The sequence below is a fragment of the Palaemon carinicauda genome, chromosome 26 (assembly GCF_036898095.1).
Source record: "Palaemon carinicauda isolate YSFRI2023 chromosome 26, ASM3689809v2, whole genome shotgun sequence".
NCBI classification, from domain to species: Eukaryota; Metazoa; Arthropoda; class Malacostraca; order Decapoda; family Palaemonidae; genus Palaemon; species Palaemon carinicauda.
In genome coordinates this window covers 74,576,634-74,648,722 of record NC_090750.1, presented here as the reverse complement: position 1 = coordinate 74,648,722, position 72,089 = coordinate 74,576,634, and the positions used below count along the sequence as shown (strand labels likewise).

The 72,089-nt window shown below is 40.7% G+C and overlaps 2 protein-coding genes across 2 annotated transcripts; both read right to left on the bottom strand.

The window, feature by feature from the left end:
* Window positions 1-12,060: 12,060 nt before the first annotated feature.
* On the bottom strand, window positions 12,061-41,943 carry LOC137620229 (thymidylate synthase-like). The gene is made up of 6 exons (XM_068350465.1): window positions 41,843-41,943; window positions 37,588-37,723; window positions 33,814-33,985; window positions 24,767-24,878; window positions 22,093-22,335; window positions 12,061-12,652 (listed from the first exon to the last, which is right to left on the bottom strand). Exons 1-6 carry the CDS (start codon window positions 41,924-41,926, stop codon window positions 12,443-12,445), a joined length of 957 nt encoding a protein of 318 aa, XP_068206566.1. The 5' UTR covers window positions 41,927-41,943; the 3' UTR covers window positions 12,061-12,442.
* Window positions 41,944-51,680: 9,737 nt separating this feature from the next.
* Window positions 51,681-70,163, bottom strand: LOC137619593 (mitochondrial fission process protein 1-like). Its single transcript, XM_068349766.1, has 4 exons — window positions 70,038-70,163; window positions 58,925-58,982; window positions 55,816-55,943; window positions 51,681-53,903 (listed from the first exon to the last, which is right to left on the bottom strand). Exons 2-4 carry the CDS (start codon window positions 58,977-58,979, stop codon window positions 53,607-53,609), a joined length of 480 nt encoding a protein of 159 aa, XP_068205867.1. The 5' UTR covers window positions 58,980-58,982; window positions 70,038-70,163; the 3' UTR covers window positions 51,681-53,606.
* Window positions 70,164-72,089: the final 1,926 nt, after the last annotated feature.

Below are 72,089 nucleotides of genomic sequence, written 5' to 3'. Positions count from 1 at the left end.
GCGATCGCCATGAAGGTTGCGGGTGTGCCCACCAGCGCCGACTATCGGCCAGATACCGCATATACTTCTCAACCACTCCAGTTCTTCTCAGTCTGCAGGGTCTCTATCGGGGAGGAAGGGAGGGCCTTTAATATTATATATTCACCGGTTAAGTATATTCAAAAATTTATTTTATAATGAAAATATTATTTTTAAATATTAAACTTAGCCGGTGAATATATAAATAGCTGATTCACACCCATGGTGGTGGGTAGAGACCAGTATTATTACAATAAAGGCGTATATGCTCAAGAGTTTTTGACAAATATTTCATAAAAACAAACTTAAGTATAGGTACCTGGTAAGGAAGCTGACTCTGATGATTACTCTGCCTCATTAGTCCGCTTTCCTCACGAAGCCCAGCCATCCTCTCAGGATGCTGAAAGACTCCCAGGAGCTGTTATATCCAGGGCGAACACCCCTATAACAGGACCTCATCAAAACTCTTAGTCTGGGCGCTCTCAAGAAACATTTGACCACCCGCCAAACCAAAAAGATTGCGAAAGACTTCCTAGTCTTCCGTACAACCCAAGACAAGATTAAAAACATTTCAAGAGAAGATTAAAAGGATATTGTGATTAAGGGAATGTAGTGGTAGAACCCTCACCCACTACTGCACTCGATGCAACGAATGGACCCAGTGTGTAGCAGTCCTCATAAAGAGTCTGGACGTCTTTCAAGTAAAATGAAGCGAACACCGACTTGCTCCTCCAAAAGGTCGCGTCCATAATACTTCGAAGGGATCTATTTTGCTTAAATGCCACCGAAGTCGCTATTGCTCTCACTTCGTGAGCCTTGACCTTAAGCAAACTACGATCCTTCTCACTTAAATGAGAATGTGCCTCCCGGATTAAAAGTCTAACAAAGTAAGATAACGCATTCTTAGACATGGGCAATGAGGGCTTCTTAACGGAGCACCATAAAGCCTCAGAACAACCTCGTATTGGTTTAGTTCTAGATAAGTAAAACTTAAGAGCTCTAACGGGGCACAGCACTCTTTCAACTTCATTACCTACGATCTCTGAAAGACTAGGTATTTCAAAAGATTTAGGCCAAGGACGAGACGAAAGTTCGTTCTTGGCCAAAAAACCAAGTTGAAGAGAACATATAGCTTTATTTGTCGAGAAGCCGATGTTCTTACTAAAAGCATGGATCTCACTGACCCTTTTAGCCGAAGCCAAGCTCACCGAAAAAAGTGTCTTGAGGGTAAGATCCTTCAGGGAGGCTGAATTTAAAGGCTCAAACCTGTCTGACATTAAGAACTGTAGGACCACGTCTAAGTTCCAAGCAGGTTCCTTAGAGGTCTCGAAAGACTTAAGGAGGTCTTGGAGATCTTTGTTATTCGAAAGATCCAAGCCTCTATGCCTGAAAACAGAAGCCAACATGCTTCTGTAGCCTTTAATGGTGGATGCAGAGAGGGAGCGACCGTTTCTCAGATACAGGAGAAAATCCACAATCTGCGCTACAGAGGTACTGGAGGAGGAAATAGAGGAGGACTTGCACCAATCTCTAAATACCTCCCACTTCGACTGGTAGATCTTGATGGTAGAGGATCTTCTAGCCCTCGCGATCGCTCTAGCTGCCTCCTTCGAAAATCCTCGAGCTCTTGAGAGTCTTTCGATAGTCTGAAGGCAGTCAGACGAAGCGCGGGGAGGCTTTGATGAAGTCTCTTTACGTGAGGCTGCCGTAAGAGATCCATCCGTAAAGGCAGACTCCTTGGAACGTCTACCAGCCATAGAAGTACCTCTGTGAACCACTCTCTCGCGGGCCAGAGGTGAGCAACCAACGTCAACCTGGTCCCTTCGTGAGAGGCGAACTTCTGCAACACCTTGTTGAGGATCTTGAACGGTGGAAATGCGTAAGCGTCCAGGTGAGACCAGTCCAACAGAAAGGCATCTATGTGGGCTGCCTCTGGATCTGGGACTGGAGAGCAATAAGTCGGGAGCCTTTTGGTCAGCGAGGTCGCAAAGAGATCGATGGTGGGTTGACCCCAAGTCATCCAAAGAATCTTGCACACATCCTTGTGGAGGATCCACTCTGTAGGGATCACCTGACCTCTCCGACTGAGACAGTCCGCCAAGACGTTCAACTTCCCTTGGACGAACCTCGTCAAAAGCGAGATGTTTCGATCTTTTGACCAGATGAGGAGGTCCCTTGCGATGACGAAAAGAGCGTGGGAGTGAGTGCCTCCTTGCTTGGAGATGTAAGCCAAGGCCGTGGTATTGTCCGCATTCACTTCTACCACCTTGTTTCGAAGCAGACTCTTGAAACTCGTCAGCGCTAAATGGACTGCCAACAGCTCCTTGCAGTTGATGTGAAGGCTCCTCTGGTCTACCGCCCAAAGACCCGAGCATTCCAGACTGTCCAGAGTCGCCCCCCAACCCAAATCCAACGCGTCTGAAAATAACACATGGTTTGGGTTCTTGACTGCCAGAGACAGACCTTCTCGAAGTCTTATATTGCTGTCCCACCAGGCCAGGCAAGTCTTGACTGGTTCGGAGATTGGAATTGAGACCGCCTCCAAAGTTTTCTCCTTGTTCCAATGGGAGTCTAAATGGAACTGGAGAGGGCGTAGGTGAAGTCTCCCCAGAGAGATAAACTGTTCCAGGGATGAAAGCATCCCTAGGAGGCTCATCCAGCTTCTCACAGAGCAATGGTCCTTCTCTAGCATGAGACGGACTTTGAGCAAAGCTTGCTCGATCCTGTTGGCAGACGGAAAAGCCCGAAAAGCTAGACTCTGTATCTCCATCCCCAAATAGAGAATCGTTTGTGAGGGAGTCAGCTGAGACTTCTCTATGTTCACCAATAGGCCCAACTCCTTCGCAAGATCCAAAGTCCACTGTAGGTCCTGCCGACAGCGATGACGGGACGACGCTCTGAGTAACCAGTCGTCCAGGTACAGGGAGGCTCTGATCCCCGACAAATGTAGGAACTTTGCTACATTTCTCATGAGCCTCGTAAAAACAAGAGGAGCAGGGATGAGGCCGAAGCACAGTGCTCGGAATTGGTACACCACATTCCTGTATACAAACCTTAGATACGGCTGAGAATCTGGGCGTATCGGAATGTGGAAGTACGCATCCTGCAAGTCGAGAGAGTCCATCCAGTCTCCCTCTCTGACTGCTGCTAGAACGGATTTGGTGGTCTCCATCGTAAACTTTGTTTTGACAACAAAAACGTTGAGAGCACTGACATCCAGCACTGGCCTCCAACCTCCTGTGTGCTTTGGGACTAGGAAGAGACGGTTGTAAAAACCTGGGGATTGAAGGTCCGAGACTTTCACCACCGCCCCCTTCTCTAACAACTGAGACACCTGCAGATGTAATGCCTGTCTCTTCGACTCCTCTCGATACCTGGGAGAGAGGTCTATCGGATCGTTTACTAGAGGAGGTCTCCGTACAAAAGGGATTTTGTAACCCTCCTTTAGCAACAAAACAGACTCCCGGTCTGCACCCCTCTTCTCCCAGGCCTGCCAGAAGTTGGTCAATCTGGCCCCTACTGCTGTCTGAGGACGTGGGCAGTCAGACTCTGCCACGGGAGGACTTAGATCCTCTCTTCTTACCCCTCTTACTCTCGGCACGAGAGCCTCCCTTACTGGGAGCTCTGCCACGAAAGGGCAGGATAAACCTTGTGGGGAAGGATTAGGTTCAGGGGCATGGGAGGAGGAAAATTCTAAAGATCTAGATGAGCTTCTCCTCACCCTATCTCTTTCGAGCTTACGAGTATACTTTTCATACTCTAACCACTCGAATTCCGACAAAACCACGCACTCCTCACACCGATCTCCTAATTGGCAGGATTTACCCCGGCAATTAGCACAAACAGTATGAGGGTCGATAGAGGCTTTCGGAAGACGTTTGTTACAATCTTTCGCACATTTGCGATATACAGGAGAAGGGTCAGCCATTATGAAAAACCAGAGAAAATCCAAAGTAAAGCCAAGTTCATCAACAAAAAACAAAAAGCAAAAAAGGTTTCAAGAGTTTTATTGAAGGAACACACCAACACAGGGAAAGCCAATAAAACCCAAAACAAAGTACTTCACCAATTCGGTAGAAAACTCGAGGTCTAGAGCGAGCGGAACCAATGTTGTCGGTGACACCGACAGAGAAGAACTGGAGTGGTTGAGAAGTATATGCGGTATCTGGCCGATAGTCGGCGCTGGTGGGCACACCCGCAACCTTCATGGCGATCGCTCGCGAGTTTTTTGGAATCTGTCGGGCCGTCGGAGACGTCAGCTATTTATATATTCACCGGCTAAGTTTAATATTTAAAAACTATTCTTAAATTATTCTAAATTGTTTATGATGACATTTCTTGATGTTATTTTAAATATAAAAATTGGCAGTTATAAGCATTTTTAAATGGCTTTTTAAGTGTCCTATTCGCGAGGGGGTCTGGTCCCTAAACCTCACAAATATGGTGGGAAACTACTTACTCCTGTTGTAGGCTCCCACTGGGAGGATGGTCACTCCCGACACTTGTCACACCCTGGCTACAGGAGTGTCCTCAGCATGTGGGGAACAGAAGGAGAGGATCTATTTCCCTTTTGCTTATGAAGGTGACACAAATACAACCCTACACCCCGGGATAAGTCCACATCTCCGAAAGCATCCCTAACAAAGACACACTCGCAAACACTCCAAAAAGAGAAAACAAAGTTGTTTCCCAATACAGTACTGTACTCCGGTCGGTGGGAACGTCCATTCTTATTGACTGCTAAGATCAAAGTGAAATCCGTGAGCAAGCGGGAGGTGGTGCTTCCACACTTCTAGAAGATTAACCCTTTTACCCCCAGGGTATTTGGAAATTTCCAACCCTTAACACCCAGGGGGTATTTTTTTTCAAGCACATGTTGCAGTATATTTTTTTTTAAATTGCTCTAACAGCCTTAATTTTTGTCATAGAGAGTCAGGTTGGGCTCATTCTCTTGGAAAAATGTTATTTTCATTAGTAAAATAAATTTTTGAATATACTTACCCGATAATCATGTAGCTGTCAACTCCGTTGCCCGACAGAATTCTACGGAAGGGATACGCCAGCGATCGCTATACAAGAGGGGGGTGTACTCACAAGCGCCACCTGTGGCCAGGTACTGCAGTACTTCTTGTTGACACCACCTCAATTTTTCCTCGGTCCACTGGTTCTATGGGGAGGAAGGGTGGGTCAATTAAATCATGATTATCGGGTAAGTATATTCAAAAATTTATTTTACTAATGAAAATAACATTTTTCAATATTAAACTTACCCGATAATCATGTAGCTGATTCACACCCAGGGAGGTGGGTGAAAACCAGTGTACATGTATATCAAGAAGCTAAGTATCCCGTATTTCATATTATCAGTTATTCAAAATAACAATGAAATTACAAGTACCTGGTAAGGAAGTCGACTTGAGCCATTACTCTGCCTTAAATAAGTTCGTCTTCCTTACTGAGCGCAGCGTTCCTCTTAGGAGGCTGAACAACTCTAAGGTGCTGAAGTATCAAGGGCTGCAACCCATACTAAAGGACCTCATCACAACCTTTAACCTCGGCGCTTCTCAAGAAAGAATTGACCACCCGCCAAATCAACAAGGATGTGGAAGGCTTCTTAGCTGACCGTACAACCCATAAAAAGTATTCAAGAGAAAGGTTAAAAGGTTATGGGATTATGGGAATGTAGTGGCTGAGCCCTCGCCTACTACTGCATTCGTTGCTACGAATGGTCCCAGGGTGTAGCAGTACTCGTAAAGAGACTGGACATCTTTGAGATAGAATGATGCGAACACTGACTTGCTTCTCCAATAGGTTGCATCCATAACACTCTGCAGAGAACGGTTCTGTTTGAAGGCCACTGAAGTAGCCACAGCTCCCACTTCATGTGTCCTTACCTTCAGCAAAGCAAGGTCTTCTTCCTTCAGATGAGAATGTGCTTCCCTAATCAGAAGCCTGAATAGTAAGAAACTGAGTTCTTAGAACTTGGAAAAGAAGGTTTCCTGATAGCACACCATAAGGCTTCTGATTGTCCTCGTAAAGGTTAAGACCTTTTTAGATAGTACCTAAGAGCTCTAACTGGGCAAAGTACTCTCTCCAGTTCATTCCCCACCAAGTTGGACAGGCTTGGGATCTCGAACGACTTAGGCCAAGGACGTGAAGGAAGCTCATTTAGCAAAAACCGAGCTGCAAGGAACATGTAGCCGTTTCAGATGTGAAAACAATGATCCTGCTGAAGGCGTGGATCTCACTTACTCTTTTAGCTGTTGTCAAGCACACGAGGAAAAGAGTTTTAAATGTGAGGTCCTAAAAAGAGGCTGATTGGAGAGGTTCAAATCTTGATGACATAAGGAACCTTAGGACCACGTCTAGATTCCAGCCTGGAGTGGACAACCGACGTTCCTTTGAGGTCTCAAAAGACCTAGGGAGGTCCTGTAGATCTTTGTTGGTGGAAAGATCCAAGCCTCTGTGGCGGAAAACCGCTGCCAACATACTTCTGTAACCCTTGATCGTAGGAGCTGAAAGGGATCTTACTTTCCTTAGATGTAACAGGAAGTCAGCAATCTGGGTTACAGTGGTACTGGTTGAGGAAACTGCATTGGTCTTGTACCAGCTACGGAAGACTTCCCCTTGAGACTGATAGATTCTGAGAGTGGATGTTCTCCTTGCTCTGGCAATCGCTCTGGCTGCCTCCTTCGAAAAGCCCCTAGCTCTTGAGAGTCTTTCGAAAGTCTGAAGGCAGTCAGACGAAGAGCGTGGAGGTTTGGGTGTACCTTCTTTACGTGAGGTTGACGTAGAAGGTTCACTCCTAGAGGAAGAGTCCTGGGAATGTCGACCAGCCATTGCAGTACCTCTATGAACCATTCTCTCGCGGGCCAGAGCGGAGCCAACCCACGTCAGCCGTGTCCCTTTGCGAGAGGAGAACTTCTGAAGTACCCTGTTGACAATCTTGAACGGCGGGAATGCATACAGGTCGAGATGGGACCAATCCAGCAGAAAAGCATCCACGTGAACTGCTGCTGGGTCTGGAATCGGAGAACAATACAACAGGAGTCTCTAGGTTATCGAGGTAGCGAACAGATCTATGGTTGGCTGACCCCACAGGGCCCAAAGTCTGCTGCAAACACTCTTGTGAAGGGTCCACTCTGTGGTGATGACCTGACCCTTCCGGCTGAGGCGATCTGCCATGACATTCATACCGCCCTGAATGAACCTCGTTACCAGCGTGAGCTTTCGATCTTTTGACCAGATGAGGAGGTCCCTTGCGATCTAGGACAACTTCCACGAAAGAGTCCCTCCCTGCTTGAAGATGTAAGCCAGGGCTGTGGTGTTGTCAGAGTCCACCTCCACCACCTTGTTAAGCTGGAGGGACTTGAAGTTTATCAAGGCCAGAAGAACCGCCAACAACTCCTTGCAATTGATGTGAAGTGTCCTTTGCTCCTGATTCCATGTTCCCGAGCATTCCTGTCCGTCCAAAGTCGCACCCCAGCCCGTGTCCGATGCGTCCGAGAGGAGACGGCGGTCGGGTTTCTGAACAGCCAAATGTAGACTTCCTTGAGAAGAAAGCTGTTCTTACACCACGCGAGAGAAGACCTCCTCTCTTCGGAAACAGGAACTGAGACCGTCTCTAGCGTCATGTCCTTTATCCAGTGAGCAGCTAGATGATACTGAAGGGGGGGAGGTGGAGTCTCCCTAACTCGATGAACAGGGCCAGCGATGAAAGTGTCCCTGTTAGACTCATCCACTACCTGACTGAGCATCGGTTCCTTCTCAGCATGCTCTGGATGCATTCTAGGGCTTGGAAGATCCTTGGGGCCGACGGAAAAGCCCGAAAAGCTCGACTCTGAAGATCCATACCCAGGTAGACAATGGTCTGGGATGGGACGAGCTGAGACTCCTCAAAATTGACCAGGAGGCCCAGTTCCTTGGTCAGATCCATAGTCCATCTGAGAATCTCCAGACGGCGACGACTTGTGGGAGCTCTTAAAAGCCAGTCGTCTGACGGAGCCGGACACAAGATCATGGTACTGCTGCACAGTCTGTGAACTGTCAACCATGGGGAAGCGAGGAAGTACAGTGACAACCCGAAGCTGTCTAGACTGTCTGGGTCGTACAGACAACTCCTTATCGGGTTGCTGAGGTTGCCGCACTGCGTCACAACAAGTCACTTCTGCTGGTTGTTGAACGTCTTCCCAGTGACACACTGACTCCGTAAACAAAAAATCCTCTAACAAGGACTAAGCTTGGACTGCATGTCTTGCAACACAGCTCAAGGTCTATGGGAGCAGGTGTGGTAACAGACGGGGTTAGCGACTGAAGTGGAACCATTACCTTCCCTGGAAGCATGTTATGCTTAAATAAAAGTCCATAGGAGGCTACGCAGCTAAAGGCTCCTCTCCAAATGACAGAGTCCTCAAGGGAATATCAGAAGGAGGGAGAAAAGCACTTTCTCATCTACAGGGACCATATCCGAGAAAAGCTAAGTTCTCTCAGTGAGGGTTTCACTGGTGCAAAAGCAGCAGACTAGAAGGCAACTTATGAAACTGCTTGACAGTCTAGTGAGTTGGCAACAACCAAAGATGTGTGACTGAGAAGCATGCGGTAAGGTATGCAGAGCATGCTGTATGCAGAGCATGCTGTATGTAGAGCATGCTGTAAGAGAAGCAGAGCATGTTGCATGGCGTGTAACATTTCTCAGAAATTCCATGACCAGTGCTAGATTGAGTAATATCGCATTACTGTCCATTGAAAGTGCACGTGCCGAGGGAATTGATTTAGACTGTTTTGTTAATGAATTTGATAGCCGGCATGATAATCGTAGAATTAAGCTGCACTAAATATACGATCTATAATCTACTTCACCTCAGGACAGGGAAACTCGCCCTGTTGGCAACACTGCATTACTTCATGCATGCTTGCATGGGGTTTTAATATCAACATAATATTTACATTACATTCATAACTCATGATTCATTTTTGTTTTGAAGATATTTTGCCATATTTGCGATTTGTTAAAAATATATTGCAAGGAATACATATATATTTTTTTATTTAAGTAATACGAATAACCTCCATTATCATAATGTTTGTGTAGGCATACATGTATATGATTACAAATGCAAGTTATGAAAGTAATGAGGTGTTATTATTGTCATTTGTTATTTCAAAGTTGAATGGGAAGAGGCTCAAGTTGAGGAGAAAGTGGCAGATGCATGCGTTGAGGTGGCTGACTCATAGCATGAGGTTCCTGCCTCAAGAGTTGCGCTTGCCTAAAGGGTTGAGGTGGCTGCGCAGAGAGAGGCTCTTGACTCACGAGTTGAGGTTCTTGAGGTGTGAGCTGCGAGAGTTGAGGTAGCGGCTGCGCAGAACGCAGTTCCTGTCTCACGAGTTGAGGTTCCTGAGGAGCTAGCCTCAAGAGTTGAGGCTCTCGCCTTGAGGAAAGTTGAGGTAGCAGCTGCGAGAGCTGAGGTGGCTGCCTCAAGGATGGTAGAGGTTGTCGTACCTCAAAAGGTTGTAGCCTCAAAGATGGTCTAACTGCAAGAAAATCTTGCCTCAAGGCATAAGACTCCTGCTCCCATTGTTGAGGTTGCCTTAAGGAAGGTTGAGGTTGCTGCACAACGCTGGTAACTGGCAACTCCGAACGCGGTAAGGTAGCTTGAGGAACCTCAACTTCGTACGCCTGGCAGACTGGACTGCGGTGAGGCGGAGCGCTCGCAGGAGGAGGTGTAACCTTCTCAGCCTGATACTCACGCATTAAGACCGCAAGCTGCGACTGCATGGACTGCAGCAAAGTCATCTTGGGATCAACAGACGATAAGGTCTGTTGAGGCAAAGCCTTAACAGAAGATGAGGTCTGTTGAGGCATCGCCTTACCTCTCTTAGGAGGTGTGCAGTCACCTGATGACTGCGGAGAGTCAGAGCTAACCCAATGACTGCATCCGGGTTGTTGAACTCTAGAGGTCTGGACTTTACGTTTAAGAGGTCTTGAGACCTGAGTCCAGCGTTTTCTCCCCGAAATTTCTTCTGCAGACGAGCAAAATAAGGGCTCAATCGTCTGCGGGTGGGAGTGACGGTCTCTGTAAGACACGCCCGCAACCACCGAGGATACTTCTGTGCGCCGATCAAGGCCTGCCGAACCCTTTTGCCCTTCGACATTGCTTCTCCCCTGGGCTTGGGAGCTTGCAAGAGGTCCCGGACTGGGAGGACGACTGGCACGCACAGAAGTACCCTCACGCACAACACTGACACACTTTGCGCTAATCACTTATCACTTTTGATTTTCTGTTTGCACTTATTTCACTGAACTCGAAACTTTAAGTGGTTTGTACCTGAAACACGCAATTCTATCCTTCCTTAAAAGTTAGTAATTGCGAAAACAGAATTACAATGTAACAGAAAAATCTAATGAAAGATAAATAATTCAGTGGCTGGAAAGAGACTAAACACTAGATCAAATAAACTACGTTTAAAATCTCTCACCGCATAAAGCTTGAGAACAAGAATAAAACTCTAGAAACGTTTACCTTCTTCCCCTAAAGAGACTAGGGAGAAGAGCAAAAACGATAACAACGTTACTCGCTTGAACGAAACGTTTATCCAGCTCTCTCTCCCTCCGTCTCTATCTCTCTCTCTCTCTCTCTCTTGACTTAGAACCTGAGAGAAGAGCCCAATCATATATATCGTTAAAACATATTATTGTTAAAGGAAAAAAACTGAAATATTTCCCAAATAAAAAGTTCCTTTATTAGAATTAAAACCATTAAGCTAAGAAAGAATGAACAAAACGCTAGAAACGGTTACTCTTACTGCAACGTGACACCGTGAAAATTCTCTCTCTATCGTAACGATAGAGCGCAAGTTGAACGTTCTGAACGTCAACAACTGCAGAGACAAAACAAAACGTTAGTTCAACTTTGAAAACAGTACGAGACTATCAAAGAAATTCTTTCAAAAACATTAAAATAGCATATGTTAACAGGAAAACCGAAATGACGGGCTCAATGTTAATTAACTTCGGTACCAGAAAAAGACCGCCTACTATTAGGAAAGGTCGAATATAAACATATAAAAATTAATTTTAATAAGTTTATAATAAAAGGAAGTTAATCGAAGAGGCCTATAAAAGGCGGAGAGATATAAAATAAATCTATAACTTTTGTTAAGCAAAATTAAGAAAGAGAGTCTATACTCTCTTAGACACCAACACTTCCGTCTAAGGGAAGGGTCGGCCATTTAAAAGTGAAAGAGAGTTCATACTCTCTTCGTCACCATAATTAATCAAATTAATTCCAAAAGCTAGCTAAGCTAATGATAAAACTTCCTGAATAGCGAAAGCTAAACTCTAGAGCAAATACATCACCAAATCGTGAGCAAAAAACTCCAGAATCAACAGCGTATCCATATAGGTCTAGTCGGAGGCACGACAGAGGAAAAATTGAGGTGGTGTCAACAAGAAGTACTGCAGTACCTGGCCACAGGTGGCGCTTGTGAGTACACCCCCCTCTTGTATAGCGATCGCTGGCGTATCCCTTCCGTAGAATTCTGTCGGGCAACGGAGTTGACAGCTACATGATTATCGGGTAAGTTTAATATTGAAAATGCCTGAATTTTCTCGAAAAATTATCAAAAATATGCAAAAAAAAATATAAATAGCAGTTTTTTGCAAGGACGTACCGGTACGTCCATGGGGGTAAAGGGATGAGTTTTGTAAAACGTACCAGTACGTCCTTTGGGGGTAAAAGGGTTAAAATACACCTTGCTATAAAATTTAATTACAGTGTACAGTACTGTACTACAGCTTTGGTGTTATTTTCTCCTATGTAAAGGAAAAAATTTTGAGTTTTGTAAAACGTACCAGTACGTCCTTTGGGGGTAAAAGGGTTAAAATACACCTTGCTATAAAATTTAATTACAGTGTACAGTACTGTACTACAGCTTTGGTGTTATTTTCTCCTATGTAAAGGAAAAAATTTTGTATACATAATGAAAGAAATATTCCATATAAAAGGAAGCTAAATAACAGATTAAACCCTTCAATGGGAAAAATGAGCTTTCACTGATTTATTGAAAAATTACAAAATAGGTGTTCAAGTTGATTCTTGAAACTAAGTCTAGAATTAGTCATTCTGAGATCTATGTGAAATGCAGATCTAAATTTTTACATGTGAAATTATTTAACTAACCAGACCATTTTACACTTACGGACTTGCCAACTGCACAATTTGTTGTTTACTCAACTACAAACAATAAAAATTATACAAAACATAAATAACTATTGACTTCTAATAAAGGCCCCTGTAACATAGATTTTCAAGCATTAAATTTGTCTGGAACCTATAGCCATTGTTTACCATTTGGTTTAAAATCTACAATAAAGTGATTCTTTGGAATTAAAAGCATTAATATCTAAAAAATGAAAAACTTTTTTTTAAACAGCCATATCCATCTGGATTTTACTGTGCGGATGATAATCGATGATTTCAAAGTCTTCAAATTTGAAATCCTCTATGGAATGAACTTCCCGTTTGATTCTGAGCTTGGGGAAAGGTCTTGGCTCTCTTTTCAACTGTTCCTCGAGAGCATCACAGTGGTTGGAGTAGACATGAGCATCCCCAAGTGTATGTATAAAGTCTCCAGGCTAAGATAAAAAAAAAAAGAAAAAAAAAATATTAAGCATTCAATATTTTATTGAATGTAGTGAAACATGCAACTGTCAATGGGAACTTAATTTTTCAAAATATCCTAGAATAATAATCAATATATTGTGAAATAAAAATTCTAAAAGTAATTTCTATTTTTCCTAGCTATACAAAGTCATTTAGTAGGTCCAAGATTCTAGCAAAAGCTAGAAATGGCCACTGAAGAAATCATCAAGGTTCTGGTAGCCACCGGTAGCCACTGGTGGTAGGGGTCTATCAGTGTACAAAGTCTCCATTTTGACTTTGCCTGGGACTTGTGGAGTGGATACAGTGGGAAGTGAAATCTAAAGGGCTCAGTTTGTATAGCTAGGAAAATACAAATTACTTTGAAAATTTTGTGATTTGTTCCCAACCGAATACCGACTCTTGTCCTTCAGTACGAGAGTCATCCTTAGATGACAAGGAAGGAGGAAGTCCCTCTCACCCAACTGGCTCTTTTCAAGGATCTAAGAACCTTTATCACATCCCAGGAAGGGGGCTTGAGTTCTTGCAGAAGACAAGTCTGCTCAAAACTCTTAATGAGAGCAGAAAGTTCCCATGCAGAGGAGAGAACAAACCCTTTCAGTTTGAATACCTGGCTCAAGGCCGCGTGGTAGCCCTTTATCACAGTGACTGAAAAGGATTTCTTGATACTCAGCAACACTAGAACGTCGGCAATTTTGGAAATAGCGGCCTTGTGTGGAGCAATATTCCTCTTATGACACCAATCACAGAAGGTTGTTAGACTCTTGTGGACAACTTTTGGAGGTATCAGTCAGAAGGCTGTTAGACAGATGGTCCCGAAAAGCCTCTCTTTCAGAGGATATGCTAGATAGTCTCCAACCATAAAGAGATAAGCAGTGAACTGCCGCGTGGAACTTTCTTAAGTATGGTTTATGCAGTAGGTTTAGCTATTCTGAAAGTTCTCTTAGAATTTCCACGTGAAGATCCAGCAGGCCTGGATACCACTCCGCTGTTGGCCACCTTGAGGCTACTAACATTACTCTGACCTCTCGTGATGTTCGGACTCTGTTCAGGACCTGATGAATCAAACAGAAAGGTGGAAAGGCACAAAAGTCCAGTTAGTTGAATGGGTGCTAGAAGACATCTTCCATTGCTGCTGCTGGATCAGAGACCAGAGAGCAATACACCGGGCGTTTGTTGTTCAGGGGAGCGGCAAACATGGTTAGTGATGGGGAACCCCACAAAGTCAAAAGTCTGTTTGCCACTAGAGGAAGCAAAGACCATTCAGAACCAACTATCGTCCCTGGTCAGCAATGACATTCCGCTTCCTGGGAATAAAACTTGCTATGAGGGTTATTGCATTGTTTTGTGCCCACTTGTGTATCTCCACTGCTAGTTGGAATAGCAGGAGCGAGACTGCACCTCCTTGTTTATATGGGTAACCATCACGGCCAAGGCGCAATCACATTATGCTAGATTTACTAGTCATAACTAAGCACACTCATCGCACAGATAATGCAAGCCTAACTAGTGACAATGACATTGAAAGACACACAAAGCACTATAATGGCAATCCACTGTGGAAGAGTTAAAAGTTGTGATCATAGAAGAGAGGAGGGGATACCTCCTCTAAACACAACGACCAGAAGACGAGTGAGGTAAGCCATGCAGCAGCACATTACACTGCCATGCAATGAGGTTTTGCCTAGCAACCTACTATGGTGCAACCGAACCCTTTTGCTTTTATGTCTGGTATTATTACTAGCTAAGCTACAATTCTAGTTGGAAAACCAGGATGCTATAAGCAAAAGGTCTACAACGGAAAAATAGCCCAGTGAGGAAAGGAAATAAATAAACTGCAAGAGAAGTAATGAACAATCAAAAAAAGATATTCTATGAACAGTAACATTAAAAGTATATCTTTCATATATAAACAAAAATATCAAAAATAAAAAAAATTATAAAAAAAATAAGTGGAGAAATAACATAGAATAGTGTGCACAAGTGTACCCTCAAGCAAGAGAACTCTACCCAAAGAAAGTGGAAGACCATGGTACAGAAGATATGGCACTACCCAAGACTAGAGGACAATGGTTTGATTTTGGGAGTGTCCTTCTCCTAGAAGAGCTGCTTACCCTAGCTTAAGAGTCTCTTCTACCCTTACCAAGAGAAAAGTAGCCACTGAACAATTACAGTGCAGTAATTAACCCCTTGAGCAAAGAAAAACTGTTTGGTAATCTCAGTGTTGTCATGTGTATGAGGATAGAGGAGAAAGTGGAAAGAATAGGCCAGACTACTCGTTGTATGTGTAGGCAAAAGAAAAATGAGTCGTAACCAAAGAGAGGGTTCCAATATAGTAATGTCTGACCAGTCAAAAGCACCCAATGACTCTCTATCAGTAGTATCTCAGCGGTAGAAAACGGAACTAGGAGTAACCCATTTAAATGACTCGGAAGTTTGCATCCGCATAGGAATAAATATGTTATTTTGATAATAAAATAAATTTTTGAATATACTTACCCGGTGATTATAATAGCTGCAACTCTGTTGCTCGACAGAAAAACTCTACGGAAAAATTCGCCAGCGATCGCTACACAGGTAGGGGGTGTACTCAACAGCGCCATCTGTCGTTCAGATACCCATTACTCATTGTAAACAAAGAACTCAATTTTCTCCTCGGTCCACTGTGTCTCTATTGGGGAGGAAGGGAGGGTCCTTTAATTTATAATCACCGGGTAAGTATATTCAAAAATTTATTTTATTATCAAAATAACATTTTTCAATATTTAACTTGGCCGGTGATTATAATAGCTGATTCACACCCAGGGGGGTGGGTAGAGACCAGCAAAATATGTTTACATCATATGAGCTAAGAATTTTTATTTCATTTTAGAAGTTATCAAAATAACTAAACAAAATAAATAGGTACCTGGTAAGGAAGTCGACTTGAACAATTACTCTGCCTTTTTAAGTACGTCTTCCTTACGGAGCCTCGCGATCCTCTTAGGATGCTGAGCGACCCCTAGGAGCTGAAGTATCAAGGGTTGCAACCCATACAACAGGACCTCATCAAAACCTCTAATCTAGGCGCTTCTCAAGAAATGACTTTGACCACCCGCCAAATCAACTAGGATGCGAAAGGCTTCTTAGCCTTCCGGACAACCCAAAAACAACAATAAAAACATTTCAAGAGAAAGATTAAAAAGGTTATGGAATTAGGGAATTGTAGTGGTTGAGCCCTCACCCACTACTGCACTCGCTGCTACGAATGGTCCCAGAGTGTAGCAGTTCTCGTAAAGAGACTGGACATCCTTAAGATAAAAAGACGCGAACACTGACTTGCTTTTCCAATAGGTTGCGTCGATTATACTTCGCAGAGATCTATTTTGTTTAAAGGCCACGGAAGTTGCGACAGCTCTAACTTCGTGTGTCCTTACCTTCAGCAAAGCTTGGTCTTCCTCATTCAGATGGGAATGAGCTTCTCGTATTAACAGTCTGATAAAATAGGATAAAGCATTCTTTGACATAGGCAAAGATGGTTTCTTAACTGAACACCATAAAGCTTCAGACGGGCCTCGTAAAGGTTTAGTTCGTTTTAAATAGAACTTAAGAGCTCTTACAGGGCATAAGACTCTTTCTAGTTCATTTCCAACCATACGATAAGCTTGGAATATCGAACGATTTTGGCCAAGGTCGAGAAGGAAGCTCGTTTTTGGCTAGAAAACCAAGTTGTAGAGAACATGTAGCCGTTTCAGATGAGAATCCGATGTTCTTGCTGAAGGCATGAATCTCACTGACTCTTTTAGCTGTGGCTAAGCATACCAGGAAAAGAGTCTTTAAGGTGAGATCTTTCAGGGAGGCTGATTGTAGCGGCTCGAACCTGTCTGACATAAGGAATCTTAGTACCACGTCTAAATTCCAACCAGGTGTAACCGAACGACGCTCCTTCGTGGTCTCAAAAGACTTAAGGAGGTCCTGTAGATCTTTATTGTTGGAAAGATCTAAGCCTCTGTGACGGAAGACTGATGCCAACATGCTTCTGTAACCCTTGATAGTGGGAGCTGAAAGAGATCGTTCTTTCCTCAGATATAAGAGGAAGTCAGCTATTTGAGTTACAGAGGTACTGGTCGAGGATACGGATACTGACTTGCACCAGTTTCGGAAGATTTCCCACTTCGATTGGTAGACTCTAAGGGTGGATGTTCTCCTTGCTCTAGCAATCGCTCTGGCTGCCTCCTTCGAAAAGCCTCTAGCTCTCGAGAGTCCTTCGATAGTCTGAAGGCAGTCAGACGAAGAGCGTGGAGGCCTTGGTGTACCTTCTTTACGTGTGGCTGACGTAGAAGGTCCACCCTTAGGTTGAAGTGTTCTGGGAACGTCTACTAGCCATCGAAGTACCTCGGTGAACCATTCTCTCGCGTGCCAGAGGGGAGCAACTAGCGTCAACCTTGTCCCTTCGTGAGAGGCGAACTTCTGCAGTACCTTGTTGACAATCTTGAACGGAGGGAATGCATATAGATCTAGATGTGACCAATCTAGGAGAAAGGCATCTATATGAACTGCTGCTGGGTCCGGGATTGGTGAGCAAAATATTGGGAGCCTCTTGGTCATCGAGGTTGCGAAGAGATCTATGGTTGGCTGGCCCCAGGTGGCCCAAAGGCTCTTGCATACATCCTTGTGGAGGGTCCATTCTGTTGGAATTATTTGTCCCTTCCGACTGAGACAAACTGCCATGACATTCAAGTTGCCTTGGATGAACCTCGTTACTAGTGATATGTTTAGACCTTTTGACCAGGTGAGGAGGTCCCTTGCGATCTCGTACAACGTCAGAGAGTAGGTCCCTCCTTGCTTGGAGATGTACGCCAAAGCCGTGGTGTTGTCCGAGTTCACCTCCACCACTTTGCCTTGAAGGAGAGACCTGAAGCTTTTCCAGGCCAGACGTACTGCCAGTAGCTCCTTGCAGTTGAAATGCATTGTCCTTTGACTCGAGTTCCATATTCCCGAGCATTCCCGACCGTCTAATGTCGCACCCCAGCCTACGTCCGATGCGTCCGAGAAGAGAACGTGGTTGGGAGTCTGAACAGCCAGGGGAAGACCCTCTCTTAGGTTGATATTGTCCTTTTACCAAGTCAGACAAGACTTTATCTTTTCGGAAACCGGGATCGAGACCGCTTCTAGCGTCTTGTCCTTTTTCCAGTGAAAAGCTAGATGGTATTGAAGAGGACGGAGGTGTAGTCTTCCTAGAGACACAAATTGATCCACGGATGACAGTGTCCCTACCAGACTCATCCACAGCCTGACTGAGCAGCGTTCCTTCTTCAGCATCTTCTGGATGGATAGCAGGGCTGGGGGCTGATCGTCTTGTTGTTCAGCAACGTCCTCATCCGAAACTGATGAGGAAACGGCAACGGAGTGGGCAACGTCTGGCTCGCTGAATCCGGTCGCACTGGTGGATGCGTGACGGAGCCGGACGCAATATCATGGAACTGCTGCACAGTCTGTGAACTGTCAACAACCATGGGTGCGCGAGGAAGCACAGCGTCAACCCGAGACTGTCTAGACCGTCTGGGTTGTGCAGTCAACACCCTACCGGGTTGCTGAGGTTGACGCACTGCGTCAAAACAAGTCACCTCTGCTGGTTGTTGAACGTCCTGAACGTCAACAACCACCTCCGAGCGTCGCTTAACGTCAACGTGCGGCTGGCAACCCACACTGGGTCGCATCGGTGGAGGAACCACCTCAACTGGCAGACGCGAGTAGGTTACCTCAGCGTCAACAGGGCGCACAACCGACCGGTTGGAAGGTTGTTGGCCAGAAGGTTCTTCTCCGCATTTAAGTCCTCTATCACGGACGCAAGCTTGGACTGCATGTCTTGCAGAAAAGCCCATTTAGGGTCTACGGGAGCAGGTGTGGCAACAGACGGGGTTAGCGACTGAGGCGGAACCGTTTACCATCCCTGAAAGCCTTGTTATGCGTGACATAATAGTACAGCAAAACTTCAAAGGCTCGACAACAGCTGTGAAGTTGACCTGTAAACAACTTGGAGCGTCTCCTGGCTAGGCGCCAGGGAGAGTCTACCAGAATTGAGAAGTCTATCTGGGCAGAGGCATGAACTCCCAAGCCGAGAACTTCTCTCGTGTCATATCAGACTCTCGCTCTATAAACCAGTTTAAAAGAAGGGAAAGCAAAGGCTGTATCCCCCAAACTCCTCCTGGTGAAAAACCAGTCGCCTAGCCAACGTAACGCTCTCTAGGAGAGCGAGAGAGCACAACGGCTTCGAAGTAGCTAGGCCTAGTGTAAGCTCTGACGTTTAGGCGAACGAGGAGCAGCAGTTACAAAAATATCCGGACGAAGATCCTTAAAAAAAATCATCATGATTTAATTAAAGTCCATAGGAGGCTAAGCAGCTTTAGGCTCCTCTCCATCTGACAGAGTCCTCAAGGGAATATCAGTAGGAGGGAGAACAGCAACTTCCTCATCTACAGGGACCCTATTCCGATAAAAGCTGAGTCTCTCACTGGTGCATTAGTAGCGGACCAGAACGCAACGTCATGTAACTGCTTGACAGTCTGTGAACTGTCAACAACTGAACTGTCAACCACAACAGGTGCGTGAGGACGCACAGCGTCCACTCGAGACTGCTTTGACTGCCTAGACTGAGCAGTCAAAACAACTCTAGAATGCGGAGGTTGACGCACAGCGTCAAAACAAGTCAACTCCGATTGTTAGTGAACGTCTTGAACGTCAACAGGAGCATCAGCCAGTGGCCTAACGTCCAAATGCGGCTGAAAAACCACACGAGACCGCATCGAGTGTGGTTCTAAACAACCTGACTGACGTGACTAAGCTACGCCAACGTCAACAGTAAGCACAAAGGAACGTTAGGTTGGCTGAAAGCCAGGATATCGATGAGATAAACGGCTAGACTCAACGGACTAATCGGCAGAATAGTCTTCCATAAGGGAGGCAAGCATATACTGCATGTTTTGCCATACAACCCCTTAAGGATCAACGGAAATGGTTGTGGTAATAGACGAGGGTAACGTCTGTGACCGCAATACTTTGCCTACAAAAAAAGACTCTCGGAGTCTGTGTTACGCTTTTGTTAGGCTGCGAGCAGTTATCCGATGACTGCATAGGGTCAGAGCTGTCCTAATGGCTGTAACCAGGACCTGTCCTGAAAGGACTGACTTTCGCTTAAGGGCTTCGAAACCTTGTGACAGGTTTCTTATGCGAAAAGCCTACGGATGGCGAGGAGAAACAACGTCTCTCTCGTCTTATGGTAGGGGAGATCTTGGTAAGATACACCCGATACCATAGAGGGAAAAACGTCTGTTCGTTGGTCAAGGCCTCTCGAACCCATAAGTCGTTTGACATTACTTCTCCCCTGGGCTTGGGAGCTTGTAAGAGGTCCCGGACTAGGTGAACGACAGGCACGAACAGACGAACCCTCGGACGCAACACTGTAACACTTTGCGCCTCGGACGCAACACTGTAACACTTTGCGCATATCACTTTATCACTTCGATTTTCTGTTTTGCACTTATTTCTACCTGAAACACGCAATTCTACCCTTCATTAAAAGGTAGTAATTGCGAAATTAGTCGTATAATGCAAGCTCATAATACAAGCAAAAAACAGAAAACATATTTTAAGATAAAAAGAAAAATCAGTGGCTGGGAAAGACTAAACACTAGTTCATATAACTACGTTTTCAATCTCTCACCGCACATAGCCTGGGGACGAGAATAAAAACCTAAAAACGTTTTATCCTTCCTCCCCGTACAGCGACTAGGGACGTGAGTAACACGAGAACAACGTTACCCGCTTGAACGGAACGTTTTCTCTCCTCTCTCTCCCTCCGTCTCTATCTCTCTCTCTCTTTCTCTCTTGATTTCGCACCTAAGAGAAGAGCCCAATTATATATCGTCAAAAAAACATGTTATTTGACTAAAGGAAAAAACTGAAAGGTTTATCAAATAAAAAGTTCCTTTAAATTAGAATTTAAAACATTTAAGCTAAGAAAGAATGAACAAAACGTCAGAATCGATTTACTCTTACTGCAAAGTGAAACCGTGATACTCTCTCTCTCTATCGTAACGATAGAGCGCATGTTGAACGTCCTGAACGTCAACAACTGCGTAGCATAAAAAACTAAACGTTAGTTCATCTTTGAAAACAGTACGAAGACTATCAAAGAAATTCTTTCATAAAATATTACATTTAAAAAGTTTTAAATCCTTAGCTCTTTAAAAGCTAAAGACGATATAAAGGGCTCAACGTTGATTAACTTCGGTTTCCAAGTTAGGACCGCCTACTCTCAGGAAAGGTCTATATAAACAAAGCATTAAAATTTATTTTTATATGTTTATAAAAAATGGAAAGTTAATCGAAGAGGCCTAATAAAGGCGGAGAGATATAAAATATATAGAGGAAAATCTATAACGTGATAAGATAATTACTAAAAGCCTAAACACACTTCCGTCTAAGGGAAGGGTCGGCCATTTAAAAGTGAAAGAAAGTCCATACTCTCTTTGTCACCATAATTAAATCTATCCAAAACGAGTTCAAGTTTTAAGATGAAGATAAAACACCTGCATAGCGAAAGCTCAAAACTAGAATAGTGTACTTCACCAAATAGTTGTGAAAACAAATCCAGTTAGCAACAGCGAATTAGTAGGTCTTGCCGGTAGCCCGACAGAGAGAAAATTGAGTTCTTTGTTTACAATGAGTAATGGGTATCTGAACGACAGATGGCGCTGTTGAGTACACCCCCTACCTGTGTAGCGATCGCTGGCGAATTTTTCCGTAGAGTTTTTCTGTCGAGCAACAGAGTTGCAGCTATTATAATCACCGGCTAAGTTAAATATTGAAAAACTTATTTTCTTCATCAATACTATCTCCACAGCTTAGGTTCAGGAAATACCAGTACTTGCCAATCTAATTAAAATCCAGTATATATAGTACGTATTATGGAAATACTCGAACAAACAAGTTCTACCATTCAGTAAAAGAATAAATCCTAATATTCAGTAAAAGAAAAAATAATAAATTCTGCCATACAGTAAAAGAATAGGAACAAATTCTGCTATTCAGTAAAAGAATACAGAAACACTTATGTCATTCAGCAAAAAAATAAATAAAAAATTCTGCCATTCAGTAAAAAAATAATTATACCAAATTCTGCCATTCAGTAAAAAAAATAATTATGACCAAATTCTGCCATTCAGTAAAAAAAAAATACTAAAAAGAACAAATTCTACCATTCAGTAAAAGAATAAAGACACAATTGTGTTATTCAGTAAAAGAATAAATAAGAAAAATGTTGCCATTCAGTAAAATAAACAAACATATCCTTCCATTCAGTGAAAGAGTAAAGAAAAGAAATAGGGGGTTTCAAGATTTTACATAACCATTGGAAGAAAAACATTTCCCTTACCTTGAGTTTTGTTATGTGAGCAATCATGCAAGTCAAGAGTGCGTAGCTGGCAATGTTGAAGGGGACCCCTAGACCCATATCAGCAGATCTCTGGTAAAGCTGACATGATAATTCACCATTTGCCACATAAAACTGGCAAAGGCAATGGCAGGGTGGCAATGCCATTTTTGGTATATCACTGACATTCCAAGCGCACATGATTATGCGTCGATCATTGGGATTATTTTTTATTGTATCAATAACCTGCAAAAGATTATTTATTAAAGACAGAATTAATTTTTTTTAAATTGGTCAACTAAAATAAAAGTCAAATTTAGTCTTAAAAATATTATGCTCCATATTACTAATGCATTACTGTACATCAACTTCTGATATCATAAGCGCAATTATTGATAGTTTCACCAGAACACCCAGCTAAAATGATCTTCCATAATGATGATTACATAAAAGCATGATGACAAATTAAAATAGTTCAAAAAAAGACAATTCTAATAAAATTTCTTATTTCTATAATAACCCGATGCTCATATTGCTGTTTCTCCAAAACCCCAGTTTCTTTGATACACAGAAAAATTTCTTAAAATCTAAAATTTTCTCATTTTCTTTTGCTCCGATGCCTTAGATGACCGCGGAGGTACCAGCAGTAGGGGACTCAGCATTATGAAGCTTCATCTGTGGTGGATAATGTGGGAGGGTGGGCTGTGGCACCCTAGCAGTACCATCTGAACTCCGTTGAGTCCCTTGTTAGGCTGGAGGAACGTAGAGAGTAGAGGTCCCCTTTTTTGTTTTGTTTCATTGTTGATGTCGGCTACCCCCCAAAATTGGGGGAAGTGCCTTGGTATATGTATGTATGTATGTATTATTCCTCCTCTTAATACTATATGTCAGAGGGGAGGAGGGTGGGCATTTGTCATTTGTGTGTAGTTCCCCCTTATGTACTTTCATAAGACTTATTATGTAATCATTGTTTGAACTTTTATTTTGTTTGTATTTAGTTATCCTTGCTGGAGTGAAGTTTAGTCTTCTATGAAAGTTAGAATTTGTTTTAAGATTAGATTCACTGGCTCTGTGAAACTGTAAAGGATAACTCTCTTCAAGTATCTCCAGTATTTCGTAAGTTGTTCCAGCAAGAATTGTTTATTATATGTCATTACTTAGTTCTATGTTATGTTTTGTTTTGCTTTAGTGTTCTTTTCATGTGGTTGTTTGGTACATGTGTTTAAACGGTAAATTTATTTGTATACATTTAGTTAAAGTATCTCTAAATTTATATATAAATAATTTTGTTCAAATATAAAATAAGTTAAGTTTTTCTATAGTCTTTGTCACCTTTATTATATAGCAAATTTTATTAGCGGACTGGGTCACTTTAGACAGATTCAGCATTGTTATTATTATTATTATTATTACTATCCAAGCTACAACCCTAATTGGAAAAGCAAGATGCTATAAGCCCAGGGGCTCCAACAGAGAAAAATAGCCCAGTGAGGAAAGGAAATAAGGAAATAAATAAATGAAGAGAACAAATTAACAATAAATCATTCTAAAATAAGTAACAACGTCAAAACAGACATGTCATACATAAACCATCAACAACATCAAAAACAAATACGTCACAAATAAACCACAAAAAGACCCATGTTACGCTGGTAGCAATGCTGAATTTGAACACATATGTCAGCATAAAAATACACTAAAATAGACCTTACATAATCATGAATAAGGACTAGAATAGCAAGTATTTCGGTTGGTGGAGGGGTGAGATGTCAGGGGAGGTTTGAGTAATGCTGGAGGTGTCAGGGGAAGTTTGAGTAATGCCGTAGGTAGGCAATGTCACCATTGGCTAGAGAGAGTGGTGTGATCCTACAGTTATATAAAAACTGCCTCAAATAGTTCTTAAACAGTCAAGAATAAAGGCTAGAATCCCAAAGACTTTGTAGGTTGGCTGAATAAATGTGGAGGAGCTAATATCAAGGAGGGGAGGAGATTTTAATGAAATTTCCTGTGGAGGAGCAGCTAATATCAGGGAGGAGAGATGTTTTAGTGAAATTTCCCGAGTGTGAACTCTGTGATATATAACCATGCTTGAGGGTACACTCGGTCTCACTATTCTATCTTATTTATCTTCCACTTGTTTTGTTACTCTTCCACTTGTTTTGTTACACTTCCACTTGTTTTTATAGTTTATATAGGAAATATTTATTGTAATGATGTTACTGTTCTTAAAGTATTTTATTTTTCCTGTTTCTTTTCCTCACTAGGCTATTTTCCCTGTTGGAGCCCCGGGATTATAGCATCCTGCTTTTCCAATTAGGGTTGTAGCTTAGCAAGTAATAATATGCCATACTCATTTGTACAATATACGAGTAATTCTAACTTCCATATGGGTTTTTTTTGTAAATGACTTTTCTGGCATGTCATTGTGTGTATAAAGCAAAAAACTACCAGACACCAAGAATTTAACCATTTTAGTAAGCTATAAGTCAACCTATTCTGTAAAACATTTACACAACAATAAATTTCTCAAAGAAATAAAACCATGCAATCATTGAAATCTGGTGTTTGTGGCACTGTAACTGTCCCTTCCTTCTGCTATTCATGAGAAACCTTTAAAAAAACCTTTAATAAGACTCAGGTGTAGATTAAAGTTAAAGAAACTACTTTCAAAACTAACCTGCTGCAGTTGGTCGACCCCTTTACCAGTGTAATCAGCATGCATGTCAGAGTATTCGGCCCCAAAATGACGCCACTGAAACCCATACACTGGCCCAAGATCCCCTTCCTCCCTGTGAAGAGCAATTGATCCAATGTTATAAAAAAAAACATTCAACTTAGTAAGAAAAAAAAAATTAAAATATAATAATAATAATAATAATAATAATAATAATAATCCTATCTGAATCATCAAGTACAAGTCTTAGAGAAGGAAACCAATAAATAATTATGAGAAGTATTCAATAAAAAAAAATGCATAAAGATTATGAGAAAGTAGAAATCCAAAATAATTGGAGAAGGAAAAAAAACTTTTAAACCTTGTGAACTTAGAAGTTTACACTCAGGGACCTAAGATCACAGAAAGCATTTTTTAGCATCACAATAGCTCAACTGAATCATTAGAGGCTAGTATAGCTCAAGTTTAGAGTATAACTGTAAAATGGAAAAAAAAAATATTGCCAGAAAGTCTGAAAAGGGTCTTTTTTTATGGTTATTCTATTGCTTCCCAAACCATAAACAATGGTTAACTGTGGTTATATTCTGGAACTTATGGAAATTAATTCCTTGTATAAGATCTTTTTGTTTGGCTACGGAAATAAGATACATAATTATTAGTACATTCATTCCTGCTAATGCTACTCAAGCAAATACACTTAGGTAGCAAGACAATTAAACAATAGAAAGAAAAATCTATGTATGGGGAAAAATAGAAATTATGGATCCTAAGAAAACTCACTTCAACCATCAACCATACAAGATTGAGTTTCATGGGTACCAAACATTAGTGCAATAAGGTTTTTTATACTTGTTTTCAAACATGTTTTAATGTCATAAGCTTAAACTAAAGTTTTCTCTTTGGCCCATTAGGGCTAGGAAATCACAGGAAGAGTTAGGTAGGTAGTAGATTGGCTAATGCACCAGCCACCTGTTGAGATACTGCCAATAGAGTTATTAGATCCTTTATCTGGTTAAGGCTTATTTTCCCTTTGCCTAAATATACGAAGAACAGTCTGGTTTATTCTTTTCACATTTTCCACTTTCCTCATAACACTAAGAAAACCAAAAAATTCTTCTTCAATCAAGGGGTTAACTAGAAACCTGTAATAGTTTTGTGGCTACTTTCCACTTGGTAAGATTTTTTTTTTTTTGGAGGACAATCCAAAATTCAACTATGGTTCTCTAGTCTTGAGAAATGCCATAGCCTTTGTACCGTGGTCTTCCACTCCCTTCTTGGGTTACAATTCTCTTGCTTGTGGGTACACCCAAGCAAACTATCTTATTAGCTTCCTTTCATTACTGGGCCATTTTCTCCCTTGGAGCTCTTGGACTTATAGTATCCTGCTTTTCCAACTAGGCTTGTAGCTTAACTAGTAATAACAATAATATGCAAATCATATGTTGGGCAATAGCTCCTTGAGAATATGTATGGCATGTGTGCATTTTGGTTTTAAACTTGTTTAACTGTTACTAGTATTGTGCTTGCATCAATAAGGTAGGTTTCAGAGCTAAAAGTAAATGTGCATCACATATCATCATGTAGTTAAACCGTGAAGTTCTAGTATTAGTTATTTCCTGTAGCTCTGGTGCATTACGACAGAAAGATTTATGATAATCACATGACGGGCAATAATTCACAGTGTCAAACAGAACTGTAGCATACATATGTAAATGATACCCTACAAAATTAAAAAAATTATATATATATATTCTGGCATATGAGAGAAAGAATCATGACCAAGATTTCATACCATACTTGCTCTGGATTTGCATGTTTCATCCATCCATGTACTGTACATGAGCAATGGGCTTCCTTACATCATTTCCTTACGCACTTCTCTCCCTCGGTGTCTTGTTTAAAGCTATTCTTTGTTTTATCCACCTACATAAATTACAGGGTTAGGAAACATCATACACATTGATAGTTAAAGCTTAACCCTTTTACCCCCAGGCTATTTGGAACTTTCCAACCCTTAACCCCCAGGCATTTTTTTTTCAAGCACATTTTGCAATATATATTTTTTGAATTGCTCTAACAGCCATAATTTTCATCATAGAGAGGTCAGGTTGGACTCATTCTTTTGGAAAATGCCTGAAGTTTCTCATAAAAGTTATCAAAAATATGCAAAAAATAATGTAAAATGTTATTTTTATTAATAAAATAAATTTTTGAATATACTTACCCGATAATCATGTAGCTGTCAACTCCGTTGCCCGACAGAATTCTATGGAGGGATACGCCAGCTATCACAATACTAGAAGGGGGTGTATTTACCAGCGCCACCTGTGGCCAGGTACTCAAGTACTTCTTGTTGACACCTCCTCAATTATTCCTCGGTCCACTGGTTCTCTATGGGGAGGAAGGGAGGGTCGATTAAATCATGATTATCGGGTAAGTATATTCAAAAATTTATTTTATTAATAAAAATAACATTTTTCAATATTAAACTTACCCGATAATCATGTAGCTGATTCACACCCAGGGGGGTGGGTGAAAACCAGTGTACAAGATTAAAGGATAGCTAAGTATCCCATATTTCATATAATCAGTTATCCACAATAACAATGAAATAATAAGTACCTGGTAAGGAAGTCGACTTGAACCGTTACTCTGCCTTTAATAAGATCGTCTTCCTTACTGAGCGCAGCGTTCCTCTTGGGAGGCTGAATCAACTCAAAGGTGCTAAAGTATACAGGGCTGCAACCCATACTAAAGGACCTCATCACAACCTTTAACCTTGGCGCTTCTCAAGAAAGAATTGACCACCCGCCAAATCAACAAGGATGTGGAAGGCTTCTTAGCCGACCGTACAACCCATAAAAAGTATTCAAGAGAAAGGTTAAAAAGTTATGGGATTATGGGAATGTAGTGGCTGAGCCCTCGCCTACTACTGCATTCGTTGCTACGAATAGAACCAGGGTGTAGCAGTACTCGTAAAGAGACTGGACATCTTTGAGATAGAATGATGCGAACACTGACTTGTTTCTCCAATAGGTTGCATCCATAACACTCTGCAGAGAACGGTTCTGTTTGAAGGCCACTGAAGTAGCCACAGCTCTCACTTCATGTGTCCTTACCTTCAGCAAAGCAAGGTCTTCTTCCTTCAGATGAGAATTTGCTTCTCTAATCAGAAGCCTGATGTAGTAAGAAACTGAGTTCTTAGACATTGGTAGAGAAGGCTTCTTGATAGCACACCATAAGGCTTCTGATTGTCCTCGTAATGGTTTTGACCTTTAGATAGAACTTAAGAGCTCTAACTGGGCAAAGTACTCTCTCCAGTTCGTTCCCCACCATGTTGGACAGGCTTGGGATCTCGAACGACTTAGGCCAAGGACGGGAAGGAAGCTCGTTTTTAGCCAAAAAACCGAGCTGCAAGGAACATGTAGCCGTTTCAGATGTGAAACCTATGTTCCTGCTGAAGGCGTGGATCTCACTTACTCTTTTACCTGTTGCTAAGCACACGAGGAAAAGAGTTTTTTAATGTGAGGTCCTTAAAAGAGGCTGATTGGAGCGGTTCAAATCCTGATGACATTAGGAACCTTAGGACCACGTCTAGATTCCAGCCTGGAGTGGACAACCGACGTTCCTTTGAGGTCTCAAAAGACCTAAGGAGGTCCTGTAGATCTTTGTTGGAGGAAAGATCCAAGCCTCTGTGGCGGAAAACCGCTGCCAACAAACTTCTGTAACCCTTGATCGTAGGAGCTGATAGGGAGCTTACGTTCCTTAGATGTAACAGGAAGTCAGCAATCTGGGTTACATTGGTACTGGTTGAGGAAAACTGCATTGGCCTTGCACCAGCTTCGGAAGACTTCCCATAAAGACTGATAGACTCTGAGAGTGGATGTCGTCCTTGCTCTGGCAATCGCTCTGGCTGCCTCCTTCGAAAAGCCTCTAGCTCTTGAGAGTCTTTCGATAGTCTGAAGGCAGTCAGACGAAGAGCGTGGAGGTTGGGTGTACCTTCTTTACGTGAGGTTGACGCAGAAGGTCCACTCTAGGAGGAAGAGTCCTGGGAACGTCGACCAGCCATTGCAGTACCTCAGTGAACCATTCTCTCGCGGGCCAGAGGGGAGCAACCAACGTCAGCCGTGTCCCTTTGTGAGAGGCGAACTTCTGAAGTACCCTGTTGACAATCTTGAACGGCGGGAATGCATACAGGTTGAGATGGGACCAATCCAGCAGAAAGGCATCCACGCGAACTGCTGCTGGGTCTGGAATCGGAGAACAATACAAGAGGAGCCTCTTGGTCATCGAGGTAGCGAATAGATCTATGGTTGGCTGACCCCACAGGGCCCAAAGTCTGCTGCAAACATTCTTGTGAAGGGTCCACTCTGTGGGGAAGACCTGACCCTTCCGGCTGAGGCGATCTGCCATGACATTCATATCGCCCTGAATGAGCCTCGTTACCAGCGTGAGCTTTCGATCTTTTGACCAAATGAGGAGGTCCCTTGCGATCTCGAACAACTTCCTCGAATGAGTCCCTCCCTGCTTGGAGATGTAAGCCAAGGCTGTGGTGTAGTCGGAGTTCACCTCCACCACCTTGTTAAGCTGGAGGGACTTGAAGTTTATCAAGGCCAGATGAACTGCCAACAACTCCTTGCAATAGATGTGAAGTGTCCTTTGCTCCTGATTCCATGTTCCCGAGCATTCCTGTCCGTCCAGTGTCGCACCCCAGCCCGTGTCCGATGCGTCCGAGAAGAGACGGTGGTCGGAGGTCTGAACAGCCAATGGTAGACCTTCCTTGAGAAGAATGCTGTTCTTCCACCACGTTAGAGTAGACCTCATCTCTTCGGAAACAGGAACTGAGCCCGTCTCTAGCGTCATGTCCTTTATCCAGTGAGCAGCTAGATGATACTGAAGGGGGCGGAGGTGGAGTCTCCCTAACTCGATGAACAGGGCCAGCGATGAAAGTGTCCCTGTTAGACTCATCCACTGCCTGACTAAGCATCGGTTCCTTCTCAGCATGCTCTGGATGCATTCTAGGGCTTGGAAGATCCTTGGGGCCGACGGACAAGTCCGAAAAGCTCGACTCTGAAGATCCATACCCAAGGAGACAATGGTCTGGGATGGAACGAGCTGAGACTCCTCAAAATTGACCAGGAGGCCCAGTTCCTTGGTCAGATCCATAGTCCATTTGAAAATCTCCAGACAGCGACGACTTGAGGGAGCTCTTAAAAGCCAGTCGTCTGACGGAGCCGGACACAAGATCATGATACTGCTGCACAGTCTGTAAACTGTCAATCATGGGCAAGCGAGGAAGTACAGTGACAACCCGAATCTGTCTAGACTGTCTGGGTCGTACAGACAACTCCTTAACGGGTTGCTGAGGTTGCCCACTGCGTCACAACAAGTCCCTTCTGTTGGTTGTTGAACGTCTTCCCCGTGACACATTGACTCCGTAAACAAAAAATCCTCTAACAAGGACTAAGCTTGGACTGCATGTCATGCAACACAGCTCAAGGTCTATGGGAGCAGGTGTGGTAACAGACGGGATTAGCGGCTGAAGTGTAACCATTACCTTCCCTGTAAGCATGTTATGCTTAAATAAAAGTCCAAAAGAGGTTATGCAGCTAAAGGCTCCCTCCAAATGACAGAGTCCTCAAGGGAATATCAGAAGGAGGGAGAAAAGAACTTTCTCATCTACAGGGACCTTATCCTAGAAAAGCTAAGTTCTCTGAGTGAGGGTTCACTGGTGCAAAGCAGCAGACTAGAAGGCAACGTTATGAAACTGCTTGACAGTCTAGTGAGTTGGCAACAACCCAAGATGTGTTGAGAAGCATGCGGTAAGGTATGCAGAGCATGATGTATGCAGAGTATGCTGTATGCAGAGCATGCTGTATGTAGAGCATGTTGTATGCAGAGCATGCTGAATGCAGAGCATGCTGTATGCAGAGCATGTTGTATGCAGAGCATGCTGAATGCAGAGCATGCTGAATGCTGAGCATGTAGTAAGCAGAGCCTGCTGTAAGCAGAGCCTGCTGAAAGGAAAGCAGAGCGTGTGCATGGCGTTTAACATTTCTCAGAAATTCCATGACCAGTGCTAGAGTGCTTTATGCATGCTTGCATGGGGTTTAAACCATGGTATGCTGAACAGCAGAGTCAGAACGAGCTGGAACAACAACAGAGGTTTCCTCAACTTGAGGGAAAACCTGAGGTTCAGACTGCATAGGCTGAACAACAGACGGAGCAGAAGGCAGGTGCAAGGGTGAAGGAGGTTGACTCCTAGCAAGAGTTGCACCCAAGGATTGCACCAGCTGAGCGGAGGACGGAGGCGGAGTAGTCCGTTCCTGTTCCTGAGAGATGAGTGGAGCATGAGAAGGTTGAGGCTGCGCAGAACAAGGTAAAGTTCTAGCAAGCTGAGGCTCCTGAGGCGCAAGTGCATGGTGTAGATGAGCTTGCCTAGATGAGGGTTGAACTCGGTGCAGCGCTGGTTGAGCAGACAGACTCACGGAGGGGAGAGGTTGTTGTACCCCAACCGAGAGTTGCACCACTGGTGGAGCAGCAAGGGGAGGAGGAGGAAGAGTGTAACTCTCCTGATCCCAAAGCAAGGGTTGCCTTAAAGAAGGCTGAGGCTGAACAACACTGTGAACAGCAAACTCCGAAAGTGGTTCAACATCGTACGCCTGGCAGATGGTGCTGCGACCAGGCGGAGCAGGTGCAGGCTGGGCGAGCACAGGCGGAGCAGGTGCAGGCTGGGCGAGCACAGGTGCAGCGAGAACAGGTGGAGGGAGTGCAGGAGGTGCAACACTCTCAGCCCGACACTCACGCATCAAGTCCGAAAGCTGTGCTTGCATGGACTGTAGTAGAGTCCACAACATCGTACGCCTGGCAGATGGTACTGTGATCAGGCGGAGCGAGTGTAGGAGGAGGGAGTGTAGGCGGAGGCGGAGGAGCAACACTCTCAGCCCGACACTCACTCATCAAGTCCGAAAGCTGTGCTTGCATGGACTGTAGTAGAGTCCACAACATCGTACGCCTGGCAGATGGTACTGTGATCAGGCGGAGCGAGTGTAGGAGGAGGGAGTGTAGGCGGAGGCGGAGGAGCAACACTCTCAGCCCGACACTCACTCATCAAGTCCGAAAGCTGTGCTTGCATGGACTGTAGTAGAGTTAACTTGGGGTCGGCAGACACTAAGTTCTGCTGAGGTAAAGCCTTAACAGCAGAGATCTGTTGTGGCAGAACCTTACTCCTCTTAGGTAGGAGGAGGGAGTGTAGGCGGTGGAGTGTAATCAACTGATGACTGAGGAGAGTCAGAGCTAACCCAATGACTGCATTCGGGTTGTGAACTTTAACTTCGTACGTCTGGCATAGGTCTGGACTTAACGTTTAAGAAGTCTTGAGACCTGAGACCAGCGTTACTCTGCCTTTATTTTCTCCCCTAATCTCTTCTGCAGACGAGCAAAATAAGGGCTCAATCGTCTGCGGGTGGGAGTGACGGTCTCGGTAAGACACGCCCACAACCACCGAGAATACTTCTGTGCGCCGATCAAGGCCTGCTGAACCCTTATGCCCTTCGACATTGCTTCTCCCCTGGGCTTGGGAGCTTGCAAGAGGTCCCGGACTGGGAGGACAACTGGCGCGCACAAAAGTACCCTCACGCACTAATCACTTATCACTTTGATTTCTGTTTGCACTTATTTCACTGAACTTTAAGTGGTTTGTACCTGAAATACGCAATTCTATCCTTTCTCAAAGTTAGTAATTGCAAAAACAGAATTACAATGTAACAGAAAAATCTAATGAAAGATAATTCAGTGGTTGGAAAGAGACTAAACACTAGATCACTCTAGAAACGTTTAGTTTCTTCCCCTAAAGAGACTAGGGAGAAGAGCAAAAAACGATAACGACGTTACTCGTACGCCTGGCAGGCTAGAATGAAACGTTTATCCTCTTTCTCCCTCCGTCTCTATCTCTCTCTCTCTCTCTCTCTCTCTCTTGACTTAGAACCTGAGAGAAGAGCCCAATCATATATATCGTTAAAACATATTATTGTTAAAGGAAAAAAACTGAAAAGTTCCTTTATTAGGATCAAAACCATTAAGTTAAGAAAGAATGAACAAAACGCTAGACACGGTTACTCTTACTGCAACGTGAAACCGTGAACATTCTTTCTCTATCGTAACGATAGAGTGCAAGTTGAACGTTCTGAACGTCAACAACTGCAGAGACAAAACAAAACGTTAGTTCAACTTTGAAAACAGTACGAGACTGTCAAAGAAAATCTTTCAAACTCTGTGGCGGAAATAGCATAATATGTTAACAGGTAAAACCGAAATGACGGGCTCAAAGTTTATTAACTTCGGTAAAAGACCGCCTACTAATAGGAAGGTCGAATAAAAACAAATATAAAAATTAATTTTAATGAGTTTATAATAAAAGGAAGTTAATCGAAGAGGCCTATAAGAGGCGGAGAGATATAAAATAAATCTATAACTTTTGTTAAGCAAAATTAAGAAAGAGAGTCTATACTCTCTTAGACACCAACACTTCCGTCTAAGGGAAGGGTCGGCCATTGAAAGGTGAACGAGAGTTCATACTCTCTCGTCACCAAAATTAATCAAATTAATTCCAAAAGCTAACTAAGCTAATATAGAAGTTTTCCAGTAAAGCGACAGCCGAAATCAAAGAGAAATACTTCACCAAAGTCGTGAAAATACTCCAAGAACATAAGCGTATCCCAGAACGTCTTGCCGGAAGCACGACAGAGGAATAATTGAGGAGGTGTCAACAAGAAGTACTTGAGTACCTGGCCACAGGTGGCGCTGGTAAATACACCCCCTTCTAGTATTGTGATAGCTGGCGTATCCCTCCATAGAATTCTGTCGGGCAACGGAGTTGACAGCTACATGATTATCGGGTAAGTTTAATATTGAAAATTGTAGTTTTTTGCAAGAACGTACCAGTACGTCCATGGGGGTAAAGGGATGAGTTTTGTGAAACGTACCAGTATGTCCATTGGGGGTAAAAGGGTTAATATGACACGATAATAACATAAATCTAAAGGAATTACCTGTCAGGAAATCCAGATTTTTCAAGAAATTCCTTGGATGAATTTCCATCCCAAATATGAACTCCCTTCTCCTGAAGTTCTTTGGCATTTGTTGATCCTCGAACGAACCAAAGAAGTTCTTCTGCAACTCCTCGCCAGAAGACTCTTTTTGTAGTCAGTAAGGGAAAAACACCTGTTTCAAAAGATTACAAATGGTTTAGTTTTATAGTAATAATTCATTTGAAATATATTAATTTTGATTAGTGTGTAAGAAAAATTATTGTTAAACTTTATTTGGTGGGGAATTGCCCCAAGGGTTCTAATATTCATGATTACAAATATAGTATTAGCAACTAGATATGAAGCCAATTACCTTCCAAATATCAATAGAATACTATAGTCATTTTTCAATAGTACATTATTATCATTATTACTAGCTAAGCTACAACCCTAGCTGGAAAAGCAAGATGCTATAAGCCTAAAGGCTCCAATAGGAAAAAAAAAAGCCCAGTGAGAAAAGTAAATCAAGAAACAAACTACAAGAAAATTAATAAACAATATAATATATTTCAAGATCAGTAACAAAGTTAAAGTAGATCTTTCATATATAAATATTAAAAGACTTATGTGAGCCTGTTCAACATAAAACTATTCCCACAAAATTTCTTAACTTTTGAAGTTCCACCGATTCAACTGCATGATTAAGAAGATCATTTCACAATCTGGTCATAGCTGGAAATTTTTTTTTAGAATACTGTAATGAGCCTTATGATAGAGAAGGCATGACTATTAGACTTAACTGCATACCTAATATTATGTGCAGGATGGTACTGCCTGGGAAGATCTGAATGCAAAGGATGGTCAGTATTATGAAAATCATTAACATTCATAAAGAACTAATTGAACAACAGTGCCTGAGATTAATATCTAGATCAGGAATAAGAAATTTAATAAACCACAAGTTCTTGTCCAACAAATTAAGATTAGATCCAGCAGCTGAAGAACTGACAGGAGAACAATACTTGAAACAAGGCAGAAATTAAAGAATTAAAACACTTCTTCAGAATAGATTGATTACCAAAAATCTTAAAAAAGACTTTCTCAATAAGCCAATTTTTTTGAGCAACTGAAGAAACGGACCGAACATGTTTCTCAAAGGTATACAGTATTTGCTATCAAGAACTACACCTAACAGTCATATAAAACTAAAGATACACCATCAATGACGAGATCTGGATTTTGAGGATCCACTCTCCTATAATTTACACCAGCACTAATTTTAGGTAGATCTCTATCAAGGGATTCAGCAACCCTGAATCTACATTGAAGAAAAGGGAATTGAAGCAAGGGGAGTAGCATCATATGAATATAAAAGCTTGTTTTTTAGGCTAAACCACTTATCATGCGTAAATGGTACAAAAAGTAATGTGCAAAGAAAACTACCATGAGGAACACCAGATATCTCATTCCTATAGAGTACTCACTATGGTGCCCATCAACAACAAATCTGCTATCTATTACTCAAAATTACTCAACTGTTTGAGCTTGGAAACAAGGGCCTCATGATTAACACTTCTTCATTTCCTTTAGCCTCTTCACACTCAAATAATTATTTTTTGGTATTTTCACACTTTTAACCTCTCTTTGGACTTAATACTTTATTTTTTGTTCTCGTTGCACATTTATTCTCTTTGATCTTCAATCATACGTGTAGTCGTATAGTACCTTCAAACTCCCATCCCTTTGATATCTTTATAAAACACAATTTTTCATATCTCTTTTTACTCATTCATTCTCTTTAGTCTTCATCCCATACATCTATAATCTTTCATTCCCTTTGGTCTCTTCATATTTTTCTCTCAAAACTTATTCACTCCACATCTTAGATCTTTTCTCAATCATTCATTCCCACAGAACTTTTCATTGTCATTGCTGAATGAAATTTTTCATAATACTGACTGCCCAATGTATTCATATCTTCCAAACTACCTTTCACCAAAAGTACTAGATACGCAATGAAGGCTCAAGACCACACACTATTCTAGATATTTTATTCAAAATGTGACTAAATAGTAGAATAAGCTTCCCAGTTAGTGTTGAATATCATTATTATTATTACTAACAAAGCTATAACTCTAGTAGGAAAAGCATTATGCTATACACTCAAGGTGGAAATTTCTTCTAATGAGCAAAAGGCCATACGCCTCTTTCCATCGTTTATTTTCTTTTACTTATTTGTTTATGTTATATATCTATTTTTTTCTTCTATAGTTTATTTTCTATCTGTTCCTATTTCCAAATGCTTTTTTGTCTTTCATTACTTATAGTATTAGTTCTCTTCATACTCATATTATTATTATTATTACTATCCAAGCTACAACCCTAGTTGGAAAAGCAAGATGCTATAAGCCCAAGGGCTTCAACAGGGAAAAATAACCCAGTGAGGAAAAGAAATAAGGAAATAAATAAATGAAGAGAACAAATTAACAATAAATCATTCTAAAATAAGTAACGTCAAAACAGACATGTCGTATATAAACTATTAACAACATCAAAAACAAATATGTCATAAACAAACTATAAAAAGACTCATGTCCGCCTGGTCAACAAAAAAGCATTTGCTCCAACTTTGAACTTTTGAAGTTCTACTGATTCATAAACATGGGTCTCTTTAGATTACTGTAATTTATTTTACTTGGTCAATTCTCTATTTACAATTGATCCCTTCTTGCTTATACATTACATTGGATCTCTTCCTGCCCTTCTGTTACATCTTGTCTCTTCAAGCTTTTTCATTATATTTAGTCTCTCCACACTCCTTGGTCTGCTTACATTCATTTATATCCTTTGATATCTAAAAGCTCATCCATTTTCTTTGGCGTCTTCACATTTATTCTTGGACTATGGTATCTTCGCATTCATCATTGCCCTGTGATATCATCACATACTTCCCAATAATCTATTCTCATTATTCTGTTCATGCTCTTTTAATCCCCTTTGTCTCATCACATTACTAAAATCTAGTTTATTTTGTCTCATCACATTAATTAAATTTAGATTCTTTACTCTTCACAATCCACTTCTTGCACTCTACACAATCAGTCATTTCCCTTTTGAGCTCTTCAGCATCTCATTACATTGGGTCTTTTTAAACAGAAACTCATTCATGGTTTTTTCTTATACTCATTCATTATCTATGATCTTTTCCACATTTTCCTTCCCTTTAGTCCCACAAAATACCTCTCTCCCCTTTGTTCTTTCAACACTCATTCGATTCCTTTGTACCTATAAATGCCTTTGGTCTTTTCCAACTCTATTTCAAACTCTATAACTCAATTCTGCTCTCATTTACAATTTTTGCTATCTAAGAAATACATAGACAATCTGTACAAGTCTAAAAGCAAAATTCTTCATTATCATTATTATTACTTGGTACACTATACTACATTGTATTGATATAAAGGTTATGCAAAAGTGATACAATACTGTATTATAGCCTCAATTGATTTAATTTATTGATCTTTAAAAGTATCCTGGTGTTTTTTAAGTGTTAGGTTTGTGGGCAATGTTGAAAATATAAAATACAGCACAGGTACAGTACTTTAAGAAATACAACGTTCAACTGGATGCACTAACTTTACCCAATTAATGCAATTAAACTTATACATTATTTGACTGAGATTGACCAATCAAGTGAGAGTGAAACCTTAGAAAAAGTAAAGTGGCTTTCCCCAACACTCACCACACCTCTAACTATAACACAAATCATATCTCGAAGCTCTGTCAAATACTTACCATCTCTGAGAGAAAATCTCATCTGAGCTCCAAACAAGGAAATTGTTCCTGTGCCTGTTCTATCTCCTTTTTTGTTGCCAGTAGCTAGCGTTCTTCTAATTAAATCTAAATATTGGTACTCATCGTGTCTTTCTTCCTGCAAGAACACAGATAACATTATATTATCACCAAAATAAATATAATTTCCAACAATGGGTTAATTTACTTTTTAAAACAATTTCTATCAAGGACTTATTATTGAATTAAATGACTAAACACTGCAAAGGTAGAAAAGTAACATTTTCTTTCTAACACCTTCATAGCCTGAAGAGAAAAAAATACAAAATGCTTGCTTGCAATAAAATGTACACACCTAAATTGGAAACAAACCTTAACACCAGCATCAATTTTAAGGAAAAATTCAAATGAACTTCGGAACATTTCTAAAGATTGGAGGCAGAGGTCAACTAGGTTACTAACTTACAGAAAGTTCATGAAAAACAAAATGGAAGTTTTTAGACAATTTTCTTGGTGACAAAAGTGGCTGTGGCGAAGGTATGCGCTCTACCGAGTGTTTGTTCTTGTTATATCAGGGACGAATATGATTGGAGCTTTTTATTATTGACATTTCGAATAATCTAATAATAACAAAATATACAATTGCTAAATCATACTTGGATTTCATTGCATAATTAAGCAATTATCTTTACAATCCCTTATATTAAAAGCACAAAATAATATAAAATGTTGTAATAACAAACACAATCACTCGAATCTATCATACTCCAAATTTATTGTCCTTGAAAGAGATATAAGGCAATCAATCAACTGCCTCAGTTCTTAAAGGAATAATCAATCCTTCGATGGCATACCATCATTGCAAACTTCCAAGTGATTGCCTCACTTGGTAATCACCGTACATATTAACTTGCCATTTTGGTCTCTTCAAACTTAAATGACCATATTCTTGACTTTGCTCCAATTACTGAAGTTTCTGTAGACTCAAATTCTTCTAAAGAATAATTTGGTTCTTAAAATATGACTTCATAATAATGTAATAAAATTATTATAAATGAAGCTATTTTAGTTCTTATACTGATGTCTAATAGGGTTTGAATTTCTCCTCATATGGCAGCACAGCCAATTTGTAATTTTCCTAGTTATATAAACTAGAGTCATTTAAATGGGTTACTCCTAGTTTCATTTTCTATGACCAGACAATCAAAAAGAATGAGAGAGGTTCGATTGCATCATAAGTTGCTAGGCAACCTTAGTGCATGGCGGCGCTGTGTCATGGAATGACTCACTTCACTCTCTTTTGGTCAAAGACTTGTGGCGAGGTTGAGGCAGGAACTTTAATTAAATGACTCAGGCTTGTATAGCTACAAAAAATACAAATTGTTTTAAAAATTTGTAGTCTATTCCTACACGGATACAAACTTCAAAGTCACTTAAATGAGTCTTATTTAGGTGGGGTGAAGCCTCCTTGAAGAGGTATACCCTCCCTCTGACTGTTACAATTATGTGAATGGGACGTAGTATCTAGCCCTGAGAACGGCGACTGACTAAGGTTCAGCCCCGTGGAGCATCCACCTCTGCCATCTGCTTTGTAGGCATCCTCCCATTGGTGTACTGGTCGGAGGAATGACCCCCCTTAGTAGGTACTGTACGTCTGCACTATCCTCTTCTGCTTTTGTTACCTCTCCTGGGTCCTCTTGATGCTTAAAAGGATGTCTTTGACCATGGTTTCTCACTGCTGCCTGCTGTGGGTGTTGAAGACCTTTTTTCTGCCCCCTTTTGGCGGTCCTTGTCGCTTTGCCGGAGGGGGACACTGCTGCGGGGTGTCAGGGAGTAAGGACGAGACGGGAGGAGGCAGTCGTGACTCACTTTCCTCCAAGATCTCCACAACTGCTTCGATGCACTCCATGATAGAGGGAGGGGGCCATCCATTGGGGTGTTGCAGTCTCACTGCTTCCTTCTTGGCACCTGCTTCATGAATTTTGAAGCAACTAAATCGTGTCACCTCAAAACCCAGTTAACCCTCTGAGGACATTATCAGTCAAGAACTCAACAGTACGGGTTCCAGAAAGCAGGAAGGCGAACCTCGCCTCCCTGTTCTGTTCGATGGAGAAATCCTCCAAGGGTAATGATGTTGTACTGTAAGGACGCAACCCTATAAGAAAACCTGAAACTCCAAAAAGCAAGAACCATGAATCTGACACGGATCTTGTACTCGAGACTTTTGTATGATCAAGTCTTCCTCTGACCTCTCTGCTGGAGATCAGGCAAGTTAGAGGTCTGCTTATGCACTTGTACAGTAGTCTCCTTCCTTTCTGAAAAAGTTAAAACTCAGTTCAGGGGGCACAGACTGAGGGAGTGCTGCCATCATGTGCTTAAGCGTGTTTTTATTGACTATCCCGTCTGTCTGGGAAGATCGGAGAGTGGGCATCCCTGGGTGATTGCACGCCATGGAGCAAGGTTGATGCTTCCAATAAGAGTGCCTCTTGTCATGACCACATTCATCAAACAAGTGCACGATGGGGAAACTAGAGGGGCACTAAGTAGAGCGCAGACCTCTGCTGCAGCAGTCTATTTCTCGACCTTTTGCTCAACCTAGACCTTGACCTTAAAATGTATTAATTGGCGTGGATTTTCATACACTCAAATATGAACCAAGTTTGAAGTCTCTGTGACAACAATGTCCAAACTTATGGATGATAACGTGAAATGGACATTTTGTTTAATCGTGACCTTCCAAAATTTAATCACTTCCTGCTTTTTACATAACAATTAATCCCTGCAAGTTTCATTACCCTATGATCAAAATTGTGGCCAGGAAGCTGTTCACAAACAAACACACAAACATAAACAGAGGCAAAAACATAACCTCCTTCTAACTTCGTTGGAGGAGGTAAATATCTCTCTTTGTAGGAGCGACCTAAAATCTAAAGGATTGCGTGAGCATCTGGTGCTGTGCACACTATGCTGTAAAGTGGTTTCTTATTTTTATGACAGCGTTTAAGCAAACTAGTGTGAGAGCACGCTGTTGTACGCACCATAAGCAAGTACGTAGAACACCAACAAAGTCTGGCGAGACAGGTTCCTCTGACTTAGTTCACAGCAGTGAGTCTATTGGTATTCAATGAATCATAGTCCAAACCACCTGCACATTCAGAGGCATATTGGTCATGAGTGTGCTCATTAGTAGTGGAAGACGTGCGCCATTCTTAAAGATATGCAAGAGCAAGCATGTTCATCATACCTGGAAGGGCTTTAGCATCTTTTCCAGGAACTCCTTCCAATACGGATTTCTTCGTATACCCAGAAGGGTGTTGTACAATTAGTGAAGTCTGGCTTGGCGGCTGAATATTATCCGGTTGCTCGAGCTCACACTTAAAGCCAATGTCATAAGACGTAATCTTAATCCCTCGAAGAGCTAAGGCTAGCTTTTCTCTGGATGGAGTACCCTTCATTTCTAGGGAAGGCCACAAGCATAACATAGCATCATTAACTGGAAATGAATCTGATTTATTAAGAGATTCCTCCTGAAGGAGAGGCTCACTTGTTTTGCTAAGGGAACCAGCAAGTCTCCCTGCCGAGACTTGCCTAAGTATTAAATTACCAACACTCTTCCCCATCTTATCTCCCGACTGACGTGGAATGATCAGAGGAGAATACAGTGGTTCTAGATGATATCTTCCACCTCGAATATGAGCCCAAGGTAGAAGAGTCGCTCTTAGACTTCCTTCTGTCATGCTCATGTCACTGGGAGGGTGACCACTTCCTACATTTGGTTACAGGAGGAATCTAAGCAGCATACATGCCCCTGCATCAGGGGCACAAAGTATGAGTATCCACCTCTTTGCCACTCATGGAAGTGCTTAATTTTCCTAACACTTTCAGATAGGTATGCATGTCCATCATTGGCATTGTCAGGCAACCACAATCCCACACTGAAAAGATAAGAGATGAAAAAATTTTAATACTGTACAGCCAAGTTGAAGAAAGCCGATAGCACGTCCATGTCAGTCGGCAGCCGGAATAAAGGCAATTGCTCAGTTTACTGTAAAGAGGTCGAGGGTTCTCTACCTCCAGGTAGTAGCTACTGGCTACTGCCGACTCCTTGAGGTTCAGCTGCACTAGAATCAATCTCATTAATGGACAAAGGTTTGTATTCGTGAAGGAACAATTCTACAACTGTTGCCCAAGAAAATTAAATCGACATGAATTCTTATACTGTAAGCAAATTACAGAGTAGTATTATACACTTCATTACCTGTTCACCATTTACCACAGTTCCATTAGGTTTTGAATTTGTAACCTGAATATCCTCTTGCATAGTTGTGACCTCTGTAGACATTGTGAAGAAATAACCTAAAAATGGAATACAGTAATGCATTAATAAACATAAACATATTCCACAGAAATCATAAAAGTACAACACAGTACTATTTGTTGCAAATAGGGCATGTCTTCAAAATACTGTACTGAAACCAATTCTATGACTATAAAAATAATATAAATCTTATATAATTTCACATCTTTCAACATAATACACAGCAGTTATTTTTCAATTACTTTGATCAAACTAATTATATGAATAACATCTAAGGAGCCTTTGTATATCAGCGGCCAGTTCCTCACGCGTTGATTAAAATTGGACATCAATTAACCCTAAACTTTCCCCAACCTAACCTACAAGCCGTGTCCTTTCCTACTTACCTATTGGGGGGGCTACCGCCCCCCTGCGACCCCCCTTACACTGTCGATTCTAAGTTGCACATAATAATACATACAGGTGGCCGCTATCATACATACACCCGGCAATACTCATTAGACTTGGCCATAGTATATCGTAAGTGTTTCAGACATTCATGACGAACAGTTAAGGTAGTCGACCCACCGTAACTCAATAAATATAGAATTCCACCAGAAATCACTATCAAAAAGGTTCAATACACCTCAAGATAGACTATATAACGGTATTATTTTTTAAAGGCCGCCTATTGTACTATTCCATAATTTCAGCAGTCTATAGTAAAAACACACCGCCTCCAAAAAGGAATATTGGTTACTTATCCACTTCTACCCTAAAGAACCTGGAACCTGGAGGAACCCTAAAACTTATACATTTAACGGTGCTTGTATTCTGCAAAACCTTTCGACCTTAATGAACTGTTATTGCAGAAAGAGCCCATAAAAGTACAAGTGACATCTATTACAAAGTTCGGGGCCTTGCCAGTACGAATTACCTCTTTCGAGTATTTAGCATTTCAAGTATTAAACGTTTCGATCCATAATGAACCAAATGCTTCATTAAAAATACTTAATCTGTCGCTAACGTTCTATTCAAATGCACTTTTACTTACCGGTAGATGATTGAATCACAATAAAACCGATTGAATTGGGTACAACGAGTGACAACGTTAGTAGACTTGACACTGATTGTTATGAACAGTTTTGCCGCCAAACAGGCTTACCAGATTATTTCCACTGGATTATCATACATGAACCTTAAAATTATCGTTTTTTAAACCAAAATTATCGTACACACTTTCAAAATGATTATTAAGGAGTAACATATATAGTTTATTTCAAGGTATTTTTGTATAATTGTTTAATCAAACACAAACACATACATTGTATATACCCAAGGTATGTATCGTACATCGTACCGGACCCAAAATAATCGTACATGTACGATAATTATCGTACGAATGGCAACCCTGCCGCCAAAACAAAGATAATTAGCCATGTTCTCTTCTTCTTTTTCAATACGCTATAGGAAGGTTACAACTTTATTCTAAGACGTAAAATGTGACTTGTAAATGACAACATGAGAAAGAAATAAGGGATGAAGACACTTATATGTTTAAATCCTATCTAAATAACACAAACTGTCAATGAAAGGGCAAAATAGGTAGTGTCTTCTACGTAACCGGAATCGTAGCAATAGATATTCCAATGATAGGCCTACAGAATGCTTGATAGATTCAGACATGAGTAACATTAAATAAATTGAACATCTAATAGCAAGGATTTTACTTTCCAAAGAAGTATAAAATAAAGTACATTATTGCAATCCTCCCTGACTTGCGGTTGGAATTGTGACAACCCGAGTAATGTTAAACGGGAGGCAGGACAAACCCATTGTTAATTTGGGCATAATGTGTAAAGATAATTTGGATAAGGAGAAATCCACTTTTCCGGTTACGCAATGACCCCTGCTCAGTACATTATTCTTAGTTTATACGTACCTGTATAACTGCTACTGGCGACTCGCATGAACTGTGTAATTGCTGTAGCATAATACAAGTTTTCTTTTGGACAGCAATTGAGATGAATCTGTATCTATTATGGATTGTATCGTGTTTATATAATTTGTTTGCCACTTCTATAATTTTTCTTAATCCAAAATTCCTACTTGTAAGTAACTTTCTACTGTTACCCCATCATGGGCAGGGCTTTTGCCTTCCTTTAACTTTTTCACTAGACCTACTTTTTACTCTTCTAGTAATTCTGAGTCATCCATAGATATATGCAACCTAGGTCTATCCCCTTTATCATCCTAAAAAAAGATCCTTCACTTATTCTTTCCAACGTTTCAGAACATCCTTTATCTCCATCGCCAATATTCTTAATCTCGTTCCCTCTTGTTTCTCTTTTCCAGTCAATTTTCTTTTGTGCATACTCTCACATCTACGTGTGACCATCCGCTTAATGGGCTTAATAAAAATATATGAAAGTTGTATTAAATAGAATAGAAATAAAATAAAACCAGAAGTTCCAGATCAAGAACAGTGTGGATTCACAGAACGGAAAGGTACCAAAAAATGCAATATTCAACATGTGCACGTTAACAGAGAGGGCAATGGTGGTAAGCTACAGATAGATGTTTTTATGTGTTTTATAGCCCATGAAAATGCATTTTAAAAAGCTTAGACACTCTCAACTTAAAAGAAATTTGAAAGAGCTTAAATATTGACGATACAGGCATTTGGCTAATTACTAACCTTTATTGGAGTCAGGAGGCTGCAGTTAAAGTTAACATTAAGCATAATTTAACACCATGGGTAGAAATAAAACGAGAACCAAGAGAAGGGTGTGTAATGTCACCAGGCCTCTTTTCTATATGTGAAAAGAAATCTTACTGAGAAGTATATCGTGAATGGAAGGAATAGGAATGGGGGGGGATATAAAAAAAAAAAGTGATAAAGAGGAGGCAGATGGAACTTCTTGGACGTAATAAGAAGAGAAAAGATCGAAGTTTTGTGCTTTACGGGAAAGATAAAGGGGAGTAGAACAAGAGGCGAGAGAGGAAAAGTTTATGGAGAGCTTACTAGAGGATGTCAATAAGAGGCTAAGAGCAGCAACAGCTGGACAATTTAACAGAGCTAAAGACGGGACTAGGTGAAGGCAATTGACAGCCCACTTCGAAGATATGCAACTAGGTAAGGAAAGCTAATGTTTTATTGTCCCGGAGTAATAAAATCTATGCTCTAACTATGGTAAACAAATTTCTGAAGAAAAAAAATCAATTATAGGGAAAACTTTTACTATTTCAAGTGAAAACCATTCCTGAACAATAATATCCATTATTACTGCGGTTAAAAAATCCGTAGCAATAACCATTACTGTATAATTCCGGTTTCGTAGCCAGTGCTGATCCTATGGGCCTAATAATACTTAACCTGGCAGGAGAATCACATACAACTTTAACTTGAAAAGTTAAAGCCACCGACCACCCCACCCCCCATTAAAGCGAGTTGGTCGAACATAAAATACAAAAAAAAGTTTGAGGTTAAATGATTCTTTGAAACAAATTTATTAAAGTGACTTGACCGGAACCAATCAATCGATATATTACCTCTAAATGTCTCTTAAACAGACAAATACACAAAACCTCTTGCGCATGCAAAACCATTTCTATTTTAATGATATTTTTCTATATTTTTTCTTTCATTTCAGTACCAGACCGTAAATGAATGGAAGATAGGTTTTATGGACACACACGAGAGAGAGAGAGAGAGAGAGAGAGAGAGAGAGAGAGAGAGAGAGAGAGAGAGAGAGAGAGAGAGAGAGAGAGAGAGAGAGAGAGGTGATATTTGGATATTTCTTGACCAGATTTAGACCCATATCATGAACTCTGATATGGTAAACGGTTCTATGCAACAGAACACTGCTAAAGACACAAATGTCTACAAAGACATTAAAATGACTAATTATTAAAAGAGATGATAACAGAAAATAGTATAAGACTATAGGGTAAATTGAAGTTGTAACATGCTTGGAGTCTGGATATGCAAACAAACTTCAGTCTTCCTAAGGGAGTATACCCACGTCTGTCACTAGTTTTGTTTTTGGCCTCGTGGTGGCAACTTTATAGTTATGTAGCGACCACAGCACTCCTGCGGGACAGGTTGCATCTTGCCTATGATAATGTGTTCAATATATGACTGGAGAAAGAATAGAATTAAAGTCTCTTCTGCTTCTTCCATTCCCCTTACTTGGGATGAAATTTCTGTACGTTACATGCTTGATCTGACATCAATACTGGTAAACCACTTTTCTGAGCACCATTCTTATTAGACTGGATCTATAAGAATGAGTTTACCCCTATTTTCCCTCCATGAAGGGCGGAGGTATTTCATTCTAGACTGCATCTCCTTCTTAGAGAAGCATGATTCCTTCATCGACTAAGTACTAGACAGGTCCTATCAACCTACTCAGATTATGGGGTGATAGGAGGTTGCGGAAGTCATTTCCTTTGCTTCCGTTGGGGATCAAACAGACTGATATCTCCAAGGGCGGGGGAAATAATGAGCTAATCAGTTTTGTTCTACAGGAACTTTCTACCTACCAATAAGTGAATCTCCCTATTTTAGGACAAATGGCTTGTATATATAGGAGCAAGTAAACATTTTTCAAAGTACCAGTCGGCGTCAATGACCTTAGATGTCAGGATGCCTGAAAACTTTAAATCAATCAATCAAGTACCAGTAATTTGTATTTTTCCTAGCTATGCAAACCAAAGTCCTTTTAAAGTTATCTTTCTCACCTTAATTGTCCCTCTCAGTCCTGTGCCAAAGGTAAAAAGTCAAGTGCTTGATAGACAGGTGAGCGAGGCTACTTTCCCCAACTCACCACGTCATTAAGTACCTAGTTATTGATTTCAACGGGCATTCTAACTTTGCTGGAGACATTCCTATTTTAAAGGAATCTGATTTTTATAGTCATGAAAAATCAAAACTACTTTTAGAATGTTATATTTACAGTGTACAGTAGTACATTAGCAAATGTGAAGAGTTCTTTTGTTAGTAATTAAAATAACAGGCTATGAAACACTTAATTAAACAAGACTTTTTATTTAAAAATAGTGAACAATTAACAATATCAAAGATCAACAAAACATTCCCCAATTGAAGTACAGCATACTGTATTGTTTAAACGAGTGATTTAGCATAACTTCAGTATAGTATATTGTACAACAATATTAATTTTTGCACTAAAAATAAGAATTCAAACATTTGACACCTAGAAACTGCCTGCTTAGATTAGCTTTACAGGTTTAACATGATATAATAAATTGATAAGTAACCACTCATAACAAATTTATTGTAAATATTTTTAACTATACTCTTAGATTTTTTTATACTTGCTTATACAAAACAATTAACTATGTTTAAGTCCAATACCTTGATCATGAACAAGCATTCGAGTACATGGGTCTTGAGCAAGTATCAAAGTACTTGAATAATGAATACAGTACATGTAATACCTGTACAGGATAGAGTTGCCAGGAGAGGATGTTTTCAATAAATATAATAATTAACCAATGTAGATCTAAAAGTGTTCATGTTAACTTTCATAATTCATAATTTATGAAATAATGAGAAAAATGTACTATAACAAATGAAATTTTACCTAGTTTCTTATTCATTGCTAACTCTGAAAATCAATTCAATGGAAAGTGCTTTGGAAAAAAATTATGAACCATGCTGAACTAGTTTTATGCATGTCTGAAATAATGAAACTTGCAAAAATACCTTATTCATGCAAATTCCAACTTCTCAATCGAGCCATGAATGAAACTATTTTGGAGTAATTTTTCAAACGTACATTAATTTATCTGATATACAGTAAATTATTTTATCAGGTAGTTTAACCAGATCACAGAGCTTTAGATATACTTAAAGTCTTTCCTATGGTTGTATGTTTAGAGACAGCTAGCTCAGTGTTTGAAGTGGCTAACAAATAATCACAGATGTGGTTGGTTGCAGGTTTTGGTTATTGCCTACTAACCCAACTGCTGCCCAATTTTTCTTTGGCAATGGGGACAATTCTGAACATGATTCTCAAAATTTCTATTTAATCCACCTAAAATACAAACAGTTCCTTTAGATACATAAAGACGACTCAATCCTTGAGTGGCATGTACTGTATTACCTATACTGTACTATGATAATAGTACCCGAGACCCTAAAAGGTCATTGAGATCTGTCAAGGTATGGTTAAAAGATTTAATCATTCTAATTTACTTTTAGGAAGATGCAAGAGAACCATCCCTCCTACATATGAGAGGAAGATTCATGTCATATGTTTGCTATAATTAAAATCTTTAAGGAATAATGCATCTTTTATACAGCCAAACCTGTGACTTCCTTGTTCATAATGGATCATAATGGTTGGATTGGAAAGTTTCTTCACAAAAATTTAACTATCAGCTGAACTAGTTCTAGTCATTGATATATTACTCAGTTTTCACCAATCAAAATAAACATTCCATTGTCTTTGATACAGATTATTAGTACACTTGTTTGGAGACTATGAGAAACAATCTAGAGGATCACAAAACGCCTTGCTTCTGAGAATACAATGGATAGTCTTCCATGACATTAAATGTATTACACATGGGTTTGGATGTATCCCCTTCAAAATTTGTCTGAGAAGATTGGCTTTGTATGGAACCTACTCAGATACTCCAACGTAGGCAACAGATCTGTAAATCAGTTTTTGGAAACTCTGAAATTATTTATCACCTGACAAATAATGGTGAACGGTGGAAATGCTTAAAGATCGAAATCCGATCAGTCTTGTATTAGGGTATCTACATTCCATGCTAGGAGATCCTTAACTCGTGACCAAGACACTATCTTTTTGTTCAGTGATGTTGAAAGTGTCTAAATTTAGTCATATCCCATCAATTACAAATTTCTGAACATGCTGACAGATGTTCAGTAGGGGACCATTCGTTAAGAAGAATTTGGTTTTTCCTACTTAACTAATCAGCTAAGATGTTAAATTTTCCCAAAATAAACCAAGAGAGAAGGATTATGCCTCTCAAATTTGTCCAAGTCAATAGGACCTCTACTATCCAGTACAGGATAGCATCCCCTTGGTTCTGGATGTAGACCAATGCTCTCACATTGTGTGAAAAGACCAAAATGGGTTTTCCTACTACCAGTAGTAAAGGCCTTTAATACTGCTCAAAGTTCCTGGCAATTGATACAAAGTTATTTCCCGCAACATCTATTTTCCTGACAGATGCATAAAAAGCATCTGTGAACAATGAGGTTTCGGATCTTCATTTCCAAGGAAACTCCCTGGGATAACCAATTATGATCATCCCACCAACACAGCAGTTGGTGTTAGTTCTTCATAACTAGAATAGAGATTGTTGCTATCATTCCCAAATATACATCCTTCAGAGTTGGAATCAGAAGACTTTTTCAAACTGACCAGGATACCAACCACTCCAGTAACCTTGGCAACAATACTTGAAGCCAAATATTTTCCAATGAATCGGTCAAAAATAGCCCATCGTCCAGGTATAAAAGAACCCTGATCCCCAGAATCTTTATCCATTTGGGAAATGGGGGCCATCATCCTGGTGAACATTGAGGGGCTGCCCTGAGACCGAAATATAGGCACTTTAATTGGTAAACCTTTGAGCCATTGACAAAATGAAGGCATTTCCTTGATTATAGATGAATACGATTGTGAAAATATGCATCAGTAAGATCTATTGAAAACATCCAATAACTTTTCTTTATTGCACTAGAACTGTCGAAGATGTTTACATTGAAAACTTTGGGAGAACTGTAAACTTGCAGAGGTTTCGCACATCTAGAACAGATTTCGTCTCAAATCTAACCCAACGCTTTGGAGACTAGGAATAACCTGTCATAAAAACCCTACGTGTTCAAGATCTTATCCTTTTCCCGAGTCTTACATTACAATTTCTAGTCTCAAAACCTGTGCCTTCCCTGTATTTGATAGATAATTTAGACATGAAATTGGTTTTTGGAACAAGGGAGTGAATGGAGTCTATTAGAATTCAGTAACATTTTGACAACAGCAAGCACCAAATTGGGAGGAAGGCTCTCCCAAAGGTGATGAAAAAGTGGGAAAGTCCTCTTCAAACAGCAATTTGCTGAGGAGGACTGCCATAGTGTTTTCTGATAAGATCAAAGAGTCCTGTTGGTATCTCTCCCAGAATGTAGTTTCCTTAACGATAAAAAAGGAAAAACATCATCATAATTGGGCTCTTCCTCTGTGTGTTCTTCATCATTATCATCTGTTCCAAAGGATAAGCCAAGACAGTACTTACTGGCATTCCCGTTTGTTTACTATGCACTGGAACCATTGAGCATTTGTTTTTCGAGGGACTTGTTAATAGTTGTGGTACTAGACTCTACATTTACACTTTTCGAGGATAACCACGATGTGCAAGTGGCTTAGCTTGTAAGATAATAACGTGCAATGCCATCCAAAACATGGTGCAAATAATCAGTTTTTGTCAAAATTTTAACGTTTATTTAAAGGATACAATTTCTTCTAAGGGAATCATACAATATGCTATGCTTTTGGTATATGAAATAAGAGGTTGCTTAAAGAGCATTTACTTCAGCGAGTGGTGGGATAAGATCCTGGCTACCAACTACAGTCTTCTGCTTCGAAATCAAGTGGTTTGGAATGCGGGAAGGCAAGGATTTCACAGCATAATGGTTTAAAGTAAATAAAGAACTCATCATCTATGAGAGGATCTTGAATCAGTGGTGTGCTGTGCACCAGTAGAACCCTTACTGAATGGTGTGCTATAATCACCAGACACAACTTAAGGAGTTAGGCTAGGGTTTGAAACAGGACAGAATTAATGTTCTTACTAAAAGACACACTGGCCTTCTTAAATACTACAAAAGAAGCTAAAGAATTTAAGAGCTTTTGAAGCTCAGCACTATAAAAGCTAGACTTGTTATGGACTGGAGTGACCTTTTCGTCAACATTCTCGCCATTATCAACTACCCTAGACTTCTCTGGATTATCCCCTGAAATAAAAGCATTTCATTTTATGCTTTAGACTTTTAACTTGGTCACCAACCATTGAAACCTACTTTTCCATTAGAGGAACACTGAGGACTCTGCACTCCTCACACCAATTTTCTAAATCACAATATTGGCCTCTAGTATGAGACAAAGAGAATATGGATTATGATCGCCGAGAAACAGTTCTTTTGAAGAATCTGTGCAGTGATTTCAAACACATCCAGAAGATATCTATAAAAGCACTAAACCCCAAAATAACTGAACAATTTGGAATAAGGGGCAACGCCAGTCAAGCAGAAAACAACGCAGCGACTGAAAGACAGACGGAATGGTTTGCCCAAAATATTGTTATTCCATTAGCTGCTAGAGGCTTATGTCTATTGAATGGATAGAAAATGGGAATTTTCTTATAGTATGGAGTAAACATTGATATAACAAGAGTTGTGATGATAGAGAAACAACATGAACATCAGTTGAGGTTCATAGAAATATACAGCAGTTGATTATTCTATATTTGTAGAACTAGTCTACAAAAACTTTTGACAAAAATTAAATCCATAAAAGCATTGCCTTAACACCTCAAGCATAGGAAATGACTGCAATCCTCGGAGAAAATGTCAAGACGCAAGCTTATATATCAGAGCTGAACCTATTATCATGTGGTACAGAACCACAATATCTATTTGTGCAGTGATAACAAATGCAATGTCAAGAATAGTAAACCTTTCATATCAATGAAGTTGATTAGGTAAAAGAGGATAGTTTAAATTATATGAAAACAAAACACATATCCCTTTCTTAGAGTATTTTCCATAAGGTATTTCTAATTAGAACAAAGTATAAGCTGTGTACCTAATTAAAGCATAAAAGCACCAACTGTAAACCTATTAAAGCATAAACTTACATAATAATTCCACTAAATATCAAGGATTTTAGATTTACCGACAGAAAGCCAAACATAGTACGTTTGCTATCAAAAGGCCAAAGGTTATTTTTATGAGTATTACCTTGATCAAGTAATGAATAAAACCCAAGAGAATATGTTATACAGTTCATGACCTCAAATACTTCCCTTACCAAAGGTTTATTGTGGTTTAATACCATTGTTCAACAAGAGGGCTTAAATATTAAACTACAACCTCTACTAACAACCAGTGTAGTGAAACCACTTAAAAGAGGTTAATGAAGGCATGACTGAAATTGTAAATTAAAAATATACATTTCATTTTTAAAGCATCTCGCATAACATTTTACATAGCTATTGCTATTAAAAAGTTTAAATGTGGCCTAAATTGTATGGAAAACCCATTTCTTTTCAAGTTCAGTATACTAAAAATACGAAAATAATGCATTCAAAATATTCTACAAAAAATATATTTAAAAGGGGTCACATAATATTGATGTAACATATTTTACAGGGAAGTTAAAATAAGAATCAACAACTAGGAAACATTAACAAAAACTGAAAAGCTAAGTAACATTACACAAGGATGAAAAATATTTGCATGCAAATATTCGTTTAAAACTTCTGGGATGCTTATTTAAAATAATTATCCCTGAGGAAGTTAAGCTTATATAAATATATTTTTGTATAATCCTGAAATATAGACAAGTAGTATAGTGCCATAAAAGTAAAAGTTTCATAAGGAGTAACCGTTTGCTATTGTACTGGCAAATTAATTTCTGTATTATTAAGGCACCTTTTTGTATAAAAAGTTGACATTTTGAGTATTACTTTTGAGCACCAAAATTTTCAGTTAAGATTTTATGAAGCATTAGGTTGCTATAAAAAATTACTGTAAGAGTAAAAAATGTATAAATGTAAAGCAATGTATACATATTTTTTGTATAGCACATCAAAAAGGTCATGAAACATGAGAATAAAGTCTTGTCTTATGGTAAGACAGAAGCAAACGTATCCTGGAAGTCAAAATACACAAAGAATATCAAGGTTTCAATTTAAATTGTAGCTGACATGTATAATGCGCAGACTAATAAAAATTGCTTTGCTCCTACTCTCAAATGAAAATTTGTAAACATAATCCATAATGTTTTTTTACCAGCACTTCAAGGGACATAAAGGTAACTAAACTACTTCCTTAACACTGTGATTACATACTAATTTTTGTTAAGTACTTTAAATAGGTTCATCTGCAGCATTAAATAAAGCGAGCTTACTGGTTGTTTACAGCAGAAAGTCATCTATAAAAGTTTGTGCATTATTATTAATATCAAAGGCTACAGATCTCTAAAATTTCTCACTATAATCTCAAATTAACGATGCTACTTAACAAGAGTAAAGCTAAAAGCGGAGCTAAACTAACCTTAATCTTATAATTTCACATTATATGTTTAATTAAACTTTAAATCCTAATAATTAATCTATCTGAATCAAGCTGGAGTATGATAGTTTTCAAAACTGTACTTGTGCATTACAAAAAAATCCAAATTACTTTCAGAAAAAAACAACTTTAAGGTGGTAAAACCATAAAAAAATAAAACAAACTGAATATTTACACTTTGAATTTAAGAAAAAATATACTTTATATTGCTTTGTATCAAATTGTTATAATATATCTAATGACCTTAGCAAAGATTTGGTCAAAGTTACTGTATATTATTCATCATAGGAACTTTCTAAACTGGACTCTACTGAAATGCTAAATTCAAAAGATATTGGTGCTTGAAAATGTCTAAAGTTAAAGCATAATGTATTATTCTTCTTCCCTTGTAGCGAGGTCCATGTACTTCCTGATTGAATTGTCCATTACATAATGAACACCAGAGTCAATTGGATGCACAATGAAAGGAATGCATCCTAAACCTATAGCAGTGGTTATCCACTTACGAGTTGTGAGGGGTACCCTTGGGATGGCTCGTGCCATGGCTAATAGGGATGCAGCACACACCCTATTGATCGTAAAACCTGGTACAATAACAGATGCAAATGCTTGCCATACCAGAGTATCTACAGCTGCATGTGTGATAGCACGTTGTGTTGCACCCGGTTGCTGAAAAATTACAGTAATGCAATTAGGAAAAGCTTATTCAAAATCATTTTAATTAATTATTATGTAGTACTGTTTAGTTATTAAAGGTAAATCTTTTACTGCTACGAATTGAGTAAGTTACACAGCAAGAATACTTTCCACCAAGTACCTGTAATTTAAAACTTTACCAAAATAGGCTGAAAGGAAGGACTCTATTATATGGATATGAAAAGGTGGATCTTAAATTCTAATTTTAAATGTTTTTAACATGAAATTTAACAGCTTGGTCTTAACTTTAATTACCAATATATTCATTAACTTTTCACATTTCCTCATTCAGCCAATAGGTAAGATCGATCCGAACACGTAAGATCGACCCGAGTCTCCTGCCCCACAAGAGCAGGAAAGAAAGGGTGATCCTTCAAAAAATATTTATGAGATATCTGGGGAAATTGCCCATGAGGAATGAGCTTCTCCAGTGGGAAAGGTGGCCTAGAAGACTGCACGTGACAAGCTGCAAGTACTGTCCTGGACAGGAACAGTTGCACTACCTCCTTGAACTTGCTGATGCAATCTGACAGAAAGACACTTGCTTCTGCTGTGTCCATCAGCATGCCAAAGCACATCAACCTCTTCTTGAGTATGAGGTTTGACTTCTCCCAGTTTATCATAATCCCAAAATCATGACAAAATGTGAGAATCTGATCTCAATCCTGTAGCAACAGTCCCATGGAGGAGACCAGGATCAGCTAATTGTCGAGATACATAAACACATATTCCATGCAAATGGGTCCAAGCTGCTATCAAGGTGAATACCCTAGTAGACACCTGAGGAACAGTACTATACACGGTCCAAAGCACAGAGTCTTAAGCAAAGCAGAGATTCTTCTGAGAGGACTGATACATGGGTACTAAAAAGTATGCATGGTTCAGATTAACTGTGTAAGTTCTGATGGAACTCAAAACATATGAAATACCATTTCCAGCCTGAACATCATTTGACGCACAAACTTGTGTAATGAAGAAAGGTCGATGACCAGCTTACAGCCCCAAATAGAGTTGACTGTAAAAGCCTAGAGAACTATGTCTGTAGGGGCAGGGCTTTCAGCAATGTTAGTGAAATGAATGCGAACACAATCAAAATATAAGCTAGGGGGAACGTAACTGTCCCAAAAGATACTCATTACCTAAGGTTCGGCCCTATGTCTCTGCTAGGTTTCCAAAGCACGACAAGCATCCCCATTCTCTCAGAAGCAGGATAGGGGGAAAGCTGGCATCAGAATAAGTTTATGTGCGAAGTACAGGGGTGTTCCAAGATGTGATAAATAATTTTATGATAGATTTAATTCTCAAGAACATTTATCACCTTGCTTAATTTGAGGACTTATAAGAAAGATAGATCGCCTAACCTTGGAACGTCCCTAGAATTTGCACATAAACCTATGTTTAAATGTATTCTTTTGAAGTAAAGAATTCATTAATTTATTGATGAATATATATCCTCTCTAATAATGAGAACAGCACAGTTACTGGCAAATTGCCGTGCTGTTGGAAAGAAGAAAATTAGATCAATAGAAAAAGTGTCATAAAATTAGTCACAAAGACAGCCATTATCTTCAATTAAATTACTGTCACGACTTACTAACATTTCCACTTACGAACAGCTTCTTGGAAGCTATTGTGCTCGTACGTTGGGGGCCTTCTATACGCACTGAGTCCATGCTTTCTACAATGAAACACTGGCATTAGAGTATAGGAGACAGTATTTCTTTGGTATTTTGTGTCTTATTGGGTTCCCTGTTCTATTCTTTTACAGGAAAGTCCCTGGAGACCACATACACTACACCTTAACCATTAAGAAAATTAATTTAAAAAGCTGATTAACAATAAGTAATAATTTTATGATAAATAAAATTCACTGGAATATTATTACCTTGCTCATTTTGGAAGACTTGTCGTAAGTGTCCGCTACCACATATGCTGATGCAACACCATACGTTGAACGCACAAACCATAGAGGCGTCAGGGCCCTAAATGCCTCCCCAACTTCATTAGCATAGCCTGTAAGTGAATGAGAAAGAAACTTACTAACAGGTTGAATTATATTCAGTACAGCATAGCATTCTGGTTAAAACACTTGACAATTGTTAATCAATAAGAAAGTTTGTAAAATGCAAACTAGTTTTCTCATCCAAATTGTATATTTTCCCATATTAGTTGTCTCAAATGTCTCCCTCAATCATAGTCACTTGTCTAACAAACAGAAGTCTGGTAGCTCTGCAACACATGAAGCCACCTGTAACCACATGTATCTATCACTCACCAACCTTTTTTGTGTCATTTGGAAGAGATTGAGAGCTTTCCAGGGTTAGAAGGAGAAACTTATTAGATGATTGATGGCTATAAGAAAAACTTTTGTTGTATTAGGAAAAGTTCGTTTGTTTCACCATAATCCATAAATCATGATTCACATATACCATAATTTAGGTGGGAGGTAGATTTATGAATATGTGTCATGGGTAGATTCAATAATGTTTATAAAATATGACAAATTTGGAAGTAATTTGTATTTTTCCTAACTATAGAAACCTTGAGCTCTTTAATATGGCACCTGATCTTTTCCTCCAACGGAAGCTCCAGTGATGTCTAAGGAAAACCAACTACCAGCAGAGGAAGGTTGTATCTGAGAAATGGGTTGAGCTCAAAGAGCATATCTGGAACTAACCATAAACTTCTTACGTGAGTTATAACAATCCGCCACTATTTAACGAGGGTAGCAGGGGTAAACCAGCCATCCTGCTCACACTCACCAAGTGTACTACAAAACTTTTGCAGGCAGGACTTACACAGGGACAGGTGTTGGCAGGGAAAGTAGGAGTAAAGAGCTCAAGGTTTGTATAGTTAAGAAAATGACAAATTGCTTTCAAATTTCTCTTTTGTTCCAACATGAATACAAACCCTTTTTCTCTTTACCATGGAGACTAACCATTAGGTGGGTGGAGGTCCTGACACCTCGCGAACTCTCAGTTGTTAAAAGCTAGAGTGTCGACGGCCTGGGCAATAATTGCAAATATGTGGAACTAAGCATTATGACTTGCTAAGGTAATAATATTGGGGTGAAAATACTCCTCTTACTTTCACTTGGGTGTTTTCCGACTCCCCTTTGCAGGGAGAATGGGAACATAACAAAATATCTTGCACATTTCAGGCTACACATGGGAAATGGATGTTACCTACAGTTGGAGGTTGCCAGCTTGCAGAGTATTCCAGATGCTGTGCCCAGCGAAAGGGGAAGATGAAAATATTCATTCATCCCACACTAACACCAGATAACGTATGCCATCGACCCGACTGCTACTTGTCCCATAGGGGAGCTAAGGTACCTTAAACCCCTTGTCGTACTGGCACCGCAAGACCTATGGAGAAAGTCTCCAGGCACCTGTGGGTTATCTTACAGGAATCGGGTAGTAACGAGAGAGAGAGAGAGAGAATCTTTACTTATAAATGTAATGCAAATTTATATTTATCTTGTTCATCAGCCTTTCATATTACAGTACATATCAAATATTACATATTACATACAACAGAGCGTGCTAGAAATAGGAATGAATGGCGAGCGATTGTGACGCAGTTCTGGTAAGCTCTGCGGCTTCCTCCGGTGCCTTGGATAACCACGGAGGTAGCAGCAGTAGGGGATTCAGCTTTATGAAGCTTCATCTGTGGTGGATAACAGGGGAGGGTGGGTTGTGGCACCCTAGCAGTAACAGCCAAACTCGGTTGAGTCCCTTGTCAGGCTGGGAGGACCGTAGAGAGGAGAGGTCCCCTTTTTTGTTTCATTTGTTTGATGTCGGCTACCCCCCAAAATTGGGGGAAGTGGCTTGGTATATGTATGTATACTGTATGTATGAGCCTTTTTTAAACATTATTATTATTTTTCACCAAATTCTTTACATGTTACTACGAAGTTGCCGTGTACATTTGTTTATTTTTCATTATTGCTTCATGTAGGTGGGGAAATGGAATGAAGGTTGGGTGCAAAGAAGTAAGGGCAGTTTGAAAACCTCGGGCTGAGCAGTAGTTCTAACTGCGAACACTAGAAACTTTATTTAGATATCCTGCAGACATCTGTACCGCAAGAAACCAAAACCATAAAAACATAGGGATGACACTACAGTACATCCTTAGTGCCTTCCAGAAACAGCCGACACTGAAGAAAAGAAGAAAGGCGGCACCCTTCCCCTTCACACTTGGCAGCAGATCTCTTCTTCCAACGTATGCTCCAGTGGTGTCTAAGGAAAACCAACATACTTAGATTTACGTTGGCGTTGTTGTTGTCAGGCCACAAACTTGAGGGACAGAACAACAACAGATATGCTCACAGACAGAAAAAAGTATGTTCGATAATGGCAGGAAAACTATAATCCTCAACTTCTTTCATAATTATCCCGCAAACATGGCTGAATACAAGAGCTTTTATTCAATCCAGGAGAAAAGTAAAAGAATAAAACAGCCAGATGAGGATGCTGAAATGTATATCGGTGAAGATGAGTTAGTCCAGAATGTAACTGAATGGAAGCCGCTAGGTAGGAGAGGACTAGGTAGACCAAGCAAAATGCGGCTGAAGACAAGCGGAGGGAAGTTGTATCATAGAATTGGGTTCAGCTCAAAGAGATGGCATAGGAAAGAGACATATGGTAAATATTCAACGGTTCCCTATTCATCCCACGGATGCCAGAGTAGTAAGTACTGTAACTGTTCATCAGCCTAAGTCAAGTGAGGTTTACTCTACCTGTTGGGTGGTGGGGCCTACCAACCACATAGAAAATAACCATTATTTATCTTGTTAAAAGTTGAACAGCCATTCCATCCAGCTACACTGGTCATACAGTACAGTACAACTATTTAAGGTCTCAGGTTTGTACTATTTATAGGAACAACTAAACTGTTATATATACTGTACAATACAATGTAAAATTTTGAAACAAACTACTGTAGCACATGATCATTTAAATACCACATACAAACAGAAAATTAAACCTTACCTAGGAGACGCACAGGGGTGTCCCTGTAAATGTCTACTTCTTTTACTTCTGACATTTCCTGCAAAAATAAATCATATTTAGAATTGGCACTATTCAAACAATCAATGCAATATCCAATGTTGTATACAACATTCATTGTCCTGTATACAAGACTTATACTCATAATTGTTTATAATTAGGAGTTATTTGTCCACAATCATTATCAAAAGCCACGGTAAAACCCCAATTGAAAAGCAGAATGATATAAGCTCAAGGGACCTAGTAAGGAAAGCAGTCATTACAGACAAAGAAATTGTATAAAAGTGAACTACTGTACAAATAAATATATAAAAACATGGTATATAAAGAAACAAAATAAAAGGAACATACATTGTATTAAAAACACTGAAGCGAGGCTGAATTTAAATCATCTTGTGATGGTCTTACTTGATAAGCAGCATACTGGCAAATGGTATCAAAACCCATAACTTCTAAGTAGCAAATTAATCTTAAGACTTTCAACAACTAGTTCCAAAAGTTTACTTGTTTAAATGATGTTTACATGTCAAGATACCATATTATTATTAACTCGCGTAAGGTCATCCAGCGAGTTCTGTCAACTGGGATTGGTTGCTAAAAAATTCACATTTAAATAAACTTTCTCAAAACCATGGTATTTTCATATTCATCATCAATCTCATGTTAACTTCGTGTCATTGACAAGTAATTAATTATCAAACTTGTTGCATATTTCCCACCATAATCTCATATTCATTTAATCACAAGACATCCCACTAAGATATGTACTGTAACAGAAGAGTACAGAAATTCTAGTGTTTAATAGGGAACTTCTTTTGTGATATTGGGCTACGAAACCTTAATCTAAAATTTATTATTGACAATATCAGTGTGAAGGGTTCAGAATATTATCCAGCCATAATTTCAACTCCAGTTTCCTACGTACTGTACAGTAATGCATATAACATACACCTGACAACACAGATTACCAAATAATTCTTCCTTGCTCTGGGATGTTATCCCTGTTGAAGCACTCAGGCTTACAGCATCCTGCTTTTACAACTAGTGTTGTAGCTTAGTAAGTAATAATAATAATAATTAATTCACACATTTGCAACTTCATTCTGAACAAGGGAAGTGTAATAAACTGGCCATAAGCACATAGGTATTTTATTAAAAGTTTTTGAAGTGATATATTATCGGTCGGTAAGGGTAGACGAAACTCTTTAGTTTGGTGTGCAGCCCTTCTAGGAGGACACTCCAAAATCATACCATTGTTCACTAGTCTTGGGTAGTGCCATAGCCCCTGTACCATGGTCTTCCACTGTCTTCAGTTAGAGTTTTCTTGCTTGAGGGTACACTCGGGCACACTATTCTATCTTATTTCTCTTCCTCTTGTTATCTTAAAGTTTTTATAGTTTACATATTAAATATTCATTTGGACCCTTTGTATATCAGCAGCCAATTCCTCACGCCTTGATATAAAATGGACATTAACTAACCTAACCTTGGAGCGTTTGTAGGGTGACGGCCAGATCCCATAGAAAACGGGAATATTCTGAACTGTGGCCGTCGTTCTAAAAACGATTTTGGCGGGAGAAGCCAACTTAAAAAACCCACCTAACCTATGCTAAAACCCGTGTCCTTACCAAAGAGGCTGCGCCCCCCAGGACCCCCCCTTACACAACATATTTAAGATCCGTAGACCATTTCCATACGTTTTTATTCTATACAAGATAACAGTCGGAGCGATAATAAGCAAATTAGGACGCTTGGCCGTAGCGCTACAAACTACCCCTAACCTACAAGCCGTGTCCTTGCCTACTTATCTAACAGGGGGGGGGGGTGACGGCCCCCTGCGAACCCCCCTTAATACAGCCGTATTCAAAGTTAGACATAATAACACATACAGGTGGCCGCTATCATACATACACCCCATTTATTTTGATGCTGGTAAAATTTTATTTTTCCTTGTTTCCTTTCCTCACTGGGCTATTTTCCCTGTAGGGACCACTGGGATTATAGCAGCCTACTTTTCCAACTAGGGTTGTTGCTTAGAAAGTAATAACAATAACAATCGGATGGATAAAAACTGTCGCCCTATTACAGTAGGTTAAGTGGTAGTGGTTAGGTTAGGTTGCCCCACTGCATTTAACAGTATTCACTGTTTTACCAAAAATAACCCAATATCTCACAGTGATCACCCTTCTTGTTTTTCTCCAAAGGGGTCCTGTATCTGTAACAACTTATTTCTAATAAAAATGGGCCATATTCCTTCCAAATACACAAAATAGATAAATGTTATTTTAATAACAGGGTATTCAGCCTTGGTCAAAATTGTAAATTTACTTTCATTGTCTTGAAATTAACGTTAGCTCAAACTTGAATAACTTGCTCGACAATAGTTCAGTTTATACAGGCTTGACCTGGTCATATCCTACTACGGCCAGGTTTATCAGGCTTGACCTGGTCATATCCTAATACGGCCGGGTTTATCAGGCTTGACCTGGTCATATCCTAATACGGCCGGGTTTATCAGGCTTGACCTGGTCATATCCTAATACGGCCGGGTTTATCAGGCTTGGCCAGGTTTATCAGGATTGACCTGGCCATATCCTTACACGGCCGGGTTTATCAGCCTTGACCTGGACATATCCTAACACAGCCGGGTTTATCAGGCTTGACCTGGACATATCCTAATACGGCTGGGTTTTTCAGGCTTGACCTGGTCATATCCTAACACGGCCGGGTTTATCAGGCTTGACCTGGTCATATCCTAATACGGCCAGGTTTATCAGGCTTGACCTGGTCATATCCTAACAGAGCTGAGTTTATCAGGCTTGACCTGGTCATATCCTAACACGGCCGGGTTTATCAGGCTTGACCTGGTCATATCCTAAAACGGCCGGGTTTATCAGGCTTGACCTGGTCATATCCTAATACGGCCGGGCAAGTCCAAGGTAAGCACTAACTATTGTGTACTTCACATGTAATGACACTCGTCTTCAGTTATAAATAACAGATCTATTTACACACAAAAATAATTGAGATTGTTGTGATTTTCACCAGTTAATTAAATCTGCCCGATGTACTGGGCGGATCGCAAGGCCTTAAGGGCAGGATTCCCAAAACCCTCCAGGAAATTAACTAAAATACGGCGATAAAATTTACAATTTTATTACAAAAATAAACTCTGATAAAGACAAACAACATTCTTAAGCATTCACAAAACTCACTGAAAAACAAGACTGACCCTAGGTAATGTAGCATGTGCTCTTCAAGCACCAAGTCCACACCGGACTCATTAACAAACTGAAAATAGTGCCAATTCGAATTCAATACACAACGAATCACACACCAAATATCCCTATTCTTATTTAACTCAGGATTCAGATCCCCAATCACAAGGATCTCTACACTAAACTGCGATATAAAAACTAAACGTCTTGCACTCAAACTTCTACTACAACCAGCCTGGTAGACAAGGTAGAGAGGAGAGATAACAATTAGAGGGGACTTACTTCGGTTGGGGACGTTGGATCAAAGAGGACGAGCTAGCCTTGCTACCTCCGACGTCACCTTTTTGGCGCAATTTGCCCTGAACCTAAATTTCTACATTGGATTTTTTTAACATGTTACAACAGAATGACTTTATTTTTCCTAATCTTAAATTACCAGCAATTGATTTTATTAGTCTCAGCGCCTTCCTACCAGGTGGTTTCCTTTTTTGGCTCTAAATGTTCACGTCTGGAACTACATTCATTCGCCCGCGAGTTTTTCCTCTCCCTCCAATTTGACGTAGTCGTAGGAGGAGTCAAATGGCGGGAATTTCGATTGATCGGGTCGAAATTCCCGACATCCTCCACGCCCCAAAATAAGGAGCGATGAAACGTCGGTCAATTGGATGGAGCTAGACTCGGGGTGAGGGGAGTGGCTTACTCCGAGACTCTGTTAGGCTCGCTGCGTAGCGCTCCGCAACGACTCGAACAGAGTACGCACAATATACTACAGCAATGTTACCCCGGGGTAATAAACACTCAATAATATACAGTCATATAACAGATCAAAATAGGCAATGGGCCTAGCAATTCTAAAACACTCGTGTAATACACATAAGGAACAGCAGAAATAAGTGATAATGTACACATTTTACAGAATTCAATTGGCAAGCAATTAGGCAATGGGCCTAAGACAATTCAAGAAATGGTAGAAATGCAATCGTAATAATTCAAGTGCAACGACAATTAGGCAATGGGCCTAAGACAATTCAAAAAATGGCAGAAATACAATCATAATAATTCAAGTGCAACGACAATTAGGCAATGGGCCTAAGACAATTCAAAAAATGGCAGAAATGCAATCATAATAATTCAAGTGCAACGACAATTAGGCAATGGGCCTAAGACAATTCAAGAAATGGCAGAAATGCAATCATAATAATTCAAATTCAGTCTGTCTCAACTCACAATAATCGAGACTTCTATAGCGCTGCTACATGCAGGCTGTTACTTAATGGAGTACAAGAGGGAGGGGCAGGTTCTGTGCAACGCTCGGTCTGTACGCACGAGAGACCATCCCGTCCCCGTACTCCACCCCTAAGCACTTCCAACCTCCGCAGATTCACGCACACCTCACAAACTCCACCCTCCCTACCTTCCAGATAGAACACGCCCCCTTTTCACTTACAGTTTGCAGCTACTTTTTATATATCGTCACCTTTCAGTAGACAGTCCATTAGTTCTCGCTGTTTCACGGCAGCCCTTCTCAATGGGCGTGCAGAACGTCTTTGTGCGTTCGTCTGCTCTGATTCAGTTTCATTTTCATTTTCACTTCTTTCACTAACTGCATAGTTCTCACCTTCCTCGTCGCTGTCGTCCGTTCCTGTGGCTGGTTGTTGAGTTGTCGTAGCTGTTGCCATACCCTGGTCGTTCCCAGACGTCTCCGCTATCCCTGGCATTCCGGCTGTCGATCTGTACGCACCCTCTTTTCCGTCATCGCCGTCGTCTCCTTCATGGTCATCCTCAGAGGGGGCTATTTCTAGGGGAACCAGGTGGCTGACAGCTCGCAGCGATTCGACACCCTCAAACAACACTTTCGCCGAGCGTACGACTCCGTTGTCGTCAGGATACGTCTCCACGACACGTCCCAGTGGCCAAGTCGCTCTCTTCTTATTGTCCTGCTTCACTAGCACGATGTCTCCGGGGTGCAGCTTGGAGGGTTCCCCGGGCCGACTGTCGTGCCGGGCCCTCAAGGCACTCAAGTATTCCTTTCTCCAGCGTTCCCTAAAGGCTTTGAGCGAATCTGTCAATCTTACGTAACGATCACGTAGCTTCCGAGAGGTGAAGGTTGCGTTCAGATGGTCGTCCGGTAAGATGGGGGCCATGAGGTGGACTTGGTGTCCTCTTATCAAATGGGAGGGGGTGAGGACTTCATCCTCGCGCTCGTCACCGCTGTACATGAGCGGTCGATTATTCACCACTGCTTCTGCTTCTTTCACGAGGGTTAGCACGTGGGCGTCCGGCAGGTACTTCTTTCCGAGGGCTATCTGGAGGGTCCGTTTCGTTACTCCTATCAAACGCTCGAAGAACCCACCTTTCCAAGGTGCACGGGGCGTCTGAAACCGCCACTTTATGCCAGTTTTCCTCAGGAACTGCTGGACTTCATCCTCTTCATAAAGTCCCTGCAGGAGGTGGCTGGCAGCCTTGAAGGTTTGATGGTTATCGGACATGATGAGCTGTGGGGCACCGTGGGTGGCGCTAAACCGTCTAAGTGCCAACACGAATTCTTCTGCCTCCAAAGAGGGACAGAAGTCAAGGTACACGGCTCTGCTGGCCATGCAAGTTACGATAAGTATATACCCTGGCCGTGTTTCCGTGTGTATAGCTGCTGTGTGGTCCACTCCGACCGCCGTGAACGGTTTCGTGAGGGTGATCCTTTCCTTTGGCAGGGGGGGGTGGTGGTGGCTGTCTCGTTAGAGGCTGGAAGGCCAGCTTGCATTCAGGGCATTGCCGCACGGTTCGCTTCGCAATGGAACGTAGACCCGCCACCCAACATTTCTGTCGAAAGATACCTATTAGAGTATTCACCCCACAATGCAAATGTAATTGATGTAAATAATTTAGATACATCCTAACCAAATGCCCTTTGGCTGGCAAGAGAATTAAATGATCAGTTTCTCCTACATGGGACACTCGTCCCCTGGTGCAGATGAGATTATCTACCAAAACTAAATTCAATTGTCTAGCAAAATTAGCAACTTCACGAGGGGGTCTGACTCCGCCCTCTAAGTAGGCATAAACAGTAGGCAAATAATGTTTTTGCTCTAATTTTACAACAATACTGAACGGATGCCGTTCTATCTTAGCAAACTTTAAAACTAGTCTGGCTACTCGTAACAAGAATTGGAACCCTACTTCCCTCTTCAGGACGTCCCAAATCTCGCCTGGGGGGGGTAGGACACATCTCCTCCCTCAACTCCTGCACCGCCGCTACTACGTGAGTTTGATGTAGTAAATCTTCCTCCTCGCAAGGAACAGGCCTTCCCGTGGTCCTGAGAAATTCTGGACCGTTCCTCCACAGGGGGTTAGCTTGCAATTGTTGAGCCGTTGCGCCTCGGGATAGGATATCGGCAGGGTTCTGCTGACTAGGGACATGGTTCAGACTGAAACTACAAACCTGCTGAATAAAATTAATTTCCGCCACTCTGTTAGAAACAAACACATTTTTATTAGACCTGGCATCGGGCGATGCTACCCATGCCAACGTTACCTTACTGTCGGTCCACATTACTATTTCCCGTGGCTCGATCAGATCCTTGAGCGTTCTTGCTAGTCTGCTGCCTAACAACAAGGCCAGCAACTCTAGCTTAGGGATCGTCAGCTTGCTCATCCCTTTCGGAGTGATCCGGGTTTTACTTGTTACCAGACTTACCCGATTGCGTTCGTCCCTAGTATATGCTACTGCTCCATATGCCTTACTGCTGGCATCGGTGAACACATGAAGTTGTAAGCCTTTTTTTCCTATTGATCTTTGAAAGGTGATGTCGCTCACCGCTTTCAAATCATTCAACAATTCACTTGCCTCTTTAGCCCTCTCTTTTGCTAAAACATCATCCCAACCTACATTATCCTCCCATAGTTGTTGAAGGAAAAGCTTTCCCCTTACAAATAATGGGCTTATCAAACCTATCGGATCATATATGGAGACTAATAGGGAAAGTACCCTACGCTTCGTGGGCACCCATCCCTCCCCCAACTCACAGATCCTTTTGCTTTCTTTCACACACAATCTGTCCACGTCCCGGGCCCATCGCAGCCCGAGCACGTTCACACTCACAGGCTCATTCCACTGTCTCTCGCTATCGAAGGCCAAGTGATTGCTGGCCCACCCTTCTAAGGGCATACCCGCCCTTTTTAAGATGTTATGAACAGAATCATGCTCTTGCCTCATATGTTCTATATCTTCAAACGTGGCCAGATAATTATCAACATAAAAAGATTTTACTAAATCTGGGCGCCCTTCCTTTTTAAAATGACAATTTAATATTTGCTGTAGCAAAAATGGACTAGCTGTGATGCCGAACACCACGACTCTAAAGGCGAAGGTAAGCGCTCGACCAGCTGCCTTGCGCCACAGAAATCGTGTGTATTTGGCATCACGAGGATCTAACAAAACACGATGGAATGCTTTACTTATGTCGGCTAACATGGCATATCGATTCAACCTAAACCTTATAATTAAACTATATGCTACTTCTACCAAATTGGGCCCAGGTAAAAGACATTCATTCAAGGACTTGCAACCTTGTGACTTGGCAGAGGCATTGAACACGATTCTAAGGGGGGTGGTACGGCTGTCTTTCTTAACACCAAAGTGTGGCATGTAATAACCTTCCACTACGGGATTTTTCACTTCAGATATAAAACCTGCTTCGAGATACTTATCTATCACTCCCTGATATTGTTCAAGATATTCCCTATCCTTTCTGAATTTTGTCTGCAACGACTCCAACTGCGCCATAGCGTTACGATAATTTGTTTCTGGCCTAGCATCCGATGCGAATGGTAGGCTAACCTGATATCCCTCAGATTTTCGTACAACGCTTTGCGATACCTTTCGCACGGCCTCGGCCTCGCGAACAGTGTATTGCTCAGATGGGGCGATACCAACACGGTCTAATCGCCACCACTCATCTACATCATACAGATATGGCTCGTCCGTGATTCTGCACACTCTCAACGTTCTTACTTGTTCGACCCTTTCCCCTTGGAACAGCCACTGTGGCACCTTCCCGTACGGGGACATACCATTATGCGTTAAGAAAAGATTTATCCCATCTACTTTTTCTACACCTATGACAAAATAGCTAAAATAATCAGCCCCAACTAATATGTGAACGTTCTTCATGGTATCTGATTGGTTTGCTGGATCGGCTAACGTGACTCCCTTAGTCAACAGATGCTGTCTGACTTTAACATAACCCACGTTATGTATCGGGACGTCCACGTGTTCGTGTGCCACCAATTTCATACGCACGATTCTTTTCCCCATTTCAATCCTGCAACTTACTACATCGTATTGGCCGCTTATTTCCTCTGAACCAAACGGAGCTATATTCAAGGATACTCTTCCTACCACCGGTAGGCCTAATTGACGGGCAATTTTTGCAGAGATGAAGCTCCTCTGGCTTCCTGAGTCGAGAAATAGGCGGACTCGCTTACTACCTTGCCTCTGTTGAATACCTGCCATGGCTGTTGGCAAGATAGTGCATGGGAGGTCCACATCAGACCTCTGCGCGATCTTTGCGCTCGTGCACGGCTTAGATTCTACTTTTACCTTAGACGGACGGGGGGCATTTTGGTTCTGTGCAGGCGTCGCATTTACTACGGGGCGGGACGTTGTTGATTGACTATTACTATGACTAGGGATTGATTGCGGTCTACCCGCGTCGCAAATTGCAGTGTGGTGCTTAGCATTACAGTTTCTACAGGAATTTGATACGGGACATTTATCGCTACGATGGCCTGATTTCGTGCAATTGAAACAAAAACCCCTTTTTAGTAAAATGCGACGTCTAGCAGCTACGTCTGTCACTTGGCGACATCCGTGAGGCGGGTGCCGTTCGCTACAAAATGGGCAGGAATTTTGGTGGATGGGATGGGTTTTCGGTCTTACACTACTGTCTGGTCTTTTGTCACTCTCAAGACTGTCGCCTCTCTGCAATGCATCGTCTTCTAACATTCTTACTATGAAATCTATTGCCTCAAAAAACTCGTCCAACGTATAGTCGCATTTCCTCAAATGCTCTACCACCTTGCGGTATAGTTTTCCCTCTGACAATTTTTGATTAATGAGGCTCATGACCATGCCCTGGCCTAAGTCATTGGTACTAAGTCTTTTGATTTGCTCAATAATGATAGTTAACTCAAAACGGAACCTTTTTAATTCTACTGGGTTTAGTGACGGCACAAAGATGTTTGCTAACTTGCGGTGCAGAATCACGAGCGTTTGGTGCACGTTGCCATACTGCTTATCTAATAAATCTAATGCTACTCTATAGTTCGCGGCGGTTACACTCAGGGATTTGATAATCCTGAGCGGCTCTTTGCCCAACGTCCCCAATAAATACGTGAATTTAGACACTTCGTCTAAATCCGCTCTTCGATCCACGTGGATCGTGAATAATTCACGGTACGATGCGTACTCTTGCACTTCCCCTTCAAACGTGGGGAGAGGCAGCGGCTTCAACCTGGGGAGGGCAACATTCCCCGTTGAAGGGCCTTTCACTTTATCTATTCTATTGTACAATAGTGTGGAAGCGCGTGTCGCTTCACCTAACATATGCCTAATTCGGGCTTCGATACTAGACTCTAATTTAACTCTCTGGTTTTTGTACAACTCTTTAAGCTGTCGGACCTCTGCCTGCAACTCCGTTACCAAATTCTGGTAAACGGACTCGGAGTAGGTCTCAATCAGTGCCCTTTGAGTTTCGCTTAGCAAATCCTCCAGTAGGCCCATCGACGCCTCGATATGCACGATCGTGGATACAGCCATCTTAATTACTTTACTTTACGTTTGGGGGGGTTGGACAAGGCAAGGAGAAAAGGATAATTTAACGTTAAGGGACTCAAAGAACTGACCCACGTGGGCGATCGCACATCGGGACGTAGAGGACCTTAATTGTTAGTCTCTCTCTCTCTTAAAAGCTCATATTTTAAATTAGTCCTGTCCGGCTCTGGGAAGCGCTTGCGATCCGGTTCGAAGGACCAAATGTTGTGATTTTCACCAGTTAATTAAATCTGCCCGATGTACTGGGCGGATCGCAAGGCCTTAAGGGCAGGATTCCCAAAACCCTCCAGGAAATTAACTAAAATACGGCGATAAAATTTACAATTTTATTACAAAAATAAACTCTGATAAAGACAAACAACATTCTTAAGCATTCACAAAACTCACTGAAAAACAAGACTGACCCTAGGTAATGTAGCATGTGCTCTTCAAGCACCAAGTCCACACCGGACTCATTAACAAACTGAAAATAGTGCCAATTCGAATTCAATACACAACGAATCACACACCAAATATCCCTATTCTTATTTAACTCAGGATTCAGATCCCCAATCACAAGGATCTCTACACTAAACTGCGATATAAAAACTAAACGTCTTGCACTCAAACTTCTACTACAACCAGCCTGGTAGACAAGGTAGAGAGGAGAGATAACAATTAGAGGGGACTTACTTCGGTTGGGGACGTTGGATCAAAGAGGACGAGCTAGCCTTGCTACCTCCGACGTCACCTTTTTGGCGCAATTTGCCCTGAACCTAAATTTCTACATTGGATTTTTTTAACATGTTACAACAGAATGACTTTATTTTTCCTAATCTTAAATTACCAGCAATTGATTTTATTAGTCTCAGCGCCTTCCTACCAGGTGGTTTCCTTTTTTGGCTCTAAATGTTCACGTCTGGAACTACATTCATTCGCCCGCGAGTTTTTCCTCTCCCTCCAATTTGACGTAGTCGTAGGAGGAGTCAAATGGCGGGAATTTCGATTGATCGGGTCGAAATTCCCGACAGAGATAATCATATAAGCAACAGTTCAAAAAATCACGTACGTGTTATCTAGTATTTTGGGCGAGAACAGCACAGACAACTTAGTGGAATTAAACCCTAGAGGCCGAAGTAGAACAGAAAAAAAATGAAAATACAAATATCGCCGGCGTTTCGTAGTGAACGTTCCTGCGTTAGATTTTGTCCGTAAGACCCGAGGAAGACCCAAAGAAAATAGTAGGATTATTTTTATTTAGTGAAACAAATATAGAAAAGAAAAAAGAAGTATTGAACATAATGTGGAAGAAAAGACAAAACAGTACAAGAAGATAAGCGTTAGAGGCGCCGTTGTAAAGGCTATGCCTCGCCCCAGAACCTGAACCTGAACCTGAGATGTTTCAATAAGTATCACTCCTTATCCTTCAATGAAAAAATACAGATTTAAATCGATACTATTATTAAGTTTTTTTTTTTTTTTAAATCTGACAGGTATGAAATACATTGTTACAGTTATTTTGATTTTAACTTTTTTAATTACAGTTTAGACTTCCAGGCAGATCCGGTACCGTATCATTCCTTTTTTCTTCCAATATCATAAAGAAAACCTTCACAATATATACGGATGATAATTAGTGTACATAAAAATTATTAATCCGCCACACCATTAAAAAAAAAACTTTATATTAAGGAGTAAACAACACACGGATTGTTTGACACTAGTTTGTTTTGATCTCGTGATGATGACGTAATGTTAAAGGATTTCAAAGTGGTTTTAACCTCAGAAAATTGGAGACTGGGCGGAAAATGATAAAATGTTAGGTATAAAGAGAAAATCCACATCGTTTTTCAATTAGGTGAGTTAGAGAACATCAAGGTTTATTTGAAAGGCTACTATCAATGAAAAATATGCATAAACCTAGTTCTATGAACTGCTGTCCATCATGGTTTGTTTACAATGCATTGTATGCATATTTGTCTTTATATCCTACGCCAAGTTTTTATTAAAACAGATTTTACCAATATGATTAAGTGCAGTTACCTACTTAACTGCAGTCTTTTCGAGCTTAGGTTCGATAGGACTGTCGTTTGCTGTTGTATATGCTGGCTTTATGCCAGCACGGCCGGCATAACGCCGGTGATCTTGTGCCAAATTGACATTCTTCGAATTACAGAAAAGATCCCATACTTACTGTACTTACTTTATACTTTAAGAGCTGTTTTCTTGGTCCTACCACACGCTTTCCCTGTGCCCTATACGATCTACAATATCTTGTCTTATACATTCTTAGGTATTTAGAGTATCATACAGTGTATTCCGTGTTATGATTGTCAAATATACTGTACATTATCGAAACACTTGGAAAACAGGAAATTCTTTCGTTTCTTCATGAAAATCTTAATATCTTCAGTTATTTGAATGCCACCCAAGTTTATTAAGCTGTTTTTCTTCCCAACACCATAAACTCAGTTTTATCTTTATTTGATTTGAGTTTTTTCACTGACACTGGTAAGAACTTTATTTAAAATTTCAGAATTTTCAGCGTCACAGTGTCATTTATGGAGAAGTTAAATTGAGTACCATCCGCAGTTAGTTTAAACTCCACTACATGCCTCTAATGGATCATATGATGAGTGAGTATCCTCTTCGTAAGCAGTTTCTGTCAACCAAGTAATCTTTTAGATATTCAAAATCTTAATCTTCAATTCCAATGGACCGTAAACCATTAAGTAGCAGTTCATGCACAACGGTATCAAAAGCAGCACAAAGATCAAGCAATATTAAGATACCATCTTTGTTCTCATCCATCATTTCCAGCATCTCGTTTACAATATAGTAAATAGCTCTCTCTCTCTCTCTCTCTCTCTCTCTCTCTCTCTCTCTCTCTCTCTCTCTCTCTCTCTCTCTCTCTCTCTCTCTCTGTATGGTGATTGATTTTATGGCAATGTTTCGATCAAGTGGCGAACCAATATTTTAAGAATTACATATTCTAGCACTTTTGAAATATATTCAAGATTCAATTCTAATTCCCGATAATCTACAGTACTTTTCAGAACCGGTGTAACTATGGCCATTTTCTCAGATTTAGGAAACTTACACTCATCGATACCATTTACTA

Coding starts and splice junctions, on each gene's coding strand:
- LOC137619593 (XM_068349766.1), bottom strand. CDS start 58,979: ATGTCAGAAGTAAAAGAAGTAGACATTTACAGGGACACCCCTGTGCGT. Junction 55,944..58,924: donor CACCCCTGTGCGTCTCCTAG/GTAAGGTTTAAT, acceptor ATTCACTTACAG/GCTATGCTAATGAAGTTGGG. Junction 53,904..55,815: donor AGTCTTCCAAAATGAGCAAG/GTAATAATATTC, acceptor GTAATTTTTCAG/CAACCGGGTGCAACACAACG.
- LOC137620229 (XM_068350465.1), bottom strand. CDS start 41,926: ATGTCTACAGAGGTCACAACTATGCAAGAGGATATTCAGGTTACAAAT. Junction 33,986..37,587: donor GAGATTTTCTCTCAGAGATG/GTAAGTATTTGA, acceptor CTTTTGAAACAG/GTGTTTTTCCCTTACTGACT. Junction 12,653..22,092: donor CTCACATAACAAAACTCAAG/GTAAGGGAAATG, acceptor TTTTTATCTTAG/CCTGGAGACTTTATACATAC.